The 72,089-nt window shown below is 43.7% G+C and overlaps 1 protein-coding gene and 1 pseudogene across 2 annotated transcripts; both read right to left on the reverse strand.

Annotated features, from left to right (window-relative positions):
- Positions 1–4,129: 4,129 nt before the first annotated feature.
- On the reverse strand, positions 4,130–5,925 carry LOC308257414 (heat shock factor protein 1-like; annotated as a pseudogene). The gene is made up of 2 exons: positions 5,433–5,925; positions 4,130–5,279 (listed from the first exon to the last, which is right to left on the reverse strand). The product of its transcript is annotated as a heat shock factor protein 1-like (transcript).
- An 11,714-nt stretch (positions 5,926–17,639) lies between these two features.
- Positions 17,640–54,645, reverse strand: FERMT1 (FERM domain containing kindlin 1). Its single transcript, XM_080683648.1, has 15 exons — positions 53,741–54,645; positions 50,363–50,531; positions 48,699–48,932; positions 44,821–44,967; positions 42,924–43,137; positions 40,604–40,706; positions 38,113–38,220; positions 37,570–37,701; positions 35,731–35,780; positions 26,456–26,580; positions 25,297–25,403; positions 23,991–24,212; positions 23,018–23,142; positions 22,187–22,328; positions 17,640–20,428 (listed from the first exon to the last, which is right to left on the reverse strand). The coding sequence occupies exons 2-15, from the start codon at positions 50,511–50,513 to the stop codon at positions 20,255–20,257; spliced, it is 2,034 nt and encodes a 677-aa protein (XP_080539774.1). The 5' UTR covers positions 50,514–50,531; positions 53,741–54,645; the 3' UTR covers positions 17,640–20,254.
- Positions 54,646–72,089: the final 17,444 nt, after the last annotated feature.

Genomic DNA, 72,089 nt, shown 5'->3' on the forward strand with positions numbered 1-72,089 from the left:
CTTTTAAAAATATATATATTTTATTGATTTTTTACAGAGAGGAAGGGAGAGGGATAGAGAGTTAGAAACATCCATGAGAGAGAAACATCTATCAGCTGCCTCCTGCACACTCCCTACTGGGTATGTGCCCACAACCAAGGTACATGCCCTTGACTGGAATTAAATCTGGGACCTTTCAGTCCACAGGCCAATGCTCTATCCACTGAGCCAAACCAGTTAGGGCAATGTCTATATTCTTAAGCTTCTGTCTGTTTCATATTTTTCATCTGTGAAGTAAATGAATTGATTCAGGTTTAGCAGTTCAGTGCACTTATCCTGAAAACATGTAGGTCATACCCCAGGTGTTCAATGTATTAAAAATAAATAAATAAATAAATAAATAAATAAATAAATATACATGGGAATAACGTTCCAGGGAATGGCATGCCCAAAGATTTGGAGACAGGGAAGAGCCTGCTATGTTGAGTCACAGAAATCAGATCTTTGTGGCTGGAGGGTAGTGGGTGAGAGGAGAGGTTGGCAAGGACACTAGCATATGAGTAAGTTGCACATGGCTTGCTTTGTGTGTTAAAAGGTCATTCTTGTTGCTCAGTCCATTGTAGGGAAGAGCTAAGCTGGAGAGTTACACTAGGAGGATGTTGAAAGTGTCCAAGGGGGAAGTGATGATGCTGGCTTGAGAGTAATGATAGTACAAGTGGAGACAAGTGTGGACGAAAGGGGCCACATGCTAACCTGACAAGCTCAGGGAAGGCCTGCATGGTGGTCTTGCAAACTCAAGAGACCTAAATTTAGTAACCACAAAGGATGGTCTGAAATTAAACTTTAACTAAAAGTAGTTATGGTGGGTAGTTATATCCTAGGCCGGTATCTTCACTGACAAAGCCAACCTTTACCTTAACTGAGCTTATGTGTCTTTTTGCATCTATAATAACATACCCTTGAAATGTCTGGGTAAATTGTAGCTTCTCTTTTTCTGGACCCCTTGGGGGCACAACCTAATGTGCCTGGGTGCCAGGACAGATACTACAAATTCCTTCATTAGTATGTTAATTGTTCCTGCACCCACCTAAGTATGTGTCCATCATTTTACTTTTTATCCAATCCCAAGGGTTCTCCCGGCCCCCTGCCCCCCCCACCCACTTTGCTTTCTCCCGCCTCTCTTGTCCATTACTAATGGATTTCATGTAACCCACCTACATCCCTTCCTTTGATTGCAATGTATAAATATAGATATAACCTGCCATTCTCAATCCATTGAGGTTCTGCTTCCCAGCAATTGTCAATAGTTTGGCTCAAATAAACTCACAAAAATTCTTTACAGATTTGAATGTTTTTACGTTAACACAAGTATACACATTTGAAATATGTTTCAAAGTAGAATCCACAGGATTTGGTAATAGGTATAGAGGGCTGAATAATGGGACCAAAGATAACCATATCTTAATCCCTGGAACTTGCAAATGTTATTTTATCTAGCAAAAGAAACTTTGCCTATGTGATTAAGGTAAAGATTTTGAGATAGGGAGATTATCCTAGATTATCCAGATAAGCCCCGATGTAATCATAAGTGTCTTTATAAGACAGAGCCAGAGAGAGATTTTAAACTTCAGAGAAGGCCATGTGGAGACTGAAGGAAGAGGCTACACTGCTGGCTTTGAAAATAGAGAACAGGAACAAGGAATGCAACATTAGAAACTGGAAAAGGTGCGGGAAAGGCAACTCTATTGGAATTTGGCGCTGCTGACGCTTTGATTTTGGCTCAGTGAAAGTGATTTCAAAATCTCACCTCAAGAACTCTAATAGCCCTAGCCAGTTTGCTCAGTGGGTAGAGACTCGGCCTGTGGACTGAAGGATCCTGGGTTTGATTCCAGTCAAGGGCATGTATCTTGGTTGCAGGCCGAATCCCCATGAGGAGGCAACCAATCAATGTGTCTCTCACATTGATGTTTTCTCTCTCTGTCTCTCCCCGTCTCTTCTACTCTCTCTCTCTTTTTTTTTTTTAAAATATATTTTATTGATTTTTTACAGAGAGGATGGGAGAGGGACAGAGAGTTAGAAACATCGATGAGAGAGAAACATCGATCAGCTGCCTCCTGCACACTTCCCACTGGGGATGTGCCCGCAACCAAGTTACATGCCCTTGACCGGAATCGAACCTGGGACCCTTCAGTCCACAGACCGATGCTCTATCCACTGAGCCAAACCGGTCAGGGCGTCTCTTCTACTCTCTAAAAATCAATGGAAAAATATCTTCCAGTGAAGATTAAAAAAACACACAAAACAAAACTCTAAGAGAATAAATGTTTACTCTTGTTTTAATTGTGGCAAAACATACATAACATAATATTTAACCACTCATTAAGTTGGCAATTCAGTGGTATTAAATACATTCACAATATTTGTAAAAATCACCATTATCAATGCCTAAAATATTTCATCATCTGCAACAAAAACTCTGTACCCAATAAATAATAACTCCCCATACCCACATCCCACCCTCAACTCCTGGTAACCTCTATTCTACATTGTCTCTATTTTTGTCTATTGTAGGTACTTTTTAAGAGTGGAATCATATGAGATTTGTCCATCTGTGTCTGGCTTACTTCACTAAGCATAATGTATTCAAGTTTCACCAAATATCATTTCATTCCTTCTTATGGCTGAATAATATTGTATGTTGTTTTAATTGTATGTGACCAAATTGTGGTAATTTTGTTACAGCAGCCATAGGAAACTAATACACAAGGGAAGAGAAAAAAGAAGATATCAAGGATCTCAGGCCCAAGAGCCTAAGGGTATCCCTAGGCTCTTGGGCCTGAGAACTAGATGGATGGAGATGCCATTTACTGGGGTAGAAAAGTCTAAGAAAGCAACAGATTTGGGGTAGGAAAATCATAGGCTCTGCTTTGGCCATTTTAAGTACAGGTGTCTTTAAGCCTCCAAAGGAGATGTTGAGGAGACAACTGGATATCTAACTCTGGAATTCTGGGGAGAGGTCAGAGCTGGAGAGCTACATTTGGAGGCATCACCATGTAGATGGCGCTTAAAATCAATAGTTTGGTTGAGGACACTTAGGGAAAGTGTGTAGAGAGAGAAGAGAAAGGTCCAAAATCAACATTTGAAGGTGGAGCAGAGGAGGAGGAATCAGCCTAGCAGGCTGAGAAGGAGCAGCCAGGGAGGTAGGAGAAAATCAGGAAAGTCTAGACTCTAGAGTCATGAAAGTTGAGAAGTTAAGAGAGAATGGTATTTCATTAAGGAAGGCACAGGTTTCAAGAGGCTAAATAATGGAGGATATTTATGACCTGGACAAGAGAAGGGTCTAGTGATGGGTCAGGACACAACCAGGAATGAGTGAGTTAAGGACTCAAGAAAGTGTGTCTTATAGCTTCTTGACTCTTTGAAGACGTTTTACTATAAGAAGGAGCAGAAAAATGGGGTAAGGCAGTTTAAAACCTTTTTAAGGTGGGAGATATTGCTGTAGTTATCTATGTACTTATCATGTGGCTCAAAACAGTGGCTTAAAGCAACAGTCATTAGATTCTATTCTTAATTTTGTGGGTCAGGAATTTGGTAAGAGCTGGGAAGAAAGACATTGTGAGGACAGATGCGGAGTGAAAAGATGAGGCTGTTCCCATTTGCTTACTTCACTCTGCTCACTAATGTACAGGTGAGCTCTTCAGCTGAGGGCAGGTGTCAAGGAGGGTTGAGAAGAAAAGAAGGTACAACAAAGTGATTTCAGAGACCTGGAATGTTAAGTATTTTTTTTTTGAAAAGTGGATTTTAGCCCAGACAGTGTTGCTCAGTGGTTGAGCATCAACTTATGAACCAGGAGGTTGCAGTTTAATTGCAGGTCAGGGCACATGCCCGGGTTGTGGACTACATTCCCAGTGTGGGGCGTGCAGAGGCAGCTGCAATGATTCTCTCTCATCATTGATGTTTCTATCTCTCTCTCCCTTTCCCTTCCTCTCTGAAATCAATTTTTTTTTTGTTTAGATACCTGTATGTTTATTTCTATGAAGGGGGACTCATGGTAAAACCAAAATACACTTTGTGAAAGTATTGGTCAGTGCGGCGTGGCTGTGAAGCCCCAAGCAGGCCATGGCATGTGGGGCTGGGCCTCCTGAACCCACTAGGAGACAGTGGGGTCCTTGGCTTTGTGGGGCTGGGAGCCCGTCAGCAGGGAGATGGTGGCGTCGTCTGCATAGTCGTCCCCCTCTGAGAAGTAGGAGCCATCCCCAAGCTCGAAGAGCACAGGCAGGTCACTGCTCCCCATGTCCATGGGGCTGGGGTCCCTCAGGAGCAGGGGCTGTGCTGTGTAGTGCACCAGCTGCTTTCCTGAGTGGGGGCTGCTATTCTCTGTCTCGAGAGGCCTGGGGGGCTCCTGGGGAGAAAGGAGCTCCTGAATACTGGCCAGGCTGCTGTCCAGGTCTGGCAGGTTCATGTCTGGCACTGTCACCGAGGGGCTGAACAGGTCCAGCAGGGCACTGGTGTCCACGCTGAAGCCGTGGCTGGTCAGCATGGTCTGCAGATTGTCCAGGTTGGAGTCCATGGCATCCAAGTGCTCACTGAGTTCAGCCCCTGGCTGGAATCGGCCATGCAGAGAGGAGGAGGGGTAGGGGAAGAGGTGGGCGACCCCAGACATCTGTGGAGTGCGAACCAAATTGTCCAGGCATGCGACGCTGAGGCACTTCTCAGGGGACGAGGAGGTGGGCGGGGTTGAGGGGGGCCGGCCCCCCGCATCTGGGAGGGGTGTGGCTGAGGCAGCTGGGGCAGGCTCACTCTCCCGCAGAATGGAGTCAATGAGGGCAGTTGGGGACAGGGGGGTGTCCACAATGGAGGACAAGTGCCCAGGACTCTCCTCCACGGGGGGGGGGGGGGGGGGTCCGAGGAGGACTGGGAGGCTCCTCCTTGACGTGCACCAGGGGGCTGCCCGACAGGGGCCGCTCATCTATGCTCCTGCCGGGGGAGGCCAAGGGGCTGCTGGGAGCCAGTTCGGTGATGTCGGAGATGATGGGTCCGGAGCTGGAAATGGCCTCTGGGGAGTAGAGGCTGGAGCTGCTGTAGGCCGGGGATGGAGCCGAGTAGGGACCGGAGCCGTGGATGGGCTCCAGGGAGTACTGCCGGCTGTACTTGGGCAAGGAATGTGCTGAGCCACTGGTTCAGCATCAGGGGGATCTTTCTCTTCACCCCCAGGATCCAGTTCGACTGCACCAGCGAGATGAGGAACTGGATAAGCTTGTTGACTTTCCGCTGCTGCCGCAGGCTGGCCACCTCCCGCCCTGGGCCTCGTTTTCACTGCACCTCAAGGGAGGGATGCTCAGAGTCAGGTAGGGGGTCAGCTGGAGGCTAAGGTCAGATGCAGGCGGAGTGTTGGCTGCACCCCAGAATCCTGCTGAGACCTCCTGGGGGCTTCCTGAGCCCCCCCCCCGCACCCCGACCTTTGCCCAGCTGCTCCATGGCCAGGAGCTTGGAGTCCATGCTCTCCTGCTTCCCCTTCATCAGCTGCACGTCACTCAGCAGCTTGGTGACACTGTCCAGGTGAATCTTCATGTCCTCACTTTTCAGGGTGGGCACGCTGGTCACCTTCCTCTTGATGTTCTCGAGGAGCTGCTCCTGGCCGCGCAGGAAGCAGGGGTGCTGGAACTCGGTGTCGTCCCGCTCTGGCTTGACCAGGCCCCTGCTCGATGTGCACCACCTTCCGGAAGCCATACATGTTGAGCTGCCGCACGAAGCTGGCCATGTTGTTGTGCTTGAAGTACTTGGGCAGCACCTCCTTGGCAAACTGGCCCTGGTCATACACGTGGAAGCTGTTCCCACTCGTGCTCTAGCAGATAAGCGTGTCGGTGTCCGGGTCGCTCACAGCTTGGTCAGGAAGGCCGGGATGGTGCTGGGCCCCGCAGCGCCGGGGCCCACGGGCAAATCCATGGCGGGGAGAGGCGGAAGTAGCGACCGCAAAGAGGGGCCGAGGCCGGGCTAGCACCGCCGCCGCTGCGCAGACACGGCCCACAGGCCTAGCATGGCCGCCGCCATCTTGCGACTGGCGCCCCAACGCCAGCGCCGCCTTTCTCTGAAATCAAATTAAAAAAATTTTTTTTTAACAGTATGGCTTTCTGTCATTACTGAAAATAACAGATTAACAGTAATATATGAATAACAAAATTACTTTATTGATGATTATTAATTCATAGTATTTAGGGAACCTATAAGAGATACTCTAAATTCTAGGACGTTGCTAACCAATTTTTGTTTACTATGCTCCTATTATGTTATATTTCCAGTTTATTTCTGGAGGAACTAGGATTAGTTTCACAAAGTAAGTCTGAGGAAGAATCCAAGATGAGAACTCTGACATCATTTCCTTTTTTAGGAGTATTGAGAACATGAAGAATACCTGTATATTTTTCCTGAGAGGACATTTGAATCACCAACTCCTGAAAGTAATTTGCAAAAAATTATCTGGCAAGAGTTGGTGTTGAGCAAAGTTCCTTGGTAGGTGATCTCCTTTTGCAAACTAAGCTTTTAGTGTTGAAAATATGCTTGTAGTTCTTGTTCTGAAATTACTTATCAGAAGGAGTTTATGATTCACACATACACATACACAGAAAACCATCAGCAGGATTAGTTATTTATCAAATCATTTACCACAAGATTTTATTTATCACAGTCCCATAACTCACTGTATTTAGCCTTGGATATTTCAAAAGAATTGAACCCCCATGAAAGTAATGAAGATTTAACAGTAAGGATATCCAAAATAAAGTGAATCAGTCTTTGCTAAGAATTTCCTAAGGGGAGTTCTCAGGATGTTTTGAGCAGCACCATTGCAAAGGTCTACACATGCTTCATAGAATCACATCAAGTCAGGAGTGACTGCTGATGTATTTCCAGGCATCACATCCACATTCAAGGCAGAACGAATGCAGAAGGGGGAAGACGAAAGATATCCTTTTTATCAGGACAGAAAAATCTTCCCCAGAAATCTTCATAGCCTACTTCCCCTTAGGCCTCAGTGGTCAAAACTGGGTAACATGGCCACCCTTACCTGCAAAGGAAGTGGGATGTTGGGGAATAGGATTGTCATGATTGGTGTACTGTAAACTATTAACGAGACATCACTGGGGCCAATATCAAGTTCTGTTAGCAAGGAGGAAGGGGAGTGGTTTGGGTAGGTAAATAATAGTGTTAGCCACAATCACCAACTCTGCTGATTCTAGTTATGAGATGGCCCTCTAATTGACCTGACTCTCTACCCACTGGCTTAGCTCCAGTACTCAAGTCTTGTAACTCAGTTGCCACAGCGACCTCTAATCTGACCCTCTAACTTCCAGTGTGGCCTCCCTTCATCTATCCTTCATCAGCTGCCAGACTCATATTTCTAAAATGCACATCTGATCATGGCACCTCATGGCTCTCTCTCCACTAATGGCCCCTCTGCCAAGCTTGACCTAATTTCCACCCTTCTCCCCACTTGGCAAACTCTTACACATCCTTCAAGGCCAAACCTAAATGTCTCCTCTTTTGGGAAATCTTTTCTAAAGGAAAGATTTCCTAATTCCAACAATATTATTATTTTTTGGTTGTTGTTCTCATATTTCTTTTTTAATATATCAAGAATAATACTGCATGGCTCAGTGGTTGAGCAATGACTATGAGCCAGGAGGTCACAGTTCGATTCCTGGTCAGGGAAGATGCCTAAGTTTCAGGCTTGATCCCCAGTAGGGGGCATGCAGGAGGCAGACAATCAATGATTCTCTCTCATCATTGATGTTTCTCTCTCTCCCTTTCTCTTCCTCTCTGAAATCAATAAAAAAATATTAAAAAAATACTTATCATACAGCATTATAGAGTTATTTGTTTAGATGTCTGTCTCTTGCTTGATTAAAAGCTCTGTTCAATATATTATCCTTAGCAGCTAACATAATGCCTGGCACATAGCAAGTGCTTATGACTGAGGGCGTGCTTGTCTCCCAACATCTATTCTCACCTTCTATATCACTAAAAGAACCTTGGTTCTTAGTTGATCCCATGGCTACTTTGAATGAAGACCAAATATTTCACCCTCCCTTGTAGTTAATTGAAGCCATGTAGTTAATTGAAGACATAATGCCTGGAGCTAAAGCAGCCATGTTGGACCATGAGTTGACTTGTGAGTAGAAATCGTGCATGGCAGAGTGAAAGATAAAAAGGATATGGGTTCCTGACATTATATATACATATGCCTTATTGGCATAGGCTTGTCTTAGGAGTTTTGAATGGAAGAAAGAAAAACCTCTCTTGTTTGAGCCTCTATTATGTTTTATTTTCTCTCTTGTAGCTAAGCAATTCTAATTGATAGAAATCTCTATGTATATACTTAATTTATATAACATACTTAAGTTCTATAAATTATATAATATGGAATATAAATTACATATATTTATATGATATAAATTATATAGATTATATAATAGAAAAATATTATAGATAACATATATGTAAGTGACCAGAAGGCCTTGTAAGTATGGTTGAGTTATATATGTAAGTATGGTTGAGTTATAATTGGCTGAACTCTAGCATGACTTTACAACTGTAGGTCCATAGGCTACATTATATTTATATGCACATATGTTTAAATATGTGACTACTAGGCAGGGCATGCCTTATAATCCCTGTGCTCTTATGTCTGACCAACTGTGCCCACGTACATCACCTACTCCTGGATGCATTTGTGTTTGCAGCCCCTTATCCTAGAGTGAACTTTGCTTAGGTTATAAGCAATGAATTATTTAACAACTTCTTGCCAAGTGTTTGGCTGTCCATTTGCTCCCCTGATGTCTACCTGATTCAAAGGACCATTTATGAAGGGAGAAAAAGGTCAGAATAAGAACATTTCACTCAGCGTCTAAAAAAAGAGCTTAGTCCATGAGGAAAAGTCACCTCTCTCTGGTGAAATCAACATTAATCATTTATATGCAATAGCAAGACTAGGCCAACCAGTTATGGGGTGAATGGGGTTGTCTCTGGCCATAGTCTGGTGTCTGCTCTGTTGGGCAGAAGGCAGAACTCTTTCCTCCCCTCCTGAACTCCACCTCTGACCCAGATTTGCAATCAAATGTCATATTTAGACAAGTGGGCCAGCAGTTGGGATCTGAAAATTTTTGTAGTAGAAATTTTGACTCCTTTGGCCTTTGAAATCTGATATAATATAACTGGAGGCAAAATGTCTATGGTAGTCCTTACCCAAATATGTTCTGTGAAAAATCAACTCAGAGGTATTATCACAAATAAAGACAACTCAGGGCTCTTAGCTCAAGAGCCCTTGCCGTTCATGTGGCACTATCAAGAGTAGTGTTAAAGAGCATAGCTCAGGTCAGAAGGTCTAAGTTCAAATCCTCACTTCCCACATCCTGGTTGGGTGACCTTGACAAGTTGCTGACTTTTCTGTACACAGTTCCGGTGTGTGCGAAAGCTGGCTTGTCCCTGTCAAGCCAGGGCTTGTCCCAGTCAAGCTGGGTGTTTTTAATCTCTTTCCAGTTCTGTGCTCACTGATGTCATGTTGGTGTCTTGTTGGCTGTGGTGGGAGTATTTACACCAGGGAAATTGGCAAATTGGTGCTCCCTTCCACCACTTTATATATATAAAAGCCGTAGCGACCTTTACGACCGAACAACCGGAACAACCTGAACGACTGGTTGACCAGTTGCTATGACGCGCACTGACCATTAAGGGGCAGATGCTCAATGCAGAAGCTGCCCCCTGGTGGTCAGTGCACTCCCACAGCCAACCTCTGGCGGTCCCCAGCCTGCCCCCCTGATTGGCCCCAACTTCCCATGGCCCCCCTCCACTCCTGCTGGCCAACCTCCCGGGGTCCCTCCCCCCAGCTGGATGGCCCTCGATAGGCCTCCATTGCTGGCCAGGCCGAGGGACCCCACCCATGCATGAATTCGTGCACCGGGCCTCTAGTAGCATTATGAAGCATTAACCAGCACATCACTGCACTTTCTTAATTTGTATGATACCTACCTTACCCCCAGTTGAGTTGAGAGAACTCATGGGAAGTACAAGTGATAGACCTTAATATGTTAGCATTCTGATTCTTTTAGCTATGTTAACATTAGCTCTATTATTGTAAGACTGCTCTTTGGGGAGGCAGAAGCCTGATTTCACTTGCTCTAACATTGGTTGGCATGGTCATTTAACCTCTTAGTATCCTTTTTGCCCCGGGGGCATATTTGAGTGCCTTGACAACCCGTCAACCTGCCCCAAAATCAAAGTTATAGAACTATGTGCCCTGACTCAGATAGTGGTGCTGAGTTGGTAGAGTGATGGCAGATTTGGAAGAAAAGCACATGCATGGTGCAAAGACCCTGGATTGTTACATCAGAGTGGAGGATGTACCTGGATGTACCTGATTGTGGGGGCAAATGGACCATAATCAAAGAATGTTGGCATACAAAGGGCTACAAGAAACCACATAACCCAAAACCTTGCTTTGCAGATGAGGAGACACATACTCTCAAACTGGGGCTTGGATTTTCCTCTACTGTTGTTTCAATTTCTTTTTGACCAGACTAATGTGCTTAGCTTTGGGCTATGGTGAAAACATGATTATTTTTATTTTTATTTTTTAAAATAAATCTTTATTGTTCAGATTATTACAATTGTTCCTCTTTTTTCCCCCCATAGCTCCCCTCCATCTGGTTCCCACCCCCCCCTCTGCCCTTAACCCCCCCCTCCCCCCCCGCCGCACTGTCCTCATCCATAGGTGTACGATTTTTGTCCAGTCTCTTCCTGCACCCCCACACCCCTTTCCCCCTGAGTATTGTCAGTCCACTCCCTTTCTATGCCCCTGATTCTATTATATTCACCAGTTTATTCTGTTCATCAGATTTTTTATTCACCTGATTTTTAGATTCACTTATTGATAGATATGTATTTGTTGTTCATAATTTTTATCTTTACCTTTTTCTTCTTCTTCCTCTTCTTTAAGGATACCTTTCAGCATTTTATATAATACTGGTTTGGCGGTGATGAACTCCTTTATCTTTTTCTTATCTGTGAAGCTCTTTATCTGACCTTCAATTCTGAATGACAGCTTTGCTGGGTAGAGTAATCTTGGTTGTAGGTTCTTGCTATTCATCACTTTGAATATTTCTTGCCACTCCTGTCTGGCCTGCATAGTTTCTGTGGAGAAATCAGCTGATAGTCGTATGGGTGCTCCCTTGTAGGTAACTAACTGTTTTTCTCTTGCTGCTTTTAATATTCTCTCTTTGTCTTTTGCTCTTGGCATTTTAATTATGATGTGTCTTGGTGTGGTCCTCTTTGGATTCCTTTTGTTTGGGGTTCTGTGCGCTTCCTGGACTTGTAAGTCTATTTCTTTCACCAGGTGGGGGAAGTTTTCAGTCATTATTTCTTCAAATAGGTTTTCAGTATCTTGCTCTCTCTCTTCTTCTGGCACCCCCATAATTTGGATGTCGGTACGCTTGAAGTTGTCCCAAAGGCTCCTTACACTATCTTCAACTTTTTGGATTCTTTTTTGTTTTTGCTTTTCTGGTTGGGTGTTTTTTGTTGCTTTGTATTTCAAATCTTTGACCTGATTCTTGTGATCCTCTAGTCTGCTGTTGGATCTCTGTATATTATTCTTTATTTCAGTCAGTGTATGCTTAATTTCTAGTTGGTCCTTTTTCATATCCTTGAGGGTCTCGCTAAATTTATTGGCCTTTTCTAGAAAATTCTTGAAAAACCTCATAACCGTGGTTTTGAACTCTATATCCAGTCATTTGCTTTCCTCCATTTCTTTCATTTGTGACCTGTTTCTTTGTCTCTGCATTTTGGCTTCTCCTTGAGTTGATAGAGTGGTTTTGTGTGCTAGGTGTCCTATAGGGCCCAGTGGCTCAGCCTCTCCAGTTAACCTGAGGTGGACACTCTTGGTGCACCCCTTTGTGCACAGTCTTGCTGTAGTGCACAGTCTTGTTGTAGTTAAGCCTTGATTGTTGTTGGAATCACTGGGGGGAATTGACCTCCAGGCTAATTGGCTGTGAGAATCAACTGTGTCTACGATGGGAGAATTTCTGTGCTGGAGACACCCTTATGGGGCAGGACTTGCTTCAGTGGGCTTTGGTGCTCACTGAGTCTGCCCCCTGAGTGTGTCCCTTATGGATCTGAGGAGTTATAATCTGGATGGTCCCACTCTGATCCCTGGGTACACTGGCTCTTGGATCTCCAAGGAGGTGCTAATTTAACCTCTGCCTGAGGCCACCCAGCAGGAACTATGGAGAGATCTGCAGATTCCTCTGCTTTATTTGGGTTTTGGAGGTGCCCAGATGAGGCCCAGCTGTGAAGCAATGCAAGCTGCTGCGGAGCCTTGGGCCTTCTTTTGGATTTTCTGGGTCTCACTGACTCAGCTGTAGGTAAGTTTAAAATTCAAAGGACCAGGCCATTCATATGCAAAAGCCTCTGCGCTCAGCTTGGATGGGGCGGAGTCTCATGGAGGAGCAAACAGCTATGGCTTCGTGGGGCGGGATCACAGGGCAGAGCAAACAGAGATGGCTTCCCGTCAGCTCTGCCCTAAGAGGCCCCTGGTTCTCAGTGTCCCGCGGTAATCCCTGCAAGCACCTCTGAGAGAAAGCTGCCCTTGAGTTCCACCTGATGCCAGACAGTCCAGTTTCTCCCCGTATGAGTCTGGGTCCCCAGAGTCTCGCCCGGAACTGGAGTTCAGAGCAGTAGGGAGCTTTTGTCTCCCTGCGGCTTGAAAAAGCCAGCCGTATACTCAGTTGCCAGCCCTTTCCACACTCGCGCCTCCTTACCTCTGCCTTCCACAGCTCCTGTAAGTCTCAGTGTGCTTTTCTCTTTCCTTCTAGTTGTAGAATTTCCACTCAGCCAGCCTTCCTGTTGTTCTGGATTATGTCCGTTTTGTCTTTTATTTATTTATTTATTTATTTATTTATTTATTTATTTATTTATTATTGTTATTATTATTATTATTATTTTTGGCTGTTGTTGTTGTTTTATTTTTTATTTTATTTATTTTTTATTAAGGTATTATATGTGTACATATCTTACCATTGCCTCCCCCCACCCTACTCCCATACATGCCCTCACCCCCTAATGTCCGTTTTGTCTTTTAGTTGTAGTTTTGAAATTGTTGTGCGAGGCAGCAGTTTAGGTGTTTACCTATGCCACCATCTTGGTTTCTCCAACATGATTAGTTTTAAAATCAGTAAGAGAATTTACTAGATTGGATTAGAAAAACAAGGAAGAAAATATCTTAAAATGGGGATGTAAACTGGTGCAGCCACTATGGAAAACAGTAGAGTGGTTCTTCAAAAAATTATAGAGTTACCAAATGATCCAGCAAATCCACTTCTGGGTATTTATAGAAGGGAATGAAACAATTATCTTTTATTTTTTTTTATTTTTTTTTAATATATTTTATTGGTTTTTTACAGAGATGAAGGAAGAGGGACAGAGAGTTAGAAACATTGATGAGAGAGAAACATCAATCAGCTGCCTCCTGCACACCTCCTACTGGGGATGTGCCCGCAACCAAGGTACATGCCCTTGGCCGGAATCGAACCTGGGACCTTTCAGTCCGCAGGCTGACGCTCTATCCACTGAGCCAAACCGGTTAGGGCGAAACAATTATCTTGAAGAGATATCTGCACCCCCATGTTCATTGCATCATTATTCACTATGGCCAAGACATGCAACCAACCTGTGTTCATCAGTGGATGAATGGATAAAGAAAATGTGGTATACATTACAATGCAATATATTTTTTAATATGTATATTTTTTATTGATTCAGAGAGGAAGGGAGAGGGAGAGAGAGATAGAAATATCAGTGATGAGAGAGAACCACTGACCGGCTGCCTCCTGAGCCTGCAGCCTGGGCATGTGCCCTTACCGGAATCGAACCTGGGACCCTTCAGTCTGCAGTCTGATGCTCTATCCACTGAGCCACACCAGCTAGGGCTATAATGCAATATTATTCAGCTGTAAAAAGAAAGAAATATTGCCATTTGAGACAACATGGATGGACCTTGAAGGTATTATACTAAGTGAAATAAGACAGACAGAAACAGACAAATACTCTATAATTGACTTACATGTGGGATCTAAAAAAACCAAATTCATAGAAATGGAGAACAAACTATGTTTGATAGAAATGAGGGCAGCGGATGGGGGAAATGGGTGGAGGGAGGAAAAAAGAAAATGAAAGAAAATATCTTAAAAGATGTATCATATTATACATCAGAAGTTTTAAGATGCCTTAGGGCAGGATCACAGGCCCATACTTTGTATTCAGCCAGCACTCAAATAGATACTCTCCCCCCCATGGATTAATTAATGAATATTTCATGAATTAATTAATCAATTTCCATGACTCTGAAATGACTTAATGGATATCATATTAATAAACAAAAACAGCCCAGCTGGCGTGCCTCAGTGGTTGCGCATCAGCCTATGAACCAGGAGATCACTGTTTGATTCCTGGGTAGGGTACATGCCTGGGTTGCGAGCTCGATCCCCAGTGTGGGGTGTGCAGGAGGCAGCCCATGAATGATTCTCTACGGGCTGCCCTGGTTCTTTGGGAACATTTGAGGAAGTTAGGGGTAGCACAGAGATCCAGAGCCCCTTTGACTTTTTTAAAAATCTTCACCCGAAGATTTTTTCCATTGATTTTTTTTTAAGGTGGAGAGAGAGAGAGAAATGATGTGAGAGAGACACATTGATTGGTTGCCTCCTGAACGTGCCCAACCCAGGGCCAGGGATGAAGCCTGCAACTGAGGTATGTGCCCTTGATTTGGAATTGACCCTTCAACCCTTTGGTCTGCCAGGTGACTCTCTAACCACTGAGAAAACTGGCCAGGGCTCCAGGGCCCCTTTGTAAGCACTTCATCAGACCTCCATCCTCAAACCTACCCAGTTCCTGGAATACCCCACTATTGCAGCATTGGCTCCCTGACCTTCCACAGCATTGCCTGAAAGAGTGTCCTTGCTCTCTCTTTCCTGATATTGGGCACAAGTGGGGTGTTCTTTACCAGTCCAAACCAGGTACCCCATCACCAACACTTGTGCCTATGTGTACAGCCCTACTCTTTTCTCAAACACACACACACACACACACACACACACACACACACACACCCCTATATATGTAGTTTCTACAAATTATTTATTTTTTTGTAACCTCACTTGCCTTCCTGTCCTGGGCCCTGTTTGGGGTCACTAAGGCTCTGAATCAGACAATGCAGGCTTGGGGCTTTGAACCCTCCCTCCCTTGAGACTCTGGGCTCTTCTCAAATGATTATGCCTCCTCTGCAGGGCGCACTTTTGCATCCCAGGGATCTCAAGGAGTGGCCAAAGGCCTTCCCCCTCAACTTTCACTGGCAGAAGAATAGAAATAATATCCTAAGTTTCCAGTCATCATTCATTATTCGGAGGTCCCCTGAAGGAAAGTGGCTCTCGGATTTTCCCTCTTTGACAGCTGAAGAAACTGAGGCACAAAGGGGAATCATGGGTCTTCAAGGTCACATAGAAGTCAGAGGAAGGAAGGCAGTCTGTTTAGTGAAAAGAATCTTTCCATAGTTGTTAGTCGGGAGCATTAGTGAGTCTAAAGATAAACCTTTAATTGCCATTGTTTTTGTGTGTTTTAATTCATAGGGGCTCTTCTGAGGTAATTGAGTCTTGATGTGTCATGGGATATGTGGGCAAATGTGGGGAAGCTTTTTCTAAATCACCTAATCTGGCGTTATCCTGAGTGGCTCCCATGGAACTCTGGGCTCACGGTGGCTTACTAGATCCTGTCCTTCATTCAGCAAGAAGGGTTCCCTCTAAGGAAGTCTGAGAACCTATCATCCCAAGGACAGTGGGAGTTCAGGGCCAGCACAGGCATTTGTGAGGACAGAGAATGGGAGCAGGCTGGTGTTCTGTCTCTCCTGATGGCACTCAGTATTTCTACAGCTCCAGTGAGTACCAGGTGTTGAGAAAGGGGATGGGGACACTTTAACACAAGAAAAGGCCAGGTGCTGTCATTTAGTTTTTCCATCCATGATTTCTAGGACCCAAAAGCCCCTGGAGGTAGGAGGCATAAAGGGAAAAAGAGGGTGAAATAGCAAAGAGGAATGCTCCCTCCCACCCTGGTCTTTTCCCAGAGTTTCGGGGGTGGAAGAGGGGTAGGGGAAGCACAAAAATCACAACTGCGTGGGAAAATAATGAAAATGAATGAGATGTTAACTGTACTGAAGTGAAAAAGAAGTTATAATTTAAAAAGCTCTTAATGATTTATTTTTAAAAATATATTTTTATTGATTTCAGAGAAAGGAGAGGGAGAGAGAAACATCAATGATGAGAAAGAATCATTGATCCGCTGCCTCCTGCACGCCCCACACTGGGGATTGAGCCCACAACTTGTGCCCTGACTGGGAATCGAACTGCGACTTCCCGGTCCATAGGTTGGCGCTCAACCATTGAGCCACACTGGCTGGGTAAGATTTTAATGATTTTAGAAAATAAATATTGCCAGATGTCTTGGCTTCTAGTGCCTACAAATAAAAGATGAATTTTTAAATGAAAGACTCATTTGCTTCCCTTTTTTGACCTTGGGATTGAAAACCAAACTTACCCAGAATCATAAATAAAATACTCTCTAGGGAACTCACTTTTCTGGCTTCCAGACCTTTCTGATCCACCTCCCATTAACTTGGGGGCAGCCAATCCCCAACACCCACTACTCTCTCCTATCAGTGAGGGCCGTGGGGACTAACTCAGGGGAAGCCTGCATTGCGGCTGGGACTGGGCGCAGGCATTTCAAGGCTGAGCAGCGCTGGGAATGGAAGGGTGGGGTTTCTGGTTTAAACTCAGTGGTTTTGGGAGTTAAGACAAACCTGGTTTTGAATCAGTTCCACTGCTTACTGGTGGTGTTGCCTTGGGTAAAGTTACTTCACTGTTACTTTTTTTTTCAATTACAGTTAGCATTCAATATTATCTGTTTCAGGTATAGTGGTTAGACATTTATATAACTTATGAAGTAACCTGCTCCCCCATAAGTGTAGTACCCCCCCGACATGATACAATTGTTATAATATTATTGACTATATTCCCTGTTCTGTACTTTACATTCCCATGACTATTTTGTTACTGCCAATTTGTACTTCTTAGTTCCTTCACCTTTTCCCTCAATGCACCCCACTCCACACCCAACCTGGCTGAGCCTGTCTTCTCCTTTGTGAAATAAGAAGGCAAACTGTTCCTGCCCCCTATGGATTGATGTGAGAAGTTGCATGAAGAGGTACGTGGCCCATATGGACCATCTATTAATACATCAAAGAAATGCCCTTGACATTTGGCCATCAAATCAGAGGCCCTCTGATGCTCCCCTGCCTCTGCGTATTTCCCTCCTCTCTGGTGCTGTTTCCAAGAGGCAGGCCTGGAACGAAAGAGCCCAGGACATGTCAGGAAATCTGGTGAAGGTCAATGAGAACAGAGTTGAAACCAACGGATTTCGAAGTCAGTCTCACTGGGGAGAACGAGCTCAAATCTAAGAATTGTGAGGAAAATCACGTTAAACCTGAAAGTTGCACTCCTTTTTCATAACAGAGAAAAATATATGTTAGAGACAGCAGACTGGAGAGAACACACGAGACCATACTCAAATCCATATAAACCATTTAATTAGAAAAGTCATAAAAATAAGAAAAAGGGCAGATTTCCCAATGTAGTGTAGATAAGAAAGCAAATAGGGTTGAAAGGCACACATTAATTTAAAATTTTATCATAAGTAGTCAGATGACCTTTTGCGCCCAAAGGGGGGGAAAAAAAATGTCCTCTTTGGAATAGCAGCAGCATTTAAGGTTTTCATGTCACACTTGGTTATTCCTTTAGGATGTGGCTGTGTAGTCGTGGGAGAAATGTTCCCTGAAAGTTTGGTTGAAACAGGTTCTTTCAGCGTTTCCATGGCAATGTCAGACAAGCCTGAAAAGCTAAGGAAGAGGGCTGTACTGCAGGTCTGGCTTTGGTAAGTGATGCAGAGCTGCACTCTGCTGCAGGCAGGTGAAATGTCACATCGAGGAGCATTCTTTTATTTTTTTGCTAATCCTCCCCCGAGGTTATTTTTTCCATTGACTGTCAGAGCGAGTGGAAGGCAGTGGGAGACACAGAGAGAGAAACATCAATGTGAGAGAGACACATCGACTGCTTGCCTGCCACATGTGCCCCAACCTTGGCCAGGGATTGAGCCTGCAACCAAGGTACGTGCCCTTGTCGGAATTTGAACCCGAGACCCTTCAGTCTGCAGGCTGACACTCCATCCACTGAGCCAAACTGGCCAGGGCAAGGAGCATTCTCTTAATGTAGGGCCCATCATCATCTTAAAGACCTGACTAGGTTCTAAAATAATCGAGCCCAGGACTCTCCAGAAATGACCAATACCAAGTTTAACACAGTGAGCTCAGCACTCGTTTGTATAGAAAACATTTCAAATGAAGTTCTTTCCAAGTGCCTAAGCCACCTCCAAGCTTTGCAGGTAGGCCTCAGAAGTTCAGCTGGCGCCAGGGGAGTGCTCATTCACATTCCCCTCTAAGGAGAGGCTGAAAGAAATTTCCAGTGACAGGCCCGGGGGTCCCTATCCAAGGCTGTCTCACTGTGGCTCCAGGAATCCTGGACATCTCTTTTCAAATGGCTGTGCTGGCGTTCTGCCAGCGTGGCTCAGTGGTTGAGTGTCGACCTATGAACCAGGAGGTCCTGGGTTCGATTCCAGGTCAGGGCAAATGCCTGGGTTGCGGGCTAAGTCTTATCATTGATGTTTCTATCCCTACCTTCCTCTCTGAAACCAATAATAATAATAAAAAGGTTGTGCTGGGAAATACAGCAACAGCTGGCTGATGTATTCAGGCATCTGAACTCTGGCCAGGCCCCCTGGAGTGTGCATCTTAGAGAATTTCAAAATGGAAATGGAGCCTCTGCCTTCTCTTGGCAACCTAAGTCCTTTGGGTGACAGAAGAACGTTACAGAAAAATAATAAAATACTACCTGATATTTCCATTTACCCTTGGTATTGCTTTTTACCTTCTCAAAACCCACTCCTCCCAGTGCTGACAAACCAAACCAGAAAATGACAACCGAGGCAGCTGTTAATGGGCCTACACTTGTTTCTTAAGGCAGAGAGAAAAGAGGTCTATAATTGGCTTTTGATTTAAGAAAGCCAAGGCCTTTAAGGGGAAAGGCCAGAAGTCATACAGACACCAAATCCAGGAGAACACTGATGAGTGACAAGGGCAAGGCTTCTCTGCCCCCAAGACCAAAGGCTGTGCGGATGGAAGCCAGTGGCCAGGCCTGTGTCCTGCCCTTCTCTTTGGGTGGGGACCTCACTGGAAGCCTGGATGTGGGGAGGTGGCTTTATGAACAGAGATATTTGGGCCTGTCTTCCTGAGCCCTAACCCAGAGTAGAAGCAGTGGGGACATGGGGCTGAGTTGAGGAATAGATTCCCTGTACCCGTGTCACCCATGTCATCAAGGATATAAAGGTGGTCGAGGGATCCTTAGATTGGAATGGGACTTGTGGGACGCAGTAGTGATCTGAGAGGACCAATGTTCAAACCAGATGGGTCAGTGGTCACCTTGGCAGAAGTCACTGTCGACTGATGACACTGAGGGCCACTATTTTGACCCCTTGTCACCAACTGGTATCAGAAAATCCCACCTCTCCTCTCTTCCCCCGCTCTCCCCTCCAGATCTTGACCTTCATGGAAAGAAAATGTGCATGTGTGGATTCCCTCCACCACAAGATGGGAGCTAAAAGCAGTTGTTAAGGAACAACCTATTTCCTTTCATACTTGAGTTTGTGGGATAGATTTGTTCTTGCTACACGTGCTTTTAAAGTTTGCTTTCTACGCTGACTTAGCAATCAAGCAGATAAGTACAGGAACAACTTCTGGCTATTCACTTGTAGGTTCGGTAAGGCACAGAGCTGAAGCTATAGGCTGGGCCTTAGAGCAATCTTAGAGCGCTACCCCTTCTCCTGCCCTCCCATTTTACAGAAAAGGCAACTGAGGCTCCTCCCACTGCTCGTAGCACAGGGCAAAGCAAGCAAAGGGGGGTCCGGGTGGTGCTAGGCACTGTGTTTGAAGTGAGGCAAGGATCTGAGTGACTGGTGGTGAATAGACGTTGTCTGTCAGTCTGGAATCTATACACAGTGTAAGCCACGGATCCCACCATCCGGGGAGGACCGCCTTTGGCTCGCCCTCTGTGTGTAGGCCCAGCAGGCCAGCTTTGCTTCATTCCTGACCGCCCGTCAACTTGTGGAACAGGTCCTCATCGAGTGTTTCATTCTGGCCCTTGGAGCGGGTGGACAAGAAAATGTAGCCTCCGATGTATTCATGCACCACCTTGCAATCTGCACTCAGGCAGGTGAACGCAATGGAGACGTTCTGGTCAAACTCGATCGCCACCTGGAAGAGAAAGCACAGGGAAGCTTAACCTCTGACAAGGAAAGTCGAGAAAGAAGCTGCTTTGCTGGAGATGGCCCCAGAGCGGAGGACTACTGAGATAGCTGACAGATGGATTTCTCCCCAAATCCTACAAAAAAACCACTTCCCCTTACAGAAAACATCTTTGCTCTCTGCGCCCTCTTGTGGTGTCAACTTTGCTGTGAACCTGGCAAAACACTATTTTTATTTTTTTTAAATATTTTTATTTATTTCAGAGAGGAAAGGAGAGGGAGAGAGAGATAGAAACATCAATGATGAGAGAGAATCATTGATCGGCTGCCTCTTGCACACCCCTCCACCCCACATCCTCCCCTACTGGAGATCAAGCCCACAACCCGAGCATGTGCCCTTAACCGGAATCGAGCCTGGGACATTTCAGTCCGCAGGCCGATGCTCTATCCACTGAGCCAAACCACCTAGGGCGCAAAATACTCATAACTCCCAACACATACACATACTTTCTGTCCGTCTCTTGTTTAGATGTAGGACTTTCTAAGCACTCCCGGTGTCAAAGGGAAGGTATTTTACAGACTTTTTAATGGAGAGTAAAAGGTCCACCTGAAATTTCCTCCAGCCCCTGGCCCTCACCCGTTCCCAGCTGAAAGTCATAAACTCTAAGCTCTAGAAGAAACATGAAGGGTTCTCAACCGTGGAGCCCGTTGCAATCACCTGAGACCCTTCACAAATTATTGCTGCCAGCTACTGCCCTAGACATACAGCTTTAATTGGTCTTGGGAGTGGCCTGGGCAGTGGTATTTTAAAACTCCCAGGCAATCCTAATATGCAACACAATTTTAGTACCACTCCCTTGGAAGTCATCTAATCTCAGACCTTCATTCTAAAAAACGAGTGCCCAGATGGTCAACAACTCTGCTGATAGAAATCCATAGTTCTTAAAAAAAAAAAAAGTGTGAGTTTCCGGGTATCTCAGTTGGTTAGAGCATCATTCTGAAATGCCAAGGTTGTGGGTTCAATCTCCGGTCAGGGCACATACAAGAAGCAACCAGTGAACGCATAAATAACAAATTGATCTCTCTCTCTCTCTCTGTCTGTCTCCTTCTCTCCTCAATAAAAAAAGTGTGAGTCTCTTACCATGCCTCTACATTGAATGTTTTCTGCTGGAAAAATGAGGAAAGGAGGGAAGAGAGATTCCATACCAGCAGGATGCTAAGGTGCTCTAACTTCACCTAGAATTTCCCATGATATAGCCTTGGCCAGAACTTAGCTCCCTAGGTACAGATGATGGGGTGCTGAGAGTTGGAGAATTCCTAAACTTGCTTCTCTAGCAGTTTTTCCCCTTTGGGGCTGGAATGCTCTCCAGGTGGGCAATGGAGCCGCTGAGCCCTCCACCAGTTAGACATTTTGGCAGCCGGTCAGATTTTTGGATTTATTTTGGGTGACAGTTACATCTCATGTAGTTTCTGCTAAGTCTTATATAATCCCATGGTGAGTTGAAGGAAATGAATCAAACTGCTCAGCAATTTTAGAATCTGTATGGAGACTAAGCCAGCTAGTGGGGTAATTCAAAAGCATTTTTGATCTGTACTTGTTAGGAAACTGCCCAGAATTGCCTGTGGTTATTTTAGCAGACAATGGCCATATGCTTGTGGTTTCTGAGTTCTAAATATAAGAACAGCTTTTAAAATCAGAATAATCTGCAACTTTGAGGGCACACATTTATAGGCTCAACACCAAATATACCCAAAGCTTTCACTTTACCTGCCGGATTTCCCAATTTACATTCCACTGTTTCATGTTGGCGAATCTCCATGTTGTAATTGGGACCCCAGTGGCTGCATCGATTCTAATCAGCCTATTATATGAAACTCCCAGAATGTCATCTTTCTTGCTTCCTTTAAATCTGAAAAAAAAAAAAAATTAAAAGAAGTAACTGCTTCTTGTAATATGCTGTTTATTCACACACAACTTCTTAAAGATAGATAATACCAACATTTCTAAATCATCTATGAAGAATGGACAATGAAGGGTTATTTTTCTACAGAAGGGCATTTTTATTGTGATCTAGAGAATATGACAAATAGAGAGAATTAAGACTGTCCCAAAGGCATTATTTAAGTGAAAATGACTTCAGAGGAAAGCAAAATAAAAGGGGGTCAAATTAATTAATTAAAAATTAGCACCAACTGTGTATGCCAGGCACCCTTCTAGGCACTGAGATAATAGCAGTGACCTAAATGGATGGAAAATCCCTGACTTCATGGAGCTTATCGTCTAGTGGGGGAAACTTGACCAGAAAGGAGGTCACAGGTTTCATAAAATCAATGGGTGATTTCTCTCTCTGGTTTTGCAAATATTGTTATTCTAAAAGGACTAAATTTCCTTTCCCACCTTTTATAGGATTCACGGGTATTGGCACCTTGGACAGAGGTAAAGAAGATCTTTTTGAGCAGCCAAAAGTTTTGGGCCATTTGTGAAAGGGCAGTATTCTAAAAATAAAAAGAGTTCTACACTTAAGTGAGAATGAACGATTCCAAGAAAACCACTTAAATGGAAAGGAAAGTGAGAGATGCAAGTGAACATTGTAATCACCTGACAAGGTAATAGGTGAGGCCGAATTCGGGTAGAGACTGCCATGCCTGAATGAACCGCAGCTTGGCTTCAACCAGGGACATCTGGGCCACGTTCTGGTGGGCCTCCATAATCCGGGCTGCCAGCTAAACAGAGACAAGAGACATCAAACTCTCCTTAGCATGCACTGACTGCTCTATAACCATCTGATTAGTTCCAGATCGCTATGAGAAAAATAAAAGGGAGATTCACCTGCAGCTTTTCAAATACGAGTCATTCTCATTCATATTCTCTCCCCTGCCCTCTCTCTCTCTCTCACACACATTCAAATCCCCAGGGAGAAGCTGAAACTAGATCAACCAACACAAGAGCTTCTAAGGTTCATGGAGATGGAGAGTTCTGGGTTCCTCTTTCTGGGGTATTGGTGTGTCCATGGACAATGGGCCTACTTGATTCAGTTTATCTGTTTGACTTTTTAACCCATGCTTATGGAAGCATAATTTAAGAATTTTATTTGTAGGGACTAAATAATTTTATTTATTTAAAAAATATTTTTATTGATTTCAGAGAGGAAGGGAGAGGGAGAGCGTCAGAAACATCAATGATGAGAGAGAATAATTGAGCAGCTGCCTCCTGCACGCCCCCTACTGGGGATTGAGCCTGCAACTTTGGGCATGTGCCCTTTACCAGAATCAAACCTGAGACCCTTCAGTCCGCAGGCCGACGCCCTATTCACCGAGCCAAACCAGCTAGGGATAGGGCCTTATTTTTAATTAGACTATAACAGGGCATAATGCTATATTCAATTAGCAGTACATTTACCTCTAACATAATTAACAATAATTTCTTAATATCATCTAATACCCAGTCTATAGTCAAATTTGCCCATCAACTGATTTTTCATGATGACGGCCTCAATCATTTTAATTCCTCATTTTATTTCAGAAAAGACAGAATTCACTGCAAACCATTACCCCAACAAGATTAGCAGTACCTGTTTAGACTTGTGTTTTTTTGCACACCGGGGTGACACAAAACATTCCGGGTTCATGTCCATGTTTTCAGGACTGGAAGCCACGGAAGATGTTGAGTTCCGGTTTTTCATCCTCAGAAATGAAAGAATGTTGAGGACTTCTGGCTGGTAGGAGCTATCTGCCATGGTTTTGCCCTTCGATGCCAAGATACAGGCAGCCATCCACTGGGCATACTGATTCTCCTGCAGCAAACACAGGAGGGCAGAGAAGCAAGTTCAAGTCCTGGGACTATAATACAAAATTGTCACCTTCCAAGCATGGGAAGATTACAGTGGCATATGTTCTGAGTGGCCATTATTCACCTAACTTAACACCCAACAATGGCCTTTGATTCTTGTGTTGAATGTTTAGTAAAGGGGCTAGAGAATAGCAATGTCAGTCTTGCTAAATTCCACGAATTAAAAGATGAACCAAGGATGTGTGCTATGGAGCACAGACAGCTGAAACCCTCAAGTACCAGACAGCCTTCCTTGATATAGATTTCCATTTTCAGATTACATCTGATCTGACAGAACAAGAAAAAAATCATGAACTGATTTCCTATATTATTTCTACCCTGGCCTATCGTTAGTAAATACTCTAGTCCACAGTAGGAATCAGGTCCATTGATGAGCTCTGAACCAGAGAGGGTTGCCTCCTATCTGTCTGCATTTTTCTAACCTTAGGGAGTAAAGAGGAGTGGTCCCAAAAGCTGAGGGGATGCAGCTGAAGAGTGAAATTCTTCAGAGCAATAGTAGGTATGGTCCATTGACTTACTGGCCTCAATCTCCACACCCTTTGCCATGTAATTTTATAGTCCCTCTACTACAGCCAGAGTGTAATTATCCCCACTTGATGTTGGGCCCAGCCATGAGGCTTGCTTTGGCCAATGGAATAGGGTGGAAATGACCAATTGCAAGCCTACATGTTAGGAGGTCTCATCTGCTTCCAGTTGCTTTCTGGCATTCCTGCCATCATTGTGAGAAGAGCCTCCCAGGTGGCTCAGGACTCAGAATAAATTCAATGAGCTCAAACTGCAGTGAACAGCCAAGCTTAGCCAGATCTTCCCTGCTGACACCAGCCTGCTTCATCCACCCCCGGCCTACCTGCAGATGTTTCAGAAACAAGTGTTTATTTGGTATATGTCATTGTGATTTTTGTGGTTGTTTGTTGCAAAACAATAGCTGACTGATACAATAGTGTTCTCACTTGAGAAAATACCTCAGATGGTGTGTTCTTCGGTTTAATAAAGGTGAAATGACTGAACATTTGTATGGTTTTACTTACATGGTCACATCTCAGATACACTTCATTCATACCATCAGCAACAGGGATTAGTAACTTGATTCCAAATTTTCTTCCTGCTACATTCACATCTGGCACAACTTCACAGCCTGAATAACAAAAGGCAGGGTCATAACTGAGTTGTGGAGAATCTATTAAATAAATATCAGGTGTACATCTAAAAGAAAGACTTTGAAATAAGCCCCTTAGATTTTGTTCTCTTCTGAAAAATGGAGGAGCAAGCTGATAACATTAATTAAAGGCTAAGTAGATAAGACTTACAATGAACATGGAGAGAGAAAAATATTTTCTTTTATGATTTTAAAAAATATATCATCAATTGAATTCGGTTTTAAGATTGATTTGGCTATCCTAACCTATAAGAACCATTATAAATGTGAAATAACCCATAGGAACAATTATGAATATGAACTCAAAATAAATCAAAACCCAGGAAATTCTCTGATTGCCACAATGATAAGGGAATTGAGTGTATGGGTTAATAAAATATTTCAACTAGCCGAAACCGGTTTGGCTCAATGGATAGAGCGTCAGCCTGCGGACTGAAAGGTCCCAGGTTCGATTTCGGTCAAGGGCATGTACCTTGGTTGCAGGCACGTCCCCAGTAGGGGGTGTGCAGGAGGCAGCTGATCGATGTTTCTCTCTCATCGATGTTTCTAACTCTCTATCCCTCTCCCTTCCTCTCTGTAAAAAATCAATAAAATATATTTTTTAAAAAAAGAATGTTTAAATAAATAAATAAAAAAATAAAAAATAAAGTATTTCAACTAATAGAGTTACCAGGACACTCACAGTCACTTTCAAAACTTAGAATAGGCATTAAAGCAACATTGAATTAAACATAACTGTTCTGGAATTCAGAAAGCTTATCAGGAGCCTACAATGTATTATACTTATGACACCAATTACCACCACTTCATAGCTTTGAACACACTGGGAAAGAAGAAACAGCAGACTATAAATAACCATGTTTACTAAACCACATTCTAGGCTCAGGTGCCAGGGGGGACCGGAGCAGCAGGCAGGGGCCTTTGGAACACAGGGACACACTGGAAGTCAGCCTCGCTTCCCTGGGGAGAAGTCTTGGCTTTCATCTGCTTGCTGGGTCATGAAAAGCCACAGCGATGTAGAGCCCACTTACCTCTAAGATTTAACTTTTCTACTGGTTCTCCTTCTTCAAGTTCCTTGTTTTTAAAATAGGTTATAGACGTGTCTTTAAAGACGAACCAATATTGTTTGAAAGCTTTTAATATTAGCTTCTTGGGCCTGCAAATGAAAGTATGGGAAATGTTCAAACAACATCCAGAAATGCAGGAAACATTGCAAATTTCAAACACATCAAGACGCTCTTTCAAACAACATATGTTTTATTTTTAAAAACAATTTGCAAATTGCCAAGTCATTTCTAAAACTGAGAATGGGGTTTGCTCTGAGATGTAGAGGTTAATAATAAGTGCTAAATAATAATAATAATGATAATAATTATTATTATTTGTGAGAAACATCCATGAATCTGTGACATATAAAATTTTTCTACACTTCTTAGATCTGAAGAAACTGCCATTGTGAACAGCATAACCTTCAAGTTGTCAGACATAAATATCAGATATAAAAGTAGGTAACCTCTTCTGTAGTTTCCTCTTGACCCTTAAGAGAAACCAAGATGGCGGCATAGGTAAGCACCTAAACTGCTGCCTTGCACAACAATTTCAAAACTACAACTAAAAGAACGGACACCATCCAGAACCACAGGAAAGCTGGCTGAGTGAAAATTCTACAACTAGAAGGAAAGAGAAAAGCTCACAGAGAATTGGAGGTACGGCAAAGGGTTTTTGTGCGCGCAAAGGGAAGGGCGGCTGAGAGCCTGGCTGACTTTCTCTGGCGGAAGGGGGAAGGAAGCCCCCGACCGCACTGAACCCCAGTTCTGACTGTACTGAACCCCAGTCCCGGGCGAAACCCCGTGGACCCAGGCTCATACAGGGGGAGTCTGGACTGTCAGGTAGAGAGAAAGGCACCCGGAGACTTGGAGACCCGGGGGAGACCCGGGAGAGCCCCGGCAGGCAGGGTTCCGGAGGCGTGCGCGCCAGTGTGTACAAAGGCTGCGGAGGTTGCCACAGGCTTTCCCTAGCAGAAGGGAGTCCGAAGCTCTTGACTGCACTGAACCCCAATTCTGACTGCACTGAACCCCAGTTCCAGGCGAGCCCCTGGGGACCCGCGCTCTTACGGGGGGAATCTGGACTCTCGGGTGGAGACTCGGGAGCTGGGGAAGGCAGAGGTCTGCAGGCGCGCGCATGCCAAGGCGCACAAAGGCTGCGGAGGTTGCCACAGGCTTTCCCTAGTGGAAGGGAGTCAGAAGCTGGGGAAGGCAGAGGTCTGCAGGCGTGCACGCGTGCAAGGGCAAGACTGACTGGAAGCCAAGACTGTCTGCTCCGCCCTGAGACTCCACCCCATCCAAGCTGAGCACAGAGGCTATTGCAATTTGGCAAATCTAATCCTATAAGGCTGTCTCCAACACCGAACTTCTCCCAGCGTAGACACAGCTGATCCTTACAGCCAACTGGCCTGGAGGTCAATTCCTCCCAGTGATACCAACAACAATCAAGACTTAACTACAACCCCACTGTATGGGAGAACATATTTGCAAATGTTATCACTGATAAAGGTTTAATCTCCAACATCTACAGGCAGCTTATACAACTTAATAAAAGGAAGATAAATGATCCAATAAAAAAATGGGCAACAGACCTAAATAGAATCTTTTCGAAAGAAGACAGAAGGAAGGCCAAGAGACACATGAAAACATGCTCAAAGTCACTAATTATCCGAGAGATGCAAATCAAAACGACAATGCGATACCATCTCACACCTGTCAGAATGGCTATCATCAACAAATCAACAAACGACAAGTGTTGGCGAGGATGCGGAGAAAAAGGAACCCTCGTGCACTGCTGGTGGGAATGCAGACTGGTGCAGCCACTGTGGAGAACAGTATGGAGTTTCCTCAAAAAACTGAAAATGGAACTCCCATTTGACCCAGTAATCCCACTCCTGGGAATATATCCTAAGAAACCAGAAACACCAATCAGAAAGGATATATGCACCCCTATGTTCATAGCAGCACAGTTTACCATAGCTAAGATTTGGAAACAGCCTAAGTGCCCGTCAGCAGATGACTGGATCAGAAAACTATGGTACATCTACACAATAGAATACTATGCTGCCATAAAAAAGAAGGAATTACTACCATTTGTAGGCACCTGGATGGAATTAGAGAACATTATGCTAAGTGAAATAAGCCAGTCAATGAAAGAAAAATACCACATGATCTCACTCATTTGGGGATAATGAAAAACATTTATAAACTGATGAACAAAAAGATAGATACAGAGGCAGTAAAGCATCAAACAGACTGTCAAATTACAGCAGTAAGGTTAGGGAGAGGTGGGGGAAATAAGAGATCAACTGAAGGACTTATATGCATGTATATTAGAGTAACCAACGGATGCAAAACATTGGGGGGTGAGGCATGTATGGGAGTGGGGTGGGGGGGGGCAATGGTAAGATATGTACACATATAATACCTTAATAAAAATTTGAAAAAAAAAAAAAAAAGACTTAACTACAACAAGGCTGTACACACAGTCCACAAAGGGGTGCACCAAGAGTGTCCACCTCAGGTTAACTGGGGAGGCCGACCCACTGGGCCATATAGGAAACCTAGCACACAAAGCTACCCTACCAACTCAGGGAAGCAATGAAAATGCGGTGTCAAAGAAACAGATCACAAACGAAAGAAATGGAGGAAAACAAACGACTGGATATAGAATTCAAAACCACGGTTATAAGGCTTTTCAAGAATATCCTAGAAAAGGCCGATAAATATAACGAGACCCTCGAAGATATGAAAAAGGACCAACTAGAAATTAAACATACACTGACTGAAATAAAAAATATTATACAGAGACCCAACAACAGACTAAAGGAACACAAGAATCAAGTCAAAAAATTGAAATACAAAGAAGCAAAAAACACTCAACCGAAAAAGCAAAAAGTAAAAAAAATCCAAAAAGTTGAAGATAGTGTAAGAAGACTCTAGGACAACTTCAAGCGTACCAACATCAGAATTATGGGGGTGCCAGAAGAAGAGAGAGAGCAAGATACTGAAAACATATTTGAAGAAATAATGACCGAAAACTTCCCCCACCTGGTGAAAGAAATAGACTTACAAGTCCAGGAAGCGCACAGAACCCCAAACAAAAGGAATCCAAAGAGGACCACACCAAGACACATCATAATTAAAATGCCAAGAGCAAAAGACAAAGAGAGAATAATAAAAGCAGCAAGAGAAAAACAGTTAGTTACCTACAAGGGAGTACCCATACGATTGTCAGCTGATTTCTCCACAGAAACTATGCAGGCCAGACGGGAGTGGCAAGAAATATTCAAAGTGATGAATAGCAAGAACCTACAACCAAGATTACTCTACCCAGCAAAGCTATCATTCAGCATTGAAGGTCAGATAAAGAGCTTCACAGATAAGAAAAAGATAAAGGAGTTCATCACCACCAAACCAGTATTATATGAAATGCTGAAAGGTATTCTTAAAGAAGAGGAAGAAGAAAAAAGTAAAGAGAAAAATTATGAACAACAAATACATATCTATCAGCAAGTGAACCTAAAAATCAAGTGAATTAAAAACCTGAGGAACAGAATAATCTGGTGAATATAATAGAATCAGGGGCATAGAAAGGGAGTGGACTGATAATTCTCAGGGGGAAAGGGGTATGAGGGGATTCAGGAAGAGACTGGCCAAAAATCATACACCCATGGATGAGGACCTTGGGCGGAGGTAAGGGCAGAAGGTGGGGTGGGAACCGGGTGGAGGGGAGCTGTGGGGGAAAAAGGAGAAACAATTGTAATAATCTGAATAAAGATTTATTTAAAAAAAAAAAAAAAAGAGAAACCACCAGAGAATTCCCAGTGAGCCATGGAAAGCACTAAAATCTACAGCAAACCTATATAGACTGTATTTTGGGGGAAGATCTCTAACAGTGATATCTTTGAGGGCCAGAAAACATTGCTCAGTGGGCTATACTTTAAAAAGTCTGTGGCACACTGGTTGAGAATTGCTGCCTTAACATATTTACAATTGTGTATTTGTGATATTTATATAAAGGTATGGGCAAAATCAGGTTTACAGTTGTAATACAAATAAATAATACAATAATAATAAAATAATATCAGAATAAACTGGTTTTTAAAAATATACATTTTTATTGATTTCAGAGAAGAAGGGACAGGAAGAGAGAGATAGAAACACCAATGATGAGAGAGAATCATTGATCAGCTGCCTCCTGCATGCTCCCCATTGGGGATCGAGCTCACAACCCAGGCATGTGCCCTGACTGGGAATCGAATCCTAAACCTGTGGTGTATGGGACGATGCTCTAACCAACTGAGCCACCCAACCAGGGCATCATTGTTTTTTATTAAATATGTAACTTACTAGTAGGATTGTATCTTGTCTGGTTTATACTTAGGGGTTTTCAAAAAGTATAATCTTGAAAAATTGGTTGGGCAGAAAATTCCAGATTGACTGTTATTTTCTCTTGGCACTTTCAGGATATCTCCCAGCCACGAGAGGTCTGCTGCCCACCTGCTTTTCTTTGTAGAAAATCTGTCTTCGCCATCTGATTTAAAAGACTTTCACACTGGTTTATTTTATTGGGGTCTGCGATTCTTGAATTTAAGGATTTTTGTCTTCAATAATTATATAAAATTTTCAAGCACTCTCTTTTAAGTGCTTGCTTCTCCCCATATCTTCTTCTGGAACTCCCAGCTGATTCTTCTCATTCTATTTACATCATGCTTCCCATTTCTACTTGACTTTAGTTCTCTCTTCAGCTGTGTTTTTAGACTTGAGGGTTAATGCACCTATTCAATTTTAAATCTCTGTGAGTATGTTTTTTTCATTTCTAGAATTTCTATTTGGTTCCATTTCAATATTGCTGTTCTCCTTCATTATAATTTTTATCTTTTAATTTACTTAATGGTTCTCAACATACTCATTTTATGGTTCCTTCAGATTGTTCCATTACTTAAAATTATTGAAACTGCTAATCCTGTTGTTGGCTGGGTCTGCTGTTTTTCCTTTATGGTGGTTTATTGATTCAAATGGTTAGTAATTTTTATTGGAAGTTTTTTTTTTTTTTAAAGGGAGTTATTGTTTTCTGTAGAAGGCCCATGCATGCCAGATTGTGGATATTTCCCTACAAGGTTTTTAAAATTACATTTGCTAGGGTTCATATATTTTTGTGGTCCTGATCCAGTTTCTATTTAATTTTTTCAGGGTTCTCTTATCATATAAGACATTTAAATTTAGATCTATATCAGTGTGTGGCACAGACCTTGGCTCTGATTTCTTGAGAGAGACTTCATAACCCCACACAGCACCCCATGCTAGAATGAACTTCCTCACTGCTTCCTTTGGTTGATGGGTACTCCCTGTTAAGCAGAGAAGGAAGCCCTTGCAAGTTTCTACCCTTAGGCAGGAACTTCAGTCCTGGCTCCCTGCCTCACATGAAGCACACCCCACCTTAAAGCCTCATCTTTGATCCCTGCACGAGGCCACAAGAGAATTAATGTCCATGGACCAACTCCCTCTGTGCAGCTGAGGCTCCATTGAGACCTAGGATCCCTCTTTATTTCCTGGAGTTGGGGTTTTTTGGTCTCCCTTTAAGATCAATTTTTTAACTTAGAATTCTTTTATTTTATTTTATCCAGCATTCATATGTATGTATGGTAACATTGGGATTTGCATTAGGTCAAATACCAGGCTGCTGGAATTTGAAGTCCACTATTTACATAGTGAGTTCAATTGAATTTGTTTAGGAAAAAACAACAACAAACTTCACTGTTAATAAACACACCAAACAATCAAAGGGTTAGTTCAATGCTTTTCTACTGATAAGGAAAGGAGGCCCAGGGAAATGAAGGGCCTATTCAAGGTCACACACACACTGGGAACAGAACTCCATTCTCCTTTCTCCCTTCTCTTCTCCCTTTTTCTTTGCTTCCTCTCTCTTCCCTTCCTCCTTCACTTCTTTCTTCCGTGAACTATATTATATATTAAATTCAGTGTCTTGAGACCTTTGATAGATAAAGTGCCCACTGGCCAAACGTGAGAATGATTTTGTGAGTCTGAACATATCAATCCATTAAAGTGATGTGGATGTGGGGCTTTACTCCAGGATGTCTTCTCCTTCATCTAAAACATCTACAGGGAGGCCTTGCCGGCATGGCTCAGTGGTTGAACATTGACCTATGAACTGGGAGGTCATGGTTCAATTTCCAGTCAGGGCATATGCCTGGGTTGTGGGCTCAATCCCCAATGTGGGGCGTGCAAGAGGCAGCCAATCAATGATCCTCTCTCATCACTGATGTTTCTATCTCTTCCTCTCCCTTCCTCTCTGAAATCAAGAAAAATACATTAAAAAAAAAATCTGTGGGGAGGAAATCATCATCATTGGTTTATAAAAAACTGGAATTGCTCTATACAGAGAACAGGGCAACCTACTTTCTTTGTAGAACAATTATTAATAACTAGAGGCCCAGTGCACGAATTCGTGCACCAGTGGGGTCTCTCGGCCTGGCCTGTGGGATTGGGCTGAAACTAGCTCTCCAACATCCCCCAAGGGGTCCTTGATTGTGAGAGGGTGCAGGCCAGGCCAACGGACCCACTGGTGCACAATCAGGGCCGGAGAGGGACGCAGGAGTTTGGCCAGCTGGGGAGGGGTTGCGGGAGGGCTCCAGGGCGTATCTGGCCCATCTTTCTCAGTACCTATCGGCTGGACTCCAGCAGCAAGCTAACCTACTGGTCAGAGCATCTGCCCCCTGGTGGTCAGTGCACATCATAGCGAGGGTTGAGCAGCCTTAGCATATTATTAGTATACTAGCAGCCCAGTGCACGAATTTGTGCATGGGTGGGGTCCAGCTGGGTCTGTTGGGAGGAGGAGATGGTGGGAGGTTGGCCAACTGGCCCGCCCCGATCAGGGCTGGGCTGGCTGGGGGGAGGGGCCGTGGGCGATTGGCTGGTAGGCCCTGCCCCCAATTGGGGTTGGGGGCGATTGGGGGTGGGGTCTGCCATGGGGAGGGGATGTGGGCAGTGGGCCGGCCGGCCCTGCCCCTGAATGGGGTGGAGGGTGCTGATTGGGGCCAGCAGCCTCGGGGAGGGGCCATGGGTGGTTGGTGGGCCGGTCCTGCCCCTGATCGGGTTGGGGTGGCTGATCTGGGATAGGGTTGGGAGGGGCTGCAGCAGGTTGGTTGGCCAGCCCTGTCCCCTATTGGGGTGGGGTGAGCGATCAGGGGTGGGGCCTGTCGGGTGAAAGGGTGTTTGGCTGGCTGGCCCCGCCCTTGATTGGGGTGGGAAAGTCTGATCAGGGGCAGGCTGGTCAGTGGGAGGGACCACAGGAGGGGTTGGCTGGCCGGCCCCACCTCCTGATTGGGCTGGTTTACTGGCCACAGTGGGCATCATAGCGACCGGTTGTTCCGGTCATTATGGCGTTACGGTCACTGGCTTTTTATATATATAGATTAGAGGCCCAGTGCATGGGATTCGTGCACTGGTGGGGGGTGTGGCCTGTGGGGATTGGCCCGCTGTGGGAGCGCCGGCTCATCCCGGTCAGCCGAGCGGTGCTCCCACTGTGGGAGTGCACTGACCACCAAGGGGCAGCTCCTGGTGGTCAGCGTGCATCACAGTGACTGGCCAAGCAGTCGTTCTGGTCCTTCCGTTGCTGGGCTTTTATTATATAGGATTACGCTTTGATTGGTTGAACGAACGACCGGACGACCGGACACTTAGCATATTAGGCTGTAGCTCTGTCTGTCACAATATGTATGGTTGCAACTATTAACGACCCTTTTGTTTGAGACCACATCCTAAGATCACATTTTAAAAAGAAAACAAACCTGTAGAACAAGCATGTTGAACTCACAGCCCGCGGGCTGCATGTGGCCCACAATGAATATTTTTGCGGCCTAGCCAATGTAACGGTATGTAAGAAACATTTTAATAAAAATTTTGTGACTTAATTTTTACAACATCCTGTTATACATAATTATTAATAACGAACTACAACACTTGCTAATGACTGATTACTATAACTGTCTTGTATTTATTTCCCTTACGCGCCTGACACGCAGGTGCATCATTTCCCTCCACTAACACTTGCAGCGAATATTTTAGCAGCCAATTGCCACGTCATTAGTCTTGTACTGACTTGTTTGGTGTGCGCAACAGGAAATATTTTGCTTTTGGAGAAAAAGAAAAATAGGTTTACTTGCATTACGCTTATTAATTTGTGCAGTTATTCAGTGTCTGGTAAGTTAATGTTCAAGAAAAAAAATTAATTTTTATTAAAATGTTCTATTATTTTGCGTTAATGATTACTGATTTATTTCAGCCCATTGTATTCAGCATGTCTCTATCAAAATAAAGCTACGTTTCTATGAAAATTGAAGCTTTTGTTTTTCTGCGGCCCACATAAACTTAAACCTTGTTTATTTGACCCATGTTAGCCTTTGAGTTTGACATGCTTGCTGTAGAAACTCAGGGACAAACATTTATACCTGATTCATTTTAATTCTTTCTAAGTCTTTCTTTGCATTCTGTATTACCAAAAGCAACTGGTTTCCTTTCAAGCCAATGACCCAGTGAAGTATTGGTTTGTTAAAAGTCAACAAACCATAAAGTGACACAGTAACTGATAGAACTTCAAAGGGACCTTATCCCTTTCATCCTAACACACCTTGGCACCATCACAAATATGGCAGTCCTTTTTTCCCCATGAAATAAAGACTTCTTTGCCTTTTTAACAGTTTCTGATTGACATGAGATGACTGGGTGGGTTAATTAGAAATAGGTAGATAACTAAGGTTACCCCTCTATAAGCCCAAGATCCAAGTTCTAGTGACAAGTGATTTTCAAACTATGAAAGAACTGGGAAATGGTGTCAGAGTCGAGCCTCCCAGGTGGACGGTCACAGAAACTCCAGTCTGACATACGTGTTCGTTCTGCCTGACCCTGGCCATGTTTACACCACCATGTACTATGAGCCAGGCCCCATGCTCAATGCTTCATATGTGTTATTTAATCTTTTCAACAAACTCAGGAGGAGGTATATCCTCATTTTATAGATCAGGAAACTGAGGCTCAGAGACAAAAGGACAGCTCCTAAGGTCACCCAGGTAGCATGTGCTGTGGAGCTAGTATTGGCCCAGTGTCTGTCTGATGCCAAAGCTCACGCTCTTATCTTTCAACCATGAATCTGCTTAATGGATCTTCAATTTAAACTCCTGGACTCTTTACCTATAAGGCTTTGTTATGAGTAATCCCTTTTCCCTTTAAGGATGACTTACCTAAATAATTTGAGATTATCTGCAAGTTTAGGGATATCAGTGATGTCCTCCTAAGAAAACACAGATAGTATTTCATAAGCATTGATTAGACACGTGGTGCTGATACTTTATACCTGCACTGCCCAACACTGTAGCCACTCACCACGTGTAGTCATTTAAGCTTGAATTAATTACAATGATATAAAATGACAAACTCAGTTCCTCAGTCACACTAGCTGCAGATCCTGTAGTTGCCTTAGGGCGGGGGGATGGGGTGGGGCAGGACTGGGAGTGGGATGGGGCACATTCAGGGGCTTCTGTGGTGGCTGGCCAAGTTCTGGTTATTGGTTTGGTGGTGACTTGGGAGATAATTTAATACTCATTTGGTAGGCTGTACATTTTTGTTTTTCATTTTTCTGTACTAGTATATGTCACATATCACACAAATGAGAAAAAAAGATTAAAAATTTGACCAAGCATGCCCTGTGCCTACCATTCAAGTGAAACATTTGAATTAGAAACAACTACTTTTACGTACAAACAAAAGTATTTTACAACTTGGGCACCAGAGTGAGTAACTCTAGATACACCTGGTTTACTGATTAAACTCTCGAAAGGTACCTGGTTCAAAGTTCATTCTACAGCTGTAGATTGGTGCTTGTTTTCAAACGGAAAAGCCTATTGTTTGACATCAGAAAGCCTTGACAAAAAGTACCTTGAGGGCGGGAGGAGGGAAACTTTCATCTATTCTAAGAAGGAACACTTTCCTGTTGTATGTATTTAGTGGTGGAAGTAGACAAAAAAGAACTCCAATTTCATGGGGCGGGTGTCTCCTATACATGTGAGGAGGCTCTGACTCAGAACCTTGGCTTTGAGTTCATTTCAGGTATTTAGTTTTGCATGAACCAATTCCCTATTTTAAGGAATTTAATCATAAGCGAACACATATTAAATACATAAGAATACAGTGACTCATTTTTATCAATTACTTTTTAAAAATCTAATTACAATGGATCCACCTCTCCGAATCAATATGATTAAGCCACTCCCATGATTAAAGAAGTTAAACAAAAGTGTGGCACCCAACAAATGCATCAAGCTGCAGGGGCATTCCAATGATAAAGCTGACATTGGGCCACATTTCATGGGTAAGGAGCAAAAGATGTTTTACTAAAGTCAAAAGAGTTCAGGAAATTCTTATAGTGTTCCAGAAAAAGGCCCTCACTTCTGTCAGGCTTGCCCAGTGGAAAGGTAATCAGGGGTGGGGACCATCTGGCCCATGAAATCACTTGGTCTGATGCTGCCAAGGCATTAGGGGTGAATTAATTAAATGTTTGACCAAATATAGCAGGCTAATTTTTAAGTTAATAATTTTGTATGGCCTGAGAATAATGTTATAAATATCCAAATGGCCCTTGGCAAAAAAAAAATGTTCCCTACCCCTAAGGTAAATAGATAACAAGGCTCTGTTACCTGTAAGACATTTTCTCTATTTCCACAGCTACCCTGTACAATAGACGAAGGGTTCTTTCTAGACTTAAGGAACCAATTCCACATTCCATGTAGTGAAATGGAGTCCTCAATAGTCTTTCTCTCATACCAGGCCAACTCTTCCAAAAGAAGACATGTGATGTAATAGTATTGTCATTAGTGTAATGAGAACACTGCATAGTCCCTTACAGAGCTGACCTGGGAAAGCTGGTCAGTTCTGGCTAGATTTAAGATTGTCAGATGACCAGCATGTTTTCTTTTCTCAAATTCAGACAAAATATTCTCTTATTTCTGATAAAAAACAAAATGTCACCTACATTGGTCAGTCAGAACAAAGCCACAATTTGGAGTTATCAGAAAAGTCCATACCAAAGTGTTGTCGGCTTTTCCACCTTCTAGGGTCACTTCCAAATTAGAAAGTGCTGCTTCCACTTCATCGACCTCAGACTCACTTGTGAAATCCTGTATTTCAGCGGATGACGACAATTTGCTAATGTGATACTGCAAAGAAACAGGTTTTAGAAATGGTATAAGCACAATAAATGCTTTAGCCAGTTCTTTTCTTGGAGACAACTCCCCTGTAATACCAAACATCTCCATGAAGATCTCCCTCCCGTGCAGAGAAAATGACATTTTAATCTGAATCATTCTGAGATCTAGGGTTGGTCATGTTTACACTCAGCTCTTCTGCATCACTGGCTGAGTTTGTATTGGGGAGGAGATAAGAACTGCAAGATGGATGCTTTACATAAGTTATACACATGTGTATACAAGGAGCATTTAAAATTTTAATTCACTGCCCTCATTTTTAGTGCTTTCTTCCAAGAAAAAGCCAGTATGAATACAATGAAACTTAAGCAAAACAAACTTGCTTTGACTCCTTCCAGAGAGAAGGTACTGAAGTTCCCATACCTGCAGTGCTGCAAAGATCAACATTTCTTCCTCTGTGCAGTCAATTTCTTCTAAGACAATGGCCCACCTGGCTTGTTCATAGAGCTGGTTTATTCGGACAGCATCGTACTAGAGGAAGAAATAGTTATGTGTGTGTGGGTGGTGGTGGTGGTGTAGGGGACAAATTCATATTCCACAATATGAATATGAATGAGAAAAAAATACAAGATTCTGGAATGACAGGCCATTCCTTGCTAAACAGATGCACTAAACTTTAGTTCAGGTAACTAAAAGGGACACACTGCCCCAGCTCTTTTTACTTCTGAATTTAGAACTGTCTCAAAATATTTCCCAGAGTTTCTTCAAGGGGCCCAACTAACCCATCTTAGATTCCATTACTTCACCTCCCTTTTATCAGATTCCTATTGGTATGAAAAGCAGATAGTAAAATTGGCTTATGTGATAACCAATAAAAGGAGAAGGGATTCCCCACGCTGATCTGCAAACTCAGTGCAATCCTAATCAGATCTGATAGGGATTTTTATTTTATTTCATTTTATTGATTTTTAGAGAGAGAGGAAGCTAGAGGGAGAGAAAGAAATATCAATGTCAGAGTGTAACATTGATTGGCTGCCTCCTGCATATCCCTCTCTGGGGTCAAGCCCAAAACTTGGGCATGTGCCCTGACCAGAAATTGAACCATGCACAGGATGGGATGATACCCAACCAACTTAGCCATACCACCAGGGCTGATAGGGATTTTAAAATAAAACTCTATACAAGCTAATTTTTAAGTTAAGCTGGAAAAAACAATCCTATATAATAAAGAGCTAATATGCTACTTAGACTGGATGGCGGAACGACCTTCCCAAATGACCAGTGGGCGGGGCCGCAGTGCCACAGGGGCCACGAGGCAGCTGGGGCTGTGAGGGCCGAGCCTCTTGCACGAATTTCGTGCATCGGGCCTCTAATGTTCAAATATCATGAAGAATATTTTGAAAAAGAACAATATTGGGAAGACACCTGTCCTCCCAGACATTAAAACATATTATAAAGCTGCAGCAACTAAAATGGTGTGGTATTTGTATAGTGATAGACAAAATGTCAATAACATAGTATCTAGAAACAGACCTATATATGTATATGTTTAATATAAAATAAAAATGGCATTTTATAGCAGTAGGGGAAGAAATAATTCAACACTATAGTGTTAACAATGCTGTGCCATTTGGAAAATAAAAATCCAAAATAAGAAAACAATCTCTCATCATCCAAAAAATATTAATTACAGATAGACAATGAGATACCACTTCACACTCACTAGGCTCTAGGGGCTTAATCACAAGGAACAACAACAGCCTGTAATTATTGGTATCGAGAGTCTAGGTCAGTGGTTGGCAAACTCATTAGTCAACAGAGCAGCAAACTGTGGCTTGCGAGCCGCATGTGGCTCGTGAGCCACAGTTTGCCGACCACTACTCTAAGGCAAAAGACAGATCATAACAAATGTTACTGAGGGTGTGGAGAAATTGGAATCCTTATTCATTGCTGGTGGGACTATAAAATGAAGCAGCCTCTATGGGAAACAGTTTGGTAGTTCCTCAAAACGTTAAACATAGAGTATGATCCAGCAATTCCACTTGTAAGTATATAGTGAAAAAAAAAAAAGAAAAAGATGTACTATAGCTTTTTGCTCTAATAAATCTTGCCACTGTCACTTAAAAAAAAAAAAGAAAAGGAAAAGAGGGACTCAGACAGATACTTGTACACCAGTGCTCATCATAGCATTATTCACAATAGCCAAAAGGTAGGAACAACCCCAATGCCCATAAATGGATGAATAAATAAACACCAAACACCAAACTGGACAGGAACAGTACGATGAATCGCCCTGTGCACTCAGAGAAGCAGTGAGTACATTTTCTACCTTTGGCCATTTATCTGCTGACTCACGACTGCACAGAAGGGCAAATCAGGGCCAGGGAGAGGAATCAGTTGTCCAGTAAACTTCAGGTGGGAGACACACACCTCACATGGGACCTGGCCACTAGTGGGTCTTTATTTACATAGATGACCCCTCTTTCTCATGGCCAAAGACTTTTCAGCACCACCGTGGGGCGTCTGCTGTGCACCATTATCGGGTCCTAGTTTACTCATGAGAACCTGCTCTTAACCTAGGCCCTGACAACGCCTCCTTCCCCAACCCTAAGCACTCTGGCTCCCTGAACAGCTCTCTTCTTGTTCCTTCACTCCTGTGAATGAAGAGGGGCAGCATGCACCTGCTGGGCACAAAGTTCCCCAGAGACTCCCACACAGTCGCGGCAGCTGACCAAGCTCGCTAGAACCCAAAAATGCAAATCAGGGAGCAGAATGCATTTACTGATCTAACTCTGAAGTGGTAAACAGAAGATTACGCACGTTAACCCTAACTTTGACGACTAAATGACTCAATTGTACACTTCCATGGATTCATATTTTAAAAAAGAGAGAGAATAGAGAAAGAGTATCTTACTTTGGGATTCAAGTCAAAGAAGGTGTAGTATTTAAATCGTAACAGCAGCTGCTCATCCTCCTGGATGCCCTGTTCCATGAGGGAACGCGAGGAGTCCAGCCAACTAGAAAACAGCAGGATGTTACAAAAGTTGATCAGTTTTATACATATATGTTACAGCATTATATAATATGTTTACATGTTATCTGTGTTATATAATGTTATATGTAATATGTGCATCATGTAATGTATGTTATATATACTTACATTATATACACATACATACACACATCTCCTTGAACAAAATCCGAGTAAGTAATGTGACCAAAAACCAGTAAGGGAGAGGACTTGAAACTAGCTTATATCTATATTTTATCTTACAGCTTTCCCAATGCTATGTATGTGTGTGTATATATATTTATATATAATTTATTTATTAATTTTTCTCATTGACACTTTAAAGTAACCCAGTGAAGAAGCCAGAGCAGTTTTTATTTTCTCAGTTTTAAAGATGATAAAACAGAGTCTCAGTGACATTCAGTGATATGCTAAATTAAGGTCCAGTACCTTGTGGTGGAGCCAGAATGAGAATCTGCACTTGCTGACTGCCCGCACGGCCTCTCCCCTACACCAGGTGACTGCACGCACAGTCTCTCCCCTACATCAGGTGACTGCCCGCACAGCCTCTCCTCTACACCAGGTGACTGTCTGCACAGCCTCTCCTCTACACCAGGTGACTGTCTGCACAGCCTCTCCTCTACACCAAGTGACTGCACGCACAGCCTCTCCCCTACACCAGGTGACTGCCTGCACAGCCTCTCCTCTACACCAAGTGACTGCACGCACAGCCTCTCCCCTACACCAGGTGACTGCACGCACAGCCTCTCCTCTACACCAGGTGACTGTCTGCACAGCCTCTCCTCTACACCAAGTGACTGCACGCACAGCCTCTCCCCTACACCAGGTGACTGCCTGCACAGCCTCTCCTCTACACCAGGTGACTGCACGCACAGCCTCTCCCCTACACCAGGTGACTGCACGCACAGCCTCTCCTCTACACCAGGTGACTGTCTGCACAGCCTCTCCTCTACACCAGGTGACTGCACGCACAGCCTCTCCCCTACACCAGGTGACTGCCTGCACAGCCTCTCCTCTACACCAGGTGGTCCGACCCAAAGCTGGCTCTATCTTATTGTCTAGAACTTTTTGTAATTACAACATTCTGTATGGCCCTGTCCAATAGAGTAGCCACTAGCCACATGTGGCTACTGAAGATTTACATGTGGCTAGTGCCACATTTCAATTTTAATTAAATTCAAATTTAGATGTAAATATCCACATGTGGCTAGGGGCTCCTATACTGGATAGTTTAGTCCTAAGGTTGAAAACACACACACACACACACACACTGGGTAATGGTGAGAGGTGGAGGGATGGAGATTAAACAGTAACCACAAAACCAGGTGGGCATGAATGCCATCCAGTAACACTGAATGAAAATGGCTTGAACTTCTATTAAATTAGCCCCCAAGATGCAATCTCCATCCCAAAGGACTTGGTCCAGTGGGAGAGACCAAGCCTCATAATAAAGGAAGAGAGTGACACTGGGCAAGCAAAGTATGAGAACAGACAGATACAGAGAAGTGACCAATCTTGAATGGTGACATCTACAAAGGAGAGAGTGTGTGACTGGGCCTTAAAGGATGAGCGGGAGCTGACTGGAGAGCAGAAGGAGAGGAGGAGAGTCCTGGGGTGCACCATGGGGGCGAGGTACACAGTAGGACAGGAAGACAGTGCTGGGCCAGATATCACAGGCAGTGGAATGCTGCCCACAAAGCTGACTTTATTTGGTGAACAATGGGGAGTGAAAAGAACCAGTGGTCTGAGAAATAGTTTGAGTGTGTCTTCGGAGCCCACTTGAAGCAAAGCTGAAGGACTTGCTCTAGAACGCCTGAAGAGAGAAGCGGCATTCTACAAGACAGTGTGGGCAGGTGGGCCGCCTTGGGTCTCCCCGTGACCCATGGGTTCCAACCCACTTATGAACTGCTTGACCTCCCATAAAATACACTTTGCACACCTTAGGGGGAAAGAATTCATATTCACATATGGTAAACCATTGGGTTACCCAAACACATAAGGGATGTCACACTTTATATGTATTGAAATGACCAAAGGCCTTATTTTTTCCTTTTTGTTGCTACAATCAGTCCTGACTTTTGCTGACAGTGTGCAATCCCCAGGCACTCTAATTTAAAAAATAAACCTCTCCCCATCTCTGTGGCATCTCTCTTACTACACCAGTATCAGTTCACAGAGAAGCAACACTGAGCCACATCCTTACCCTGCGTTAAGCTTGGTTTTATCGACCAGTGACCGAGACTGGTACATATCAGCTAGCGCCTCCGGTGACTGTGGGGGTTGGCTGAATGCGAGGATATTGCAGTTTTGTTCGGTCAAAGGACTGTCACTGAACCATGTCATGGTGGATGACACCGGCGTTCCGTTGACGGGGTCATACGTGGGAGTCATGGTTTTACTGTACAAGCCGGGACTTACTGTAAGGCAAAGGGGAACACACACTAGGATATGAGATTCAAGGAGCAGAAATCTCTGGAAAAATAAGTACAGATTGTTGACACTAAAATGGATTTTGAATTTAAATAGTTGTAACATTTAAAATAATCAGAGGAGTCATGACTGATGGGGGAGGAGTTATACTCAGGTAAAGCGCTTGCCTGAATGGTTAGCTACTGAAAACTTGGGAAATGACAGGCTGTAAAAGCTTCCACAATCAACCCACACAAGTGTGGGAGACTATGTCCTTCTCAACAATTCAAAATTCCTCTGCTTTAGCTGTGAGTTTTCACACTATTAGAGAACCAGAGATCTCACAGGATGTATGTACAGACTATATTTTGGGCAAATTCTTTAAAGAAATAGCACTACTTGCCAATTTTAAGAACCCAGCTAATTAATGGTTTATATATCATCTGCCTTTACTTTGCATATGAAAAGTGCAAATAATTCCTTTTATTCTTTGCACTGGAATATATTATGCAAGAAAACCCTCAAACATTGCAAACAAGCTAGCTTTTTATATTTTTACTAGAGGCCTGGTGCATGAAAATTCATGCACTGGAGTGGGGGGTCCCTCAGCCCGGCCTGCCCCCTCTCACAGTCCGGGAGCCCTCAGGGGCGGGAGGCCACCCAGTGATTGGGGGAAAGCGATGCCCCATTACACCTCTGCTGCTGCCACTGCCGACAGCGCAAGCCTCGGTCGGCCCTGGTTACCTGAGCCTCCGGTGGCCCTGGCCAGCTGGGCAGCTGACATCTGAGGCTTGCCTGCACCTTGGACCGGCACTGCCTGGGCAGCTGGGGGCTGAGGGGACTAGGCACCGCCATCTTTGAGGGTGTGACAGTCAATTAGCATATTCCCTCCTTATTGGCTGAGGGTGCCGCCATCTTTGCAATGGCTTGAGGATCAATTGGCATATTCCCTCTTTATTAGACAGGATATAAAAAGAAAAGAATGAAGCCTTTCTAGAATTTTTACCTGTTCTCCTGTTACATGTCCAGTGCAAAATTTAAATGGAATTCATATAAGAGTCACATGAAGATTGAACCAGGAAAACAGAAGTATATTTGAGTGATCCAAATAATCTGTTTCCTCCCTCAAATTCACAGCCAGTTCTACTAAGGTTTCTAATTCATCAGAAACATAATACATGCAAATAACATAATGAGCTATAAAGCCTATCTTGTCAAAAAAATTCTGTTAGCTCTAAAATTAATTGAATATCCTTTCTTCATCATAGGACGCTTGGAATTTTAGCCCTTCTTTGTTTGGGGGAGAAAGGAGAAGGGAGGGACAAGAGGAAAGACAGAGCAGAGGGGAGGAGAGTTCCTGGGATGTAAAAATTGAAGTAACTCTTGCCCTGGCTGGTTTGCTAAGTGGTTAGAGAGTTGGCCTGAGGACCTAAGGGTCTCAGGTTCAATTCCCAGGGCATGAGTGGGAGGCCACCAATCAATGTGTCTCTCTCTCATCGATGTTTCTCTCTCGCTCTCTGTTTCTTTCTCTCTCTCCCTTTTCCCCTCCCTCTTTCCTCCATCCCTTCCACTATGTCTAAAAATCAATGAAAAAAATAATCTTGGGTGAGGATTAAAAAAATAAAAAAATTTAAGAAACTCTTGGCTTTAAGAATGAATTAAAACAACAAAGCACCTGTCACAATTCTTACCTGGTGGCCCAGAAATTGTTGGAGAACTCTCCAGGTTTAAAATGTCTTCAATTAAGGGCTCCTTATTATTCTTGTCTTTTTTCTTCTTCTTTTTAAAATAGTCACTAGAAGGCTTTAACAAGGAAAGTTCTTCTGGTCTTCTAATATCTAACAAATAAGTATAAAAAAGAAAGAAGAAAAACTGAAAAGTAAAGAAAAAAAAAATCCTGTTGGGCATTTGAAACCATTTCTCAGGTAATTCCAGAGAAGTAATAGAACTAGATTGCACTCCTTTTTAAAGAAACAAAGGGGAATGAGACCCACCACCCCATCAATAAGGGTGTAGGGAGGTCAAATAGTGGAGGGAGATCCAGTCTAGTCAAATTTCTATTTTGTTTTTTGATTTATTGTGAAAATATTTCAAATGTATCTAAAGCAAAGGGAATAGTATAATGGCCCATCCATGGACTCATCACCCAACCTCAGCCAGAGTTTTGCTATTCTTATGTCACCTACTTACTACCAATTTCCCCTCCCTCCTTTCTTTGCTCCCTTCCTTCTTTGCTCCCTTTCTTTCTCTCTTCTGCCCTCCCTCTCTCTCCCTCCTTATCTTTTTTATTCAGTTTTTTAAACCACAGCCAAGGGCCCCACCTTTTTTCTTCACGGACCACAGATCCAGAGAGCCCTTTTCTTACATGTTGCCCAGCTGCTACTCTCATCCCGGTGGCAGACATCCTTGGCACCTGCCCACCTCTTCTTGGCCTCACCGTTTCAGTGCACTCTGACTTGACTACCAATGGCAGCTAGGACATGTGTCTGTCTGCCCATGGGCTTGCTCTGAACACCGGAGTCTACACTGCCCAGATACAGCGCAACCGGCCACACGAGTTCAGAGAATGAATGCTCTCCAAGAGCAGCCCCAGTGACAAATGAGTGGCGTATTAACACCCAGCTCCCTTGGCCCTTGGGTGGGATGGCTCTGAGGCATGTCTCTGCTGTGACAATCTCTTATTGGTGGCCTTCTCTGCCCAGTCTCACGTCCCCATTTGTAATCAGTGTTTCCCGGCGCCCCCCCGCCCCCCTGCCAATAAATAGATATTTGCACTGGAATCCTTATCTCAGGGTCTGCTTCTGGAGAACTGAAACTAAGAAGATTATCCCCATTTTCCTCCATTAATGAAATACATTTATCATTGCCATTAACTGCAATGAGCTGCTATGATCCCACGGAAAAGCCAGCGAATGTGGATGTTAGTCTCTGGGCAGCCTCCCGGAGGTGAATGAACTGATTCCTCCCACTTCTCAGCTCAAACACTGCTCCGTGCTGAGACTGAGGCTGGTAGTTCAGCTCGATTCTCTCCCCAGTAACCAAGGATGTCTGATCATCAGGTTGCAGCATGCACCTGTGACCACTTCAAATGCATAATTTATACACAAAATCTAGAGATGAATCAAGATGACCAGTGGTAAACATTAGAAACAAAACACCAAATCAAAACAAACAAAACCACAACAAAACCCTATCTCCAAGCCTAATTATTTGCCTTTCCTTTTCCTTGAGGGAAAACCCATCATTTTGGTGAATTTGATCTGCCTTATATTGATCAGATAGAAAGAGATTAGTAGAAATGCCAGTTGGGCCTTTTAGAACTACCAGGAAGATATATAATCTGGAAAAGAGAAGAACATCTGGCCCTAACCGGTTTGGCTCAGTGGATAGAGCGTCGGCCTGCGGACTGAAGGGTCCCAGGTTTGATTCCGGTGAAGGGCATGTACCTGGGTTGCGGGCACATCTCCAGTAGGGGGCGTGCAGGAGGCAGCTGATTGATGTCTCTCTCTCATCGATGTTTCTAACTCTCTATCCCTCTCTCTTCCTCTCTGTAAAAAAATCAATAAAATATATTTAAAAAAAAAAAAAAAGAGAAGAACATCTGACTGCTTCTATTTACTTCAAAACCTCAAGTGTTTGGTTCCAGGTATGATGTGTGCTTCCAGTCTACTGTGAAATTTGGTGTAACTTAATCATTTATTAAGTCCCACAAAAAGGAAATGGTTTTCAAATCCTCATTAGAATGTTACTGAAAACAAGGTGCCTGGTGTTTGCCACTTGCTCACCATGCAGCAGGGACATTATGGAACTTATATTTCATAATGGGAGGTTCCGTTCACTTGTCACTCACGTTATTAAACAGCTAATGTGTGCAGGCATTGTGCTGGGCGTGCTGAAAAAAAAAGGTTTCTCTCTTCACCCTGTTAAATACCATACCAGCCTCCAATGCCCAATACTGGCATTCCCAAGCCTATATATACTATTATACTTTTTACTTTTCCCCTACTATCTCCTTTTAATATCTTAGTTTTTACATTTATTATTTATTTTCTGTCTCTGTACGCTGGAATGTAAGTTTCAGGAGGGAAGAGATTTGGGGCTACTTTTTATGACTAACATATCCTTAGCATTCACCACAATGCTTGCCTAATTAATACATGTTTGTTGAAGGAATGAATGAGCAGTTAATAGCTTCATGGGGAAGACAGATCACTCGTGTATACATTGTATAGACCAGGGGTGGGCAAACTTTTTGACTCGAGGGCCACAATGGGTTCTTAAACTGGACCGGAGGGCCGGAACAAAAGCATGGATGGAGTGTTTGTGTGAACTAATATAAATTCAAAGTAAAGGAGCGGAGGGGAGAGCAAGAGAACCAGATAGAACAGCCGGATCCGGCCCGCGGGCCGTAGTTTGCCCATGGCTGGTATAGACTGTGTTAAAATGCTGAATCTTAGCCTTGGGACCAAAGAATTTACCTATACATTTTCAAAAAAAAATCTGTTTATAAAACCCTAAGCGACCAGTTAACCACTTGACCAGTCGACCACTTGACCAGTCACTATGATGCACACTGACCCCCCCGGGGGCAGACACTCAATGAAGGAGCTGCCCCCTGGTGGTCAGTGTGCTCCCACAGTGGGAGCACCATTCAGCTGATGGGTGCCAGATGCCAGGCTCACAACTGGTGAGCACAGTTGTGGTGGCGCAAGCCTCTCCTGCTTCCATAGCAATGGCAGCAGGCACAGTGGGGCCAGGATGAGCGGGAGTGGTGTGGCGCCGGGCCAGCTCAAGCTCCTCCCTGGCCGCTTGCCACTTCGCTCACTACTACATCCCTTGTGGGATGTTGGACTGCCAGATCGGCTGAAACCAGAGGGGTCCCGGATTGTGAGAGGGCGCAGGCCAGGCTGAGGGACCCCAATGGTGCATGAATCCGTGCACAGGGCCTCTAGTATAAAATAAGAATACCCTCACAAGGCAGGGTTTGCTCCCACTAAGGAAGTCCCACAAAAAAAGAAAGGGTTTGGGTGATGCTGTCCTTAATGATTGTTAAACTTACGGGATGGTATCAATTTGTTTCAATCCATAATTAAGTGTACTTTTCTGCGTAGGATTTTTGTGGATAGGGCTATTGGAGCCAAGTGTTAGAGAAGCAATGAAGACATTACTCCACCACCCTCTCAAAACTAATAAAGATGCATTGGCTCCTAGGTGATAATGATTTAATGGAACTCTTTTTTGTTTGTCTTAAATATAATGATGATTTACTATGGCTAAGAGAAATGAATTTGGGGGATTGTAATGGGTTTGTTTCTTCTGAGTATAAATCTCTTTTGAAGCAGTTTTAAGCTTTGTGGAAATGAATCTGAAGTATCTCAATAATGTCCCGGTTGGATTAACTCCACTTCAATGGCTCAAGTCCTCAGAATTGGGTTTGAAAAGTGTGCTTCCTAAGGAGGGCAGTACTCTGGAAAGCCAGCCACTCGAGGCAGGCAGGGAGCACACAGCATTTTCTTGCTCTCCTTTGCCAAAAGTCCAAAGGGCACAGGGGCCCCTCCGGGGTACTCACTCAGAGCTTTGCAGATATCACTGACAGCTTTAAACACCACAGCCGAGAAGCTGACTCGCAACCTCACCGTCTTCACGTTTGGCAGGCGGAGACGAAGCATTTTATGCTGAGGGGTGAAGACAAGCTTTGCATCTGCCTGGACTCCACATTTGTCCAGGGTCCAGTGCGTTTTCAGGAGCCAGCAACGCTTTTGTTCCCACCAAAGGGCAAAGTCTGACCAGTCTTGGGCTATGTCTGCAGAAATAGACAACGCAGTGAAGTAAACAAGAGGGAGGGCATCCAGTCAATTCCATCGTGTGCAAAAATGGAAACAAAGGGCCGCTCTTCAGCGCCCCATCTCCTGGTATAGCCCAAGGCTCAACAATTTTTGGCTTCTCTTCGAAGAGTCCAAGGCGGGACAGGTAGAAAACGGACTGAATCTTACCATCACTGGATACTTAAATACTGTGGAAGGAACAGAAATACACAAATTCTGTTCATATTGAAATGCTGAAGTTCTCTCCCTTCAATCTCCCAGTGCCATGGTCCTTCCTGGGAAGGCCAGGAGTGCTCTGCTTTATTTAACCAAGATAATGTCTCCACTAGAAATGTATCCGTGGCCCTCCCCACCCTCCCCTCCACCCTCCTCCCGACCCCCTCGCCACAAGGGAATATCCACAGAGCCCACATGGAAGTTCTATAAAGCTGACACATCACTCTTCTTGGTAATGCCCAGATCTTTTATCAGAACCATCATATTCCCAGTATCCAAAATGTCTACACTGAAATCAGAGCCGAATATTTTCTGAGTGTTAGCATCAACATGGAAACTGCCCCCTTCTTCAATGATTCATCAAAGTTGAATCATTTCCCTTCATCAATGTTTGAGTCAATAGCCAATCTTTTATTTTGCTAAATGAAGAGCCACCAGTGTTGTTATTTACTTTCTAAAAAAAATGATTTCTTTCTCTTTCCCTCTCTCTTTTTAACTTAGTGGCTACCTTTGGCGGAGCAGTGACAAGGAGGTGTCAGGTACGGGACTGGGGTGGGGGAACAAGTAATGTTCTATTTCTTGACCTGGGGGGTGGTTACATGACTTTGAAAATTCACTGAACTTTCTTTCTCTAGTATCAATGAAGAGCCCACATCCTTGGCCTTAGAAGATAAAAATAAATACAAAGCAAACAGAACATTATTAAATTCTAGGTTGATCGTGTTGACTTCTGATGTGAAACTCTGACCCTGAAGATTTCTCTTTCTCTGTGTAAGAAGAGAGAGTAGCAAATGGTGGATATGTGTTAAAAGACAAGTTAGCACCAAGTTGACTTTATCACTGAGCAATCAAGCATTAACAGGAGTCCAGCACCTTCAAAAAAGCCTGCGGTCACCCTAGATGTCACCAGTAGAATGGGCCCATTCTTGTGGAAACATGGCATTTTACCTACTTGGAAGCTTTAGTTTGTCGCCAGGGACTCAGGTTTTTACAAGGGTTGTTTGGGGCGGGTTAGTTTGAGACTCTTGCAGGGCCCCTTAGTTCTCTTCTTCTTGGGGGAAGGGTGCTTGCTTTCTGGGCCATTACCAAATAAATGATCAGAAAAATGTAGGTGATCAGACAACTTACATCAGTGGTGATGCAACAGAGAGGGTTTCAAATATAGAGACACCAGAACAAAACAGAAACTTACTGATCTGTTCTACTAACTTGAGCATCACTCCCCCAATGTGCAGGTCTCCGGACACTCTCAGGGTGACGTCTTTCTGCTCCTCTTCATCTGGAGGGTCCACTCGGACCACGAGCTCCCAAGAAGCAGATGCAAAGTCATTGGCTGAGAGCATTGTGGCAAATGCAGGTGTCTGCAGACCGAGATCAGAACATGAGAAGGAGACTTGCAGAGCAAAATGTTTTTTATGTTTATTTTTTTTATTTTGGCCTCATCTTGAAAAAAATCTGCAGCATTCTCAGTGCCCCAGATATTACATTCAGCATCTTAATTTTAAAGACAAGAAAGTATTATACCAAGGGTCTCAAGCCTTCTAAATTTATCTTTCATTTCTCCCAAGACCACTTGGCTTTTTATTTTCTGTGCCTGCCCAATGCGTCAACCTTCATTTTCCCTCTCTACTGATTTTTCTTGATCTTCTCTGAACTATTCTAGCAACAGGCAACAAATTATGGCAATCCTTGATGATACCTTTAAAAAGAATCCACTTTATTAAGTACAATTCACATACAATAAAACACACAGATTTTAAATGTACCATTGAATACATTTTGTTGTATGCAAATTATACCTTAATAAAGCTGATTTTAAAAGGATGTCATTAAAATCTTTATCTGTAATATAATACATATGTATTATTATATTCCTCCTATAAATATTTTTTTTTTAATATATTTTATTGATATTTCACAGAGAGGAAGGGAGAGGGATAGAGAGCTAGAAACATCGATGAGAGAGAAACATCGATCAGCTGCCTCCTGCACACCTCCCACTGGGGATGTGCCCGCAACCAAGGTACATGCCCTTGACCGGAATCGAACCCTGGACCTTTCAGTCCGCAGGCCGACGCTCTATCCACTGAGCCAAACCGGTTTCGGCTCCTCCTATAAATATTAATGACAACTTCCAGTATGAAAATTCAAAAACTAAAAATATAGCAAAATAGTGTCTATTTCAGCTAAGCAGTATCAAAACAGAAACGTCTCAAGGGGGTAATAGGAACACTGGAATCCAGACTTGGCAGAACTGAAAATATTAGCTCTCTGTTAGTTTTAAGTATGTTTTTATTGATCTTAGGAAAGAGGAAGGGAGAGGGAGAGAGATAGAAACATCAATGATGAGAGAGAAACATCAATTAGCTGCCTCCTGCACATCCCCTACTGGGGATAGAGCCCACAACCCAGACATGTGCTCTGACTGGAAATCGAACCTATGACCTCTTGGTTCATGGGTTGACTGGCTCAACCACTGAGCCACATTGGCTGGGCTCTCTGTTACTTGTAAACAGAAAGCAAATGATAATATGTCTCCTGGCTATCTAAAGATTTTAAATCAAAATCAGTCATGTAAGTGATAACAAATCTTTTTCACTTGGCTAGGTAAAGACAGCAGATGAGAAATCCATGTTTTCATAAGACCTATTTAAAACAACAACATTGGTGCACTCAAATTCCTAAGAAAGGGCTGATCAAACCGAAAAGTGCCCATGAATCCCTTCCGGATCTCATGAACATGCAGGTTCTATTCAGCAGGTCTCGGTGGACCCTGCATGCATAACAAACTCTATGTGATACCAGTCTGTGGCTCACACTTTTGAGCTGAAACAGCCCAGTGAAACATTAGCTCCAGGGTCAGTTCCTCCCTCCACCTACCCAAATCAAGATCAAGCCAGGGACTATAGTGACTTTTGAGAAACACTATTTTTAATAATAAGCAATAATTAATCCACCAGGGTCACACTGGTTTGGTGTTTATTTGAAACTGCTCATAATTGTAAGCCTCAGAGCACCTCGAAATACACAAAATAGCTAAACAATGCAATTCTGAATAGGCATAGGACAGATTTTATTTGTTTGAGTCAATTCAAAAGTTCAGAAGTAGCTCCTAATGTTTTTATGACCAGAAGGACGCCAGTGATATAATAATGCTTATTCCTCCCCGTGCACATACGCGCATATGCAGACCCCTTGCTGGGGCAGTGCCCTGCCATGGGTATATCAAGCCTAACTACTCTCTTCCTCCTCATCAGCCTCAAGTATTGTTTATTATGTACTTACTGGGTGGTGTATTCTGTATTAACTACTATTCTTGTGTTGTCTCCACCCTGTCAGCAATCCCATTTAGAAACGAAGAAACGCAGGATCAGAGAGGCTAGGCAACTTGCCGGAAAGCACACAGCAAGTTAGATGGTAGAGCACAGACAGAAATCTAGGTCTTTCTAACTTTAAACTCTTAACCACTATACTGAGACACATCCTTGATACTGTTGCGACACCAATATGAAATAAAACTCTTAACACATGAGCTAAACTCTCCGTAGCCTTTACTAAGCATTTCTACTCATGTAAATCTTTCCCAGTGAGGAGACAATAAAGATATCACCTTCACAGACAAACTCATAACAGGGCATTGAGCTGTTTGACTTTAACAGCTTTACAATTTCTAAAATGCTATGATTTGGAGTTTAGTTATTTAAAAACGTTTTGTCCATAAAGAAAATAACCTGTCTTTTAAGGTGAGTCCATGAGCAATCATACATAAAGGTCTTTTCTTTCCTTACCTGGGCAATCAAAACACTTCTCATTGAGGCAACAGATGGTGATTCCCTCACAACAAACCCAGGCTAAAATTAGACAATCTGGTTTTCCCACATTCCTACCCTATCTTTCCGCACCTTCATTTTTATTGAATTTCTCATCTGCAGCAAGCTGCTACTTGTTGAGCAGAGCAGCGAACTTCAACCGTGAAGGGGCATCTTAGAGGCCAGAACAAGAAGCAAGGCCACCGGCAGAAATGCCTGCTGGGGTGAAGCCCAGCTGCCTACCTCCTCCTGTCCTTCAGAGAAAATGCAGGAACGAAAGTGAGACCGAGGGACAGGGGGGTAGGCAGAAAAAAAGAAAACAAGGAAGGCAGACAGACCAGAAAACGAGACAAAGGACAATAGATTGATTAGACAGACAGATGATAGATAGGTAGATATGGGAAAGAGCCTCCATGCTCCCCCTGGAAGATCAGAGTGTGCGTTTCGGAAGGCCAGTCTTTTGTCAGTTCTGCAGGGTCCGGGGTCCCGGGTGGATAGTGGGTAGGTGGAAACCCGCCCGCTCCCCCCTCCCCATGAAGGCAGCACCCACGGCTGGACAGTTTACTTTGCATGGCGCGCTGCGCAAGGCTGCAGAAGGTTGCCGCACGCCAAGGACGTTATTTTTAATTCAACAGCCATTTAAGTGAAAGCGTGCTGGAGAGAGTCAGGGGGCAGGGGTCCGAGGAATCAGCGTGGCCCACCTAAGCCTCTCCTCCCTACCGGTCTTCCACCCCCGCTAGCCATAGCCCCTTGGCACCCACCTTCTTTCTCGGAGCCGGTGGCGTGCAGCCTCGCAGACCTGCACGTGGAGGGTTGCGCCCCTAGAGGCCAGGACAGAGGCCACCCAGGCGGAGTCGGGGGCGGGCTCTGGGGGCGCACGGTAGCAGCTGCAGCTCCGCTGGGCTGCGGCGGGCCAGGGAGGCTCGCGGACGCCAGGGGAGGATGCACGGGACCTCCCGCCGAGGCGCGGCGCCCGCCCCCAGCCGGACGCTGCGAGGCGGGTGCACAGTTCCCGCCCTGCGGCCTCGGGGGCACTGCGGCCAGCGCCCGGCTCGGCAGGCGAGGGCACGCTCAGCGCCGGGCCTGCTGGGTCTCGCTCCCGGGAGAGGAAGCGCGCTCCGCCGCCTTTTTAAGGGCAGAGTGTGGTCCAAGGGCTGCTACGCGGTGGGAGGGCGGCGGGGTTCGGGGGTGGGTGGTGTGTGTGAGAGGGGAACCTGGGACACACGCTTACTCCCTGCTCGGATCATGCCACTTCTCACCCCGTCCGCTTAGACCGCCTTCAGTTTTCCCGGTTCCCCAGGTTGTCTCCGGACGAACACAGGTTATTAAAGCCCGGCTCCTTTTCCCCTGCCCTCCAGGTACATCCGTCACTCACACACCGGGGAATGCCCCGGCCCGGAGACTCCCAGCCCCAGGCTAGAAACTCCCCTTTACAGAGCCTGGAGGCCTGTGATCGCAGGGTGGGAGAAACGAAAGCGGTTCGTCTCTGAGTAAGAGGGTGATGTAACCCGCCCGAGGAGGGTGAGGCGCCCAAACTACGCACAATGGAAGACCCCGGGCACCCTAAGGGCACGCCCCAAGCGGAAGTCTGGGGTGGCTCACCCCAGATTCACCACCCAGCCCGGCTGGTCACCTTCCGGTCGGATTCACTTCCCAAGGGAGCGGGAAGGGTGGGTGACCTTGGGGAATTTACACAACCTCTCCACGCCTTCTTTGTCCATATTACACACATTTGTTAAGTGTTTATTTTGTGCCAGGCCTTGAGCTGAGCTCAGAGGATACGCTGTTTTTAAAGCAGACATGGAAATTAGTTAACTCATCTGTAAAATGGGTGGAGGGATGGACTGCGCACCTCCATTCCATGGAGAATTTCATGCAGTATAATATAGGCTTTAGCGATTCACATCAAGTACATAAAGCTTGCCACAACGTAAATACAAATTTAAAATGTGGTGAAATTTAGAACTGGAATCCTTATTTTTGCTTGTACATCATCATAGTCATTATTGTTGTTTTGAAAGTATTTTACAAGGTTATTTGAACACTTGTCAGCACATAATGAAAATCTTAAAACTGAATTTCCTAATTTGGTACAGTTTCTCAACTCTGGGAATGGGGTCAATTGTCATCTGGTCCCACAACTGTCATCTGGTCCCAGTCTCTACATGCCCAACACTGACTTAACAAATTTGCTCTTATCTTGAGCATAAAGAGTCTAAAGGTTTACTTTCTGGAGACTGCTCATGGCTGAATGGAACATGGACTGTCTTCAAGATCTTATGTGTGGTCTTGAAGTAGTAATGGTTTTATTTACATCACATTGATTTCTCATTTTAGTTGAAAATATCTGGGCTGTGCTAAAGAATTTAACTGGTTTTATGTTTTTGCTTGGCCGAGGTTTTAAAAAAGTTTTTAATTGAAATAGTATATATATATGTTTATTATATATTATGTATTTATTACATATAATCTACACTAATAAAAGAGAAACATGCAAATTGACCATACCTTCATGATGCCCACCAGCCAATCAGGAGTGAGTATGCAAATAACCTAATCGCCTCTGACAGTAGGAAGGAGGCAGCTCCCAGCACGGCCTACTTGGCCATCGCTGCGGTGACCTGGGAGCAGGCAAGCGCCGCAGCAGGCAGCACCCAGCACAGCCTCAGTGACCCGGGAGCAGTGAAGTGTAGCTTGCAGGCAGCACCCAGCACGGCCTACTTGGCAGTTGCCTTGGTGTGGAGCAGGCAGGCCCCGCAGAGAGCAGAGAACCACAGGGAGAGGACCTAAGCCGTCAGTAGGACATCCCCTGAGTGCTCCCCCAGATTGGAGAGGGTGCAGGTTAGGCTGAGGGACACCTCCCCCCCCCCGCCCCCCGTGCACGAATTTCGTGCACTGGGCCTCTAGTTATATATATGAAAGAGCACATATTACAAATATACAGCTGATGAATTTTCATGTAATGAACAAATTTGTGTATTGTTTTTAAAGTGTTTAATTGAAATATATGTATTTACCATATATTACACTAGAGGCCCAGTGCACGAAATTCATGCACGAGGGGTGGGGTGGGGGAGAGTCCCTCAGCCCGGCCTGCACCCTTTTGCAATCTGGGACCGCTGGCTCCTAACTGCTCGCCTGCCTGCCTGCCTGCTTGCCTGCCTCATCGCCCCTAACCATTCTGTCTGCCTTGTCTCATCGCCCCTAACTGCTGGCCTGCCTGCCTGATTGCCCCTAACCACTTGCCTGCCTGCCTGATTGTCCCTAGCCACTCTGCCTGCCTGCCTGATCGCCCCTAAACCACTCACCTGCCTGCCTGATCACCCCTAACCCTTCTGCCTGCCTGATTTCCCCTAACCACTCAGCCTGCCTGCCTGATTGCCCCTAACTGCTCACCTGCCTGCCTGATTGCCCCTAACTGCCTCTGCCTGCCTGCCTGATCACCCCTAACCCTTCTGCCTGCCTGATTGCCCCTAACCACTCTGCCTGCCTGCCTGATCACCCCTAACCACTTGCCTGCCTGCCTGATCACCCCTAACCACTTAGCCTGCCTGCCTGATCGACCCTAACCACTCAGCCTGCCTGCCTGATTGCCCCTAACTGCTCACCTGCCTGCCTGCCTGATCGCCCCTAATTGCCTCTACCTTGACTTCTGCCACTGTGGCTTCGTCCAGAAGGATGTCTGGAATGATGTCCGGTCTAATTAGCAAATTTTGATTTTATTATTATAGATATTTATTTATGAAAGAGCACAAATCATGAATATACAGCTGATGAATTTTCACAAACTGTGTATTGAGTGTCCATATCAAGACACAGGACATTACCAGTCCCCAGAAGTCTAGTTTCTCTTCCAGTTACTGCCATCTCCCACCAAGAGTAACCATCATCTTGACTTCTAACTCCCTAGAAGGGTTTTGCCAATCTTTGTGCCATATATAAATGCAGTTGGATGACATGTACTATTTTGTGTCTGCTTTCTTTTGTTCAACGTTATGTTTTTGAATTTCATCCATATTGTGTGTTCTTGGATTTTTTTTTTAAACTTACTACCTGTGAAACAGGTACAACCCATCCATTTCCTAAGGTCTCAGGTTAGAAGTAGATTAAGAAGTGTATTCTGGACTTCAAAATTTCATATATACATAAATAAGCAATACTCATCTTTTCTTCATCTTAAAAAACAAGTACAACCAATACTTTGAGTCAGTTATTTAATTAATCTACACATATAAATCAAGCAATGAATTAGCTTATTTATTCATTCAGCCATTATGTTCCTGTGAAATAGACATCGTAATATGCACTGAAAATATTAAGATGAACTAGCACAGAGTTTATCTTCAGGTCATAACTCTGATGCTAAGGAATTCAGAAGCGGGCCATCTTTCTGCAGGTGTGCGGAGTGGTGAGGAGTATGACAAGAGGCTTCAGAAAGGAGGTGATTAAAAAAAAAAGATAAACCTTATTTACTTATTTATAGAGAGGAGGGGAGAGGGATAGAGAAATAGAAACATTGATGGAAGAGGAACATCGATGATTGGCTGCCTCCTGCACACACCCCTACTGGGAACTGAGCCCACAACATGGCCCAAATCAAACCGGTGACCTCTTGGTTCCTGGGTTGATGCTCAACTGCTGAGCCACACCAGCAGGGCAAGGAGGTGATTTTTGAGATGGAATTTGAAGTGTTGGCGAACAGCTTGATAGTTGCCTGTAACAACCTGTAGTCTCTAGAAAACTGTTAGGTATTATTGCGTCTCAGTTAGCAGAGGTGGAGGATAAAGAGAAGCTATATCTCTTGACCTCAAAGTTTTACATGTGCAAATATTAAAACAATAACTATTATCAGATACCCATGTCCTGAAAAACTGACCTGATAGTATCCTCAAAAGATAAGTTAGTCATGTTTGCATTATTATATGGGATGTGAGTAGATTGGGCTGGACAAGAGACATGGCCATGTTCTTTATTCACTGGACAGAAAGGGGAAATAGACAAGTAGAGGGACTTTGAAAGTCCCAGTTACTTTAACTTGTTAAACACAAGCGACTTTCTTCCTGTAATACTGTCCCACTTCCACTGGACGCACCCTCAGAATTCAAAAAATTCTGCGTTAGAGAGAATGAAAAAGCTTCTGGGAGGAGAAAAGAGGAGGATTTTTTTTTTAAAATATATTTTATTGATATTTCACAGAGAGGAAGGGAGAGGGATAGAGAGCTAGAAACATCGATGAGAGAGAAACATCGATCAGCTGCCTCCTGCACACCTCCCACTGAGGATGTGCCCGCAACCAAGGTACATGCCCTTGACCAGAATCGAACCCGGGTCCTTTCAGTCCGCAGGCCGACGCTCTATCCACTGAGCCAAACCGGTTTCGGCGAGGATTTTTTTTTTTAAATTGATGATTTTATTTGACAAAGCGGCATTATCCGATGTAAGTTTTTAAATTGAGTATTTAGCTTATAAACACACCGAAAGTCTGGCAACTAAGAAATGGCAGCGCTTGCGCTTGTGTTTATGGAGAACATGTTGCGTTCAGTGCAAAGAAGCAGAATGTGAATATTATAGCTACACCCTCCTTTCCAGCTGGGTGGATAACAAGCACTTTCTATGCCCAGGCAAGTTCTATAATTTTCTGCTTGCGAGGGTGGAGAGGGTGTGTCTTGATGTATCTACACTAGATGAAGAAGGGTGAGGAAGAGCAAAGAAAAGTAAGAAGGCCTTGCTGGAGGCCATGGTGCTAGAGTCACTGTTGAGAATGAGAGAAGCAAGAAAAATGGTCTCTCTCTCCCCTCTTTCTCTCTCCTTCCTTTGTATCCATCTCCATCAAAGGGTACAAAGGATTATACCTGATATACGATATAAACACTGATAATTAAGTCTTCCAACTCTCTTGATTATAAAGTTTCCTTTCTTGGAGAAAGCTGTCATCAGTTTCCTCTGGAACCTCCCAGAGATAGTTTATGCATATAGACTAATTATGCAGGTGATAGTATTTTATAGATACTGTTTTGCCTTTTGCTTTTCTCACTTTAAAATACCTTGGTAATTGTAGTGGATATCAGTCATATTTGTGGCTGTCTACTATCCTTGGAAAGTCCCAGTCTTAAATCAGAACTCCAATTCCCAAGACTTCTTATAGCCGGGACATGGGCCTACCTCCTAGACTTTGTCACTCAGATACACTCAGTCACAGCTTTAATTTGGAAGTGAATGAAATGTGGAGAGAGGATGTACTTGAAGTTTCTATCCAATAATCATAGACAAGAATCACTGATGAATTTTAAAATTAGTGAGTAAAAATATGATGAGAAACAGCATATTTGTAGCCTCAAAATATCTCCCTGCTAAGTATTTGTCAATTACACAGGGAAAGATAGTAACATGAACGTGGAGAAAAATGCAGATATCACCTTAAACAAGTGATCAAAATGAACATACGTCATCTGGAATAATGCATATTGACTTCACACACCTCCTGATATGATGCACTGAGAAGGACAATAGCATTACTTCCATGTTGTTCCTGCCCAAATTACATAACCTCAATTTAATCGTAAGAAAATATCAGACAAACCTATATTGGAGGACATCCTATATAATACAAGCCTAATATGCTAAGTGTCCAACTGATGGTTCAATAGTTCGACCAGTTGCTATGATGTGCACTGACCACCAGGAGGCAGACACTCTGACCGGTAGGTTAGCTTGCTGCTGGGGTCCGGCCTATCAGGACTGGGCAAGACAGGCCCGACATGCCCTGGAGCCCTACTGTGGTCCCTCCCTGGCCTCTAAAATATTTCTTCTAATTAATTTCCTTTCAATGTGCATGAATCTGTGCACCGGGCCTCTAGTTCTACAAAATAAATTGCTGATACTCATCAGAAGTGTCAAGGTCATGAGAGACAGAAAAACTGAGGAACTGTCTCAGATCAGAGGAGACTAAAAAGACATGACTACTAAATGCCATGTGAGATCCTGGACTGAATACTGGAACAGAGAAAGGACTTCAGTGGGAAAGCCTGTGAAATTTGAATAGGGCAGTAAATTAGTTAACAATATTGTATTAACACTAATTTCCTGCTTTCTATCATTGTATTGTGGTTATGTATGATGTTAACAAGCAGAAGCTCGGTGTAGATTTTTTGTGTACGATTTTTGCAATTTTTCTGTAAGTTTAAAATTATTTAAAACAGGAGGTTGGGAAGGAGGGGGAAGGGAAAGGAAGAGAATAGGAGCATATGCTAACCCTGAAGCAGCTCACCAAGAAGGTAAGGAGGACTGGAGGCTCTGGAGCCAGCCATGACCTTCCAATGAGTGGAGGGAGGGAAGACCATGTACAGCTGATTGTTCTTGTAACCCACATTTTTCAAACTGGGTGGGCACTATTCTTACACTTGGCAATGACCACATAACATCATGTTTTCAAGTTTTGGAGATTGATGAATCTGTGTTCACCTGCTGATACTGCTGACACTTAATAGGTCAGAGGGCTTGGGCATGTTTTAGTTTGGTTTTGCTTCTATAAAGTAGGAATAATAATACCCACCTCATAAGGTCCTGTGAAATGAGACAATGTTTGTAAAGCTCTCAGGACAGAACCTGAAACATGGTAAATGTTCAGTAAATAGTAGGGTAATAAATACATAAGCAAGAGTGGGGGGTATTCTCCTCTGATAGAGAGGAGGAATTAGAGACTCCTAGAATGTTGCATCTCATGACAGGGAGGTAGAACTGCACTCTCCTGTCCTCCTAGCTTGCTCACAGGTAAGGGAGAGTAACCCATAGGAATTTATTTACTTTCTCAGAATGCACCCCAGGGAAAATGTGATAGTCTATACCGAGGTTAGTGGGAAAAAAGAACATGTTAAGTGACTTCCTTCTAAAAAAATCCAGAATGCTGAGTGATAATGGTTGTATTCCTTTATTTTTCTAAATCTAACTTAGTCTATTGATTTTTGGTTAAAGATGGTTGGCCAGCTACTCATATATACATCTTCTCTATAATTGAGTCCCTGATAAAAATAATAGTATAGGAATACAAGTATATAAACTTACAATGACAAAGATAACAGGAGAAAGGCCATCAGCCAATGAGAGATTTTAAGAATTTTCTAGAAGCTAGAAAATTGAATAAGGAGTGATTAGTAATGAAGCAGGACAGTGAAATTCATAGTCTAGGAGTATGTGAAAATGGGGATGTAACTGAGGCTTTCTAGAATATTCTCAGAGAAACTCAGGACTTGAAAATGCCAGGTAAGACAGAAAGTGGAAGTGAGCTGTGTTGTCAAAAATAATGGAATGGATAGAGAGTCTCTATACAGAACACAATCCTCCTCCTCCCATCCCCATCACATGCAGGGTGAGTGTGTAGCTGCCTCTACCCAACTAGCTAAAATCCAGAGGGCTCTACTCTGTAGAAGCTAAATTTCTCCTTTGAAAAGGCAACTTTTATATAAAGGCCAACTCCCCATCCAGTTAGTTACCCTAAAGCAAAGCTTACCAGTGAAACCTTGGACACTGAGTTCCCAAACAAATTTAAAAACAACAACAACTCCTCATTGTCAAACATTTTTAAAAAATAAATCTTTATTGTTCAGATTATTACAGATGTTCTTCTTTTTTCCCCCCATAGCTCCCCTCCACCTGATTCCCCACCCCACCCCATGCCCTTACCCCCACCCCTGTCTTCATCCATAGGTGTAAGATTTTTGTCCAATCTCTTCCCGCACCCCTCACACCCCCTTCCCCCCGAGAATTGTCAGTCCACTCCCTTTCTATGCCCCGATTCTATTATACTCATCAATTTATTCTGTTCATCAGATTTTTTTATTCACTTGATTTTTATTTATTTATTTATTTTTAAAAAAAATTTATTATTATTTTTTTAAATAAATCTTTATTGTTCAGATTATTACAGGTGTTCCTCTTTTTTCCCCCCATAGCTTTCCTCCACCTGATTCCCCACCCCACCCCATGCCCTTACCCCCCTCCACTGTCTTCATCCATAGGTGTAAGCTTTTTGTCCAATCTCTTCCCGCACCCCTCATACCCCCTCCCCCCTGAGAATTGTCAGTCCACTCCCTTTCTATGTCCCTGATTCTATTATATTCACCAGTTCATTCTGTTCTTCATATTTTTTATTCACTTGATTTTTAGATTCACTTGTTGGTAGGTATGTATTTGATGTCACTTTGTTGTTCATAATTTTTATCTTTACTTTTTCTTCTTCTTCCTCTTCTTAAAGAACACCCTTCAGCATTTCATGTAATCCTGGTTTGGTGGTGATGAACTTCTTTAGCTTTTTCTTGTCTGTGAAGCTCTTTATCTGACCTTCAACTCTGAATGATAGCTTTGCTGGGTAGAGTAATCTTGGTTGTAGGTTCTTGCTATTCATCACTTTGAATATTTCTTGCCACTCCCTTCTGGCCTGCATAGTTTCTGCCGAGAAATCAGCTGACAGTCGTATGGGTGCTCCCTTGTAGGTAACTAACCATTTTTCTCTTGCTGCTTTCAAGATTCTCTCTTTGTCTTTTGCCCTTGGCATTTTAATTATGATGTGTCTTGGTGTGGTCCTCTTTGGATTCCTCTTGTATGGGGTTCTGTGTGCTTCCTGAACTTGTAAGTCTATTTCTTTCACCAGGTAGGGAAAGTTTTCTGTCATTATTTCTTCTAATAGGTTTTCAATATTTTGCTCTCTCTCTTCTTCTGGCACCCCAAAAATTTGGATGTTGGTACGCTTGAAGTTGTCCCAGAGGCTCCTTACACTATCTTCATATTTTTGGATTTTTTGTTTTTGTTTTTCTGGTTGGGTGTTTTTTGTTTCCTCATATTTCAGATCTTTGGTTTGATTCTTGGGGTATGTTGATCTACAGTTGAGTTTCTGTATATACTTTATTTCAGACAGTGTATGCTTAATTTCTGACTGGTCCTTTTCCATTTTTTTGGTATTCTCATTAAGATCCTTAAAGGTCTCACTAAGTTCCTCAGTGGTTTTTAGAAGATTCTTGAGTAACCTTATAAATGTGGTTCTGAACTCTATGTCGTCCAGTAGTTTGCTTTCTTCCATTTCTCTCATTCGTGACATGTTTCTTGGTCTCCGCATTTTGCTGCTTCCTTGTGTTGATGGAGTGGCTTTGTGTGGTAGGTGACCTATAGGGGCCAGTAGCTCAGCCTCCCCAATCACTTGAGGTGGACGCCTTTGGTACACCCCTTTGTGGGCTGAGTGCAAAGTCTTGGTGTAGATAAGCCTTGATTGCTGTTGGTACACTGGAAGAATTGACCTCCAGGCCAATTGGCTGTGAGGACCCGCTGGGTCTATAATGGAAGAACTGCTGTGCTGGAGACACACTTATGGTGCAGGACTTGTTTCAGTGGGGCTTTGGTGCTCACTGAGTCTGCCTCTTGAATGTGTCACTTATGGATGTGAGGAGTTGAAATCTGGTGTCTCACACTGACCACTAGGTACACTGGCTTCTGGATCTCCAATGGGGTTTAGGTCAGCTACTGTCTGAGGCCACCCAGCAGGCACTACAGCGAGAACTAGTTTTCTCCTCTTTGCTTGGGGTTTGGAGGTTTTGGAGCTGTCTGATCCGGCTGCAAGTTTGCTAGGTTAAGCTGCAATAGGGCAGGCCATTCATATGCTAAAGCCACTGCTTGGAGCTTGGGTGGGTTTGTAGGTTGTGCGGGGCGGGGTCTCAGGGCATCACTAGGCTAGGGCGTGGCAAACAGTGATGGCTGCCAGAAGTCGGCTCTGCATCTCCGACCGTTTCCCTGCGTCCCGCGCCCCAGCACAGTAAACAATTATTCCTGCGGGCACCCCTGCAAGCAAGCCTCCCTCACTTTCCTACCCCACGGCAGACAGTCTAGCTTCTCCCCGTAGGAGTTTGGGTCCCCCGCGTCTCCCCAGAAACTGGAATTCGGAGTAATCAGGAGCTTATCTCCCTTCGGGTTGAAAACAGCAGTGCTCCGATTTGTGCGTCTCTGTACCTCAGCTTTTCCGCGTTTATGCACCCCTCAATGCTGTTTGCTCTTTCCTTCTAGTTGTAGAACTTCCACTCAGCTAGCTTTCCCTTGGTTCTGGGTGATAGACGTTTTGTCTTTTAGTTGTAGTTTTGAAATTGTTGTGCGAGGCAGCAGTTTAGGTGTTTACCTATGCCGCCATCTTGGATCCTCTCCTATTCACTTGATTTTTAGATTCACTTGTTGATAGATATGTATTTGTTGTCATTTGTTGTTCATAATTTTTATCTTTACCTTTTTTCTTCTTCTTCCTCTTCTTAAAGAATACCCTTCAGCATTTCATGTAATCCTGGTTTGGTGGTGGTGAACTCCTTTAGCTTTTTCTTGTCTGTGAAGCTCTTTATCTGACCTTCAATTCTAAATGATAGCTTTGCTGGGTAGAGTAATCTTGGTTGTAGGTTCTTGCTATTCATCACTTTGAATATTTCTTGCCACTCCTGTCTGGCCTGCATAGTTTCTGTTGAGAAATCAGCTGACAGTCGTATGGGTACTCCCTTGCAGGTAATTAACTGTTTTTCTCTTGCTGCTTTCAAGATTCTCTCTTTGTCTTTTGCCCTTGGCATTTTAATTATGATGTGTCTTGGTGTGGTCCCCTTTGGATTCCTCTTGTATGGGATTCTCTGCGCTTCCTGGACTTGTAAGTCTATTTCATTCACCAGGTAGGGAAAGTTTTCTGTCATTATTTCTTCTAATAGGTTTTCAATATTTTGCTCTCTCTCTTCTTCTGGCACCCCAATAATTCGGATGTTGGTACACTTAAAGTTGTCCCAGAGGCTCCTTACACTGTCTTCATATTTTTGGATTCTTTTTTCTTTTTGTTTTTCTGGTTGGGTGTTTTTTGTTTCCTCATATTTCAAATATTTGGTTTGATTCTTGGGGTCCTTTGGTCTACTGTTGAGTTTCTGTATATTCTTTATTTCAGACAGTGTATGCTTAATTTCTGACTGGTCCTTTTCCATTTTTTTGACATTCTTATTAAGATCCTTAAAGGTCTCACTAAGTTCCTCAGCGGTTTTTAGAAGATTCTTGAGTAACCTTATAAATGTGGTTTTGAACTCTATGTCCAGTAGTTTGCTTTCCTCCATTTCTTTCATTCATGACATGTTTCTTGGTCTCCGCATTTTGGCTGCTTCCCTGTGTTGATGGGGTGGTTTTCTGAGGTAGGTGACCTATAGGGCTCAGTGGTTCAGCCTCCCCAGTTACCTGAGGTTGACACTCTTGGTGCACTCCTTTGTGGGTTGAGTGCAAAGTCTTGTTGTAGTTAAGCCTTGATTGCTGTTGGTACACTGGGAGGAATTGACCACCAGGCCAATTGGCTGTGAGGACCCGCTGGGTCTATAATGGAAGAACTGCTGTGCTGAAGACACCCTTATGGAGCAGGACTTGTTTCAGTGGGGCTTTGGTGCTCACTGAGTCTGCCTCTTGAATGTGTCACTTATGGATGTGAGGAGTTGAAATCTGGTGTCTCACACTGACCACTAGGTACACTGGCTTCTGGATCTTCAATGGGGTTTAGGTCAGCTACTGTCTGAGGCCACCCGGCAGGAGCTACAGCGAGATCTGCAGATTTCTCCTCTTTGCTTGGGGTTTGGAGGTTTTGGAACTGTCTGACCAGAGCTGCAGTTTGTTAGGTTAAGCTGCGATAGGGCAGGTAATTTATATGCAAAAGCTGCTGCGAAGAGCTTGGGTGGGCTTGTAAATTGTGTGGGGCAGGGTCTCAGGGAATCACTAGGCTAGGGCGTGGCAAACAGCGATGGCTGCTAGTCAGCCATCTCTGTGTCTCCGAGTTTCCATGTCCCGTGCCCCAGCACAGTAAACAATGATTCCTGTGTGCACCTCTGCAAGAAAGCCACCCTCACTTTCTGACCTGATGGCAGACAGTCCATCTTCTCCCTGTAGGAGTCTGGGTCCCCAGAGTCTCATTGGAAACTGGAGTTCAGAGTAATCGGGAGCTTGTGTCTCCCTTTGGGTTGAAAAAAACAGCGCATCCAGTCGCCAGCCGCCAGCCCGATTCGCACGCCTCTGTACCTCAGCTTTTCCGCGCTTGTGCATTTCTCAATGCTCTTTTCTCTTTCCTTCTAGTTGTAGAACTTCTACTCATCCAGCTTTCCCGTGGTTCTGGGTGATAGACGTTTTGTCTTTTAGTTGTAGTTTTGGTGTGGTTGTGAGAGGCAGCATGTACAGGTGTATACCTTATGCCGCCATCTTGGTTTCCCTTCCATTGTCAAACACTAAGTGAGGCAAAATTAAAAACAATTATTTAACTTATTTTTTCCAGTTTTATTGAGATATAACTGACAGGCAAAATTTAACATAGAAGAAAATGAGCCGAAACCGGTTTGGCTCAGTGGATAGAGCATCAGCCTGCGGACTGAAAGGTCCCAGGTTTTGATTCTGGTCAAGGGCATGTACCTTGGTTGCAGGCACATCCCCAGTGAGGCGGGGGTGTAGGAGGCAGCTGATTGATGTTTCTCTCTCATCGATGTGTCTAGCTCTCTATCCCTCTCTCTTTCTCGCTGTAAAAAATCAATAAAATATATTAAAAAAACGAAGAAAATGAGTTAAAAAGTTAAGAAACCTAGAGGATCAATATAAGAAAAAAGCAAAAACAGAGTGGAATAAATTATCACAGAAATATGAAAAACCACCTAGAGATGAGGAACATGAATCTCCAGTTTAAAGAGTCATTTAATATTCACCAAGTGAATAAGAAATAGCGACACCAAAGTACAGCATTGTGAAATGTAAGATCACCATAGAAAAATAACAAATCTAAATGCTTTAGGTAAGAAAAAAAAGGTTGCTCCAAAGGAACCCAAATCTACATTCTATACCCAGCAAGACTATCAACCAAGATATTTTCAGACATGCTAGGACTCAGAAATTTAATTCTTACGTATCCTGTCTTAGAAACATTCTCAATGATGAGCTGTGAAGCAAGTGACCGTAAAAAAGTAAGTATAACTTTTTCAAGTTCAAAAATTAATAAGTAAGCAAAGCAAATAAGACTAATTGTGGTTATGAGACTGAAAGCAAACATTGTGAATGTGGTATAACAGGAAAGATGTTTGTCTTCTTCCGGTTCCTGACACAGAGCTCCTAAAACCCTTTAGTTTCCTGAGTGATAAGGGTGACAGGAGTGTCTTTTGTTCTAATGTGGTGACTATTGGCAGGCCCCTAGATAGCTTCAGGATGGAGGCTGGTCTCCAGGAAGACTGGGGCTTGATTAAAACCTTAGACTTGCAGCACCACCCTCTATTCTACAGTGAGGTGAGAGAGGCTGGAGTTAATCACTGACTTCCACAATCATGCCCAGAGAAGGAAAGCTCTTTAAAAACCCTTAAACAATGGGTTTTGGGGAGCTCCTGAACTGGTGAACACACTTATATGCTAGGAAGATGGTGCACCCCACGTCCACGATTTCAGCAAATTCTGCACGCGAGACCACTCTGAATCTCACCCTAAGATCCTCACCATCTGCTTGTTCATTTGTATCCTTTATAATTAAATGATCTAGTAAGTACAGCGTTTTCCTGAGTTCTGTGAGTTGTTGGAGCAAATTATTGAGACTTGAGGGAGGGGGGGTTTTGGGAACTCCTGACTTTGTAGCCAAGTAGGACAGAAGTTTGAGTAACCTGGGGTCCTAATTCAAATGCAACTGGCATCTGAAGTGAGGGAAGTCTTGTGGGATTGCATTCTTAAACTATGTGGTCTGTCACTGACTCCAGGGAAGTAGTGTCATAACTGAATTGAATTGAATTGAATGGTCTTGAAGGACACCCAGTTGGTGTCAGAGAATCAGAATTGGTTGGAGAAAAAAAAATCCTGTAGTCACCCTCAATAGTGCCAAAATAAAGGCACAGTGACAGAATTTGGGGTGGAAGAAAGGGGAAAAGATGTTAGCAAATGTTAGTGGTGCTAAGACACCCATATTACAATATGGGGTACCAAGAGATATGGTTAATAAACAAGTAATCAAAATGTTAGTATAATACTTGAAATAACAAAAATAACCAAGAGAAGAACTAAAATAGAAATGAATCTAGATATACCTATATTAGGAGGTGAGAATTATATGAGAACTGAATACTCATTTGTTATAGCTTGAAGTCCACAGATGATGTAAATTAAGAATTGGCAGTAGAGACATATTATATGTAGCCAATTCTCATTATTCATGGGAGTATGTTTCCATAAAGTAGCCATGAACACTGAATTAGCCAACGTTACTGCTATGGGAAATATGTACACACACAACATATCTCACATAGATTACAATCTTAAATCTAAAAACAATTCATTCTGGTAGATTCTATATTTAAAAAAATTCTGAGGTTCAGAAGTGTTAAGTGACTGACCTGAAGCCACCCCATTAATAGGTGCTAGAGTTGGGATTCAAACTCCTGTCTACGTGGCATTGCCCGCTGGTCACCATCCTCTGGTTATCTCTGTGAGAGCTGAAACAAGAAGGTGGGGTGTTGCTCTAGCCAGTTTGGATCAGTAGATAGAGTGTTGGCCCAAGGACTGAAGGGTCCTGGGTTTGATTCCAGTCAAGGGCAAGTACCTCGGTTGCAGGCTTGATCCCTGATGTGTCTCTCTTACGTCGATGTTTCTCTCTCTCTGTCTCTCCCTCTCCCTTCCACTCTCTAAAAACCAATGGAGGGATCTCAATACCAGATATCAAGCTGTATTACAAAGCCACTGTTCTCAAAACTGCCTGGTACTGGCACAAGAACAGACATATAGACCAATGGAATAGAATAGAGAACCCAGAAATCGACCCAAATCACTATGCTCAATTAATATTTGACAAAGGAGGCAAGAGCATATAATGGAGTCACGACAGTCTCTTCAACAAGCAGATACATGCAAAAAATGAAACTAGACCACCACTTACACCATACACAAAAATAAACTCAAAATGGATAAAGGACTTAAACGTAAGACGGGAAACCATAAAAATCTTAGAGGAATCCACAAGCAGCAAAATCTCAGACATATGCCGAAGCAATATCTTCACCAACACAGCTCCTAGGGCAATGGAAACTAAAGAGAAAATAAACAAATGGGACTACATCAAAATAAAAAGCTTCTGCACAGCAAAAGAAACCAACAACAAAACAACAAGAAAGACCACTGCATGGGAGAACATATTTGCCAATGTTATCTCCAATAAGGGTTTAATATCCAACATTTATCAGGGAACTCATACAACTTAACAAAAGGAAGGTAAACAACCCAATCAAAAAATGGGCAAAGGACCTTTTCGAAAGAGGACTCTCAGAAAGTCAAGAGACACATGAGAACATGCTCAAAGTCATTAATCATCTGAGAGATGCAAATCAAAACAATGAGGTACCATCTCACACCTGTCAGAGTGGTTATCATCAACAAATCAACAAATGACAAGTGCTGGCGAGGATGTGGAGAAAAAGGAACCCTCTTGAACTGCTGGTGGGAATGCAGACTGGTGCACCCACTATGGAAGACAGTATGGCGTTTCCTCAAAAATTTAAAAATGGAACTTCCATTTGACTCAGTAATCCCACTTTTAAGAATATATCCCAGCCCTAACTGATTTGGCTCAGTGGATAGAGCGTCGGCCTGCGGACTGAAAGGTCCCAGGTTTGATTCTGGTCAAGGGTATGTACCTTGGTTGTGGGCACATCTCCAGTAGGAGGTGTGCAGGAGGCAACTGATAGATGTTTCTCTCTCATCGATGTTTCTAACTCTCTATCCCTCTCCCTTCCTCTCTGTAAAAAAAAAAAAAAATCAATAAAATATATTAAAAAAAAGAATACATCCCAAGAAATCAGAAACACCAGTCAGAAAGGATATATGCATTCCTATGTTCATAGCAGCACAATTTACAATAGCTAAGATTTGGAAACAGCCTAAGTGCCCATCAGTAGATGAGTGGATTAAAAAACAGTGGTACAAAAAAAAACAAACAAAAAAAAACAGTGGTACATCTACACAATGGAATACTATGCTGCTGTAAAAAGGAAGGAACTCCTACCATTTGCAACAGCATGGATGGACCTGGAGAGCATTATGCTAAGTGAAATAAGTCAGTCAGAAAAAGATAAATATCACATGATTTCACTCATTTGTGGAATATAATGAACAACATAAACTGATGAACAAAAACAGATCCAGAGACAGAGAAGCATTGATCAGATGCTCAAACCTCAGAGGGAAGGTAGGGGAGGCTGGGGGTAAGGGGAAGAGATCAACCAAAGGACTTATATGCATGTATATAAGCATAACCAATGGACACGGACACCAGGGGGGTGAGGGCATGAGCGGGGGGTGGGTTGGGGGGCAATGGGGGGAAAAGGACACATATGTAATACCTTAATCCAGTGGTCGGCAAACTGCGGCTCGGGAGCCACATGCGGCTCTTTGGCCCCTTGAGTGTAGCTCTTCCACAAAATACCATGTGCGGGCGCGCACGTACAGTGTGATTGAAACTTCGTGGCCCATGCGCAGAAGTCGGTTTTTGGTTCTCAAAAGAAATTTCAATTGTTGTACTGTTGATATTTGGCTCTGTTGACTAATGAGTTTGCTGACCACTGCCTTAATCAATAAAGAAAGAAAAAAAAAGGAAAAATAACCTTGAGTGAGGATTAACAACAAGAAGGTGGAGTGTTGTTCCACCTCAGAAGCTGGGCACGAGCATGTCAGAATTGACCCAGATATTTTTGCTGCCCACCATGAAAGTGCCACAAGTATTGATTTTGTAGTTACAAATAAATTTAGCCAGTAGGGGAATGCACATATAGAGAATCTGTGAATACTGAGGCTCGACTCTAGAGATAAAGATTTAACAACCAGAGAAAGAGCTGCAAGAATAAGAAGTGGTTGCCTCTGGCGAACAGAACACTGGATGGCAAGGAGCAGGGTATGGAACTGTAGAGAAACATCAATCCGTTGCCTTCCATATGAGCCCCAACCAGGGATTGAATCTACAACTCAGGTATGCGCCCCAACCAGGAATCAAACCGGCAGCCTTTCAGGGCATAGGGCGACGCTCAACCAACTGAGGCACTCTGGTTGGGCAAAATATTTTAAAATTGCCCTACCTATACAGACAATAGGGTGGTGAAGGCCTGGGGAAGGGGGCGGGGGCAGGCTAGAAGGGGCCAATGGGGGAAAAAAGGGGACATGCAATACTTTCAACAATAAAGATTAAAAAGAAAGAAAGAAAGAAAACTACCCATATAAAAGTAAAACAAAATTGCCCTACCAGTGTGGCTTAGTGGTTGAGCATTGACCTATGAACCAGGTCACGGTTCAAATCCCAGTCAGGGCACATGCTCGGGTTGCTGGCTTGATTCCCAGTGGGGGGCGTGCAGGAGGCAGCCTATTGATGATTCTCTCTCATCATTGATGTTTCTCTCTCTCCCCACCCCCTTCTCTGAAATCAATAAAAAACAATATTAAAAAAATTTAAAAAATCATTCCCTCTCCCAGGTCTCTTTTCTTGTCCCTTGGCTGCTGGGAGATCTAATCTGTCATTATTGGGGTTTGCTATGGTGTTATAAATGGTTCTGTAAATGAATAGTTCAGATGAGAGGCCCAGGCAGTGGGAGCTGTGGGTTTTAATGCAGGAGGCCCCCTGCTGATCCCATGGGCTGGGGAAGGCTCCTGGGAGAGGTGGACCTTTGAAACAGGAGCAGTAATGTCTCCATTTGGAAATAAGTTGCTATCCATATCTTTCATTAGCATCAAGAATAACAACAGGAAAATGTTCATTGCAAGCCAGGAGACCCATTTCAAACTAGCTCAGGGAGAAAGGAGTTTATTGGTCACAACTGAGAAGTCTGGGGGAATGGCTGAATCCAGGGTTTCACCAGAACCCTGCCTCTATCTCGCTGACTCTTGGCTGATTTCCTCTGTGATAGCATCATTTTCAGGCTGACTCAACATGGTGAGAAGGATGACCTTCACCATGCTCACTGGAAACGCTGAGGAGTTCTAACAATGTCCTGGACAGCCTCCCCACCATCCTGGCCTGGAGCATGTACCTGCTCTTGGGAGGGTGGAACCACCCTCAAGGGAATGAATCACATGGACTGAGGA

Source organism: Plecotus auritus (assembly GCF_963455305.1).
Source record: "Plecotus auritus genome assembly, chromosome: 8".
NCBI classification, from domain to species: Eukaryota; Metazoa; Chordata; class Mammalia; order Chiroptera; family Vespertilionidae; genus Plecotus; species Plecotus auritus.

Excerpts from the sequence above, each read along its gene's own strand:
- FERMT1 (XM_080683648.1), bottom strand. The coding sequence starts at position 50,513 with ATGCTCTCAGCCAATGACTTTGCATCTGCTTCTTGGGAGCTCGTGGTC. Across the intron at positions 43,138-44,820 it reads AACAATTTCTGGGCCACCAG|TAAGTCCCGGCTTGTACAGT; the intron begins GTAAGAATTGTG and ends TTTGCCTTACAG. Across the intron at positions 24,213-25,296 it reads TGTATCTGAGATGTGACCAT|GAGAATCAGTATGCCCAGTG; the intron begins GTAAGTAAAACC and ends TGTTTGCTGCAG.